This window comes from Cibotium barometz, chromosome 33, assembly GCF_041138505.1.
Source record: "Cibotium barometz isolate CiBa-2024 chromosome 33, ASM4113850v1, whole genome shotgun sequence".
Lineage (NCBI taxonomy): Eukaryota > Viridiplantae > Streptophyta > Polypodiopsida > Cyatheales > Cibotiaceae > Cibotium > Cibotium barometz.
In genome coordinates this window covers 49,565,966-49,638,054 of record NC_141078.1, presented here as the reverse complement: position 1 = coordinate 49,638,054, position 72,089 = coordinate 49,565,966, and the positions used below count along the sequence as shown (strand labels likewise).

The 72,089-nt window shown below is 44.4% G+C and overlaps 1 protein-coding gene across 1 annotated transcript; it reads left to right on the top strand.

Moving 5' to 3' along the window:
• Nucleotides 1-24,006: 24,006 nt before the first annotated feature.
• Nucleotides 24,007-69,866, top strand: LOC147619680 (uncharacterized). Its single transcript, XM_086773372.1, has 5 exons — nucleotides 24,007-24,174; nucleotides 24,269-24,394; nucleotides 24,653-24,725; nucleotides 27,813-27,848; nucleotides 69,460-69,866. Exons 1-5 carry the CDS (start codon nucleotides 24,159-24,161, stop codon nucleotides 69,491-69,493), a joined length of 285 nt encoding a protein of 94 aa, XP_086629498.1. The 5' UTR covers nucleotides 24,007-24,158; the 3' UTR covers nucleotides 69,494-69,866.
• The last annotated feature ends 2,223 nt before the right edge of the window (nucleotides 69,867-72,089 follow it).

Here is a 72,089-nt window from a genome sequence, read left to right as displayed (position 1 = left end):
CCACACTCACAACTAGAGGAAGTTTCATTTCGTAGCTTTACAATAACAAGCCTCCCAAAACGACATATGTTTTGTCAGAGGTAAGGTAATCACTTGACTTAAACATATGCTACTGCCCCCAAGGACTAGCCTAAGGGCCCAATCTCCATCCATTTTTAGCTATTGGGTTTACTCGATACTGCCCATTTGTGCTTTTTTTGTGTTAGGATAAGACATTTTGATTTATAGGATTTTAGAAAGGGGAACCCTAATTTTTCTTGGCTATTTGCATGAGGTTTAAGCCCAAGAGACTTGGATTTTACTACATAATTGCAAAAATCCAAGAGGCTCCCTATAGCAGTTATAGTTTAAGAGTTATATTCACTTCAAAAGCATTGGCTACAAGGTCCAATTGTGTGGATTAGAGTATGAAAGTTGATTTCCTTTCCTTGTTCATGCATTGTTTGCAAAATTGGTAGCACTAGAGTACATAAAATCAACAAAAAACTGACCATATCTAATTACACGCATAAACCCTCTAATTAAGATTAGATACACCAATTACCCTCATATACGTCCAAGAAACCATTAAAAAAGACCCAAATAGTTCTCAAGCTAGGGACGTGAGCCCGTAGTCCCACTAGAATTAAAGGTGAGCCCACAACCCCAAGTACATCTCAGACATGATGTGGGACGTGACATAAGCCCATCAAGACATGACATGACGTGAGATATTCAAGATATGACATGACGTGGGATGTGACGTGGGCCCATCAAGACATGAGGTAAGCCTACAAGGACATGACCTAAGTCTAACTAGATGTGAAATGAGCTTAGATCATTAGACCCACATGAGCCCATAGTAGACATGACGTAAGCATAGACATGACATGAGCCTAGTGTAGTAGACTCGCGTGAGCCCAACAGAGGTCAGAACCAAAAATGAATTAGGTTTTCCAATGTCATAAAGGACTGTGCATAATTTAGATTTCAAAAATAGCATACTTTTACGTGACCAATAGACATGATGTGAGTCTAGCTCACCAGACCCATGTAAGCCAAGGGTAGTTGCACCTAATATTATATTGGGGAAATTAAAACCACCTTGAATAGTACTATACAGGTGATTAAAACCGCCCATGAACAATTATAAGGTCATACCTACCCATGTCTTCTCAGGAAGATTTTCTTGTCATAAAATTTATACTAGCCTTAAATTCTAAGGAAAATTTATACTAGCCTTAAATTCTAAGGAAAATTCTTATCTTTTTTCATTATTGAGTATTAAGGCCCAATTATTGCTCACTCACCAACATCTCCGACAAACCCACGTGAGCTTATTGCATCCAAACTTTCTGAGCCTAACTAGATGTGGTGTAAGCCTATTTCATCTAAAATCACATGAGTATAACTAGATTTGGTGTGAGCCTACTAAATTGCGTGCAAGCCTACTAGCTCTCACAAGACATGCATGAGCCTATTTCATCTTAAGAAGGTGTGAGCCAAGCTCACTAGACCTATATGTGAGCCTATTTCATCCAAAAAACATGTGAGCTAAGGTCACTAATAGAACTCAAAGTTGGAGCAGAACTAAGACTATCAAGATTTGCCCTATATGGAAGTACCCAAACTATGTCAGATGCCACAATTTTCCAAACTCTAAGCGGGCATACAGCATCCTATTGACAGCATCATATGGACATGCCGCAACATAAGACCCCACACATGAGAAGCATAGCATTTAATGTTACATTTTCCTCAATCTAAACTAGTCGACAACATCATCAGTGGTGGCTAATCGGCATTCTAGAAGACTATATAATAGAAGTAGCATCATTCATCTTTCTCACTTTTAGATATTGGTCATGAGTAGTTATTAGGCCTTTTGTGGGTAGGCCTATGGCCAAGCATAAATGTAACCTTTTTATATGTACAGAATACATATATGGCCAAGCATAAATGTAACCCTTTTTATATGCACATAATACATATACTCGAAAACTTGTCTATCTCTCTTTCTTCTTTCACGCATTTTGCATTAATGTTCCTACAGGGTGCTTAAGGATTGTGATTAAAGCATTGAAGGCTTCTACTATGTCACAAGAAATGTGACCAGCTATCTATCCAAAACTGCACATACACATGACCAGTTGTCTATCCAAATTTACACATACACATAAGCGTGTTCCACCAAAATAATTCTAAGTTGAATTATATAAGAGAGAGTGAGATATTTTGTGTAATCTAATTCTGAGTTATATTAAATGTTCTATGTCCACGTTGCTTCAAGTATACCCTAACACCAAGATCGAGTGCACCTGCTATGGGTTCCACTCCCATACTAGTCACACTCATACCACCACCACCCCCCACATAGCTCTACCACCACCTTCTGTCACACCCATTACTACCACACCAGCACCTGTTACACCCACACCAACCCCCATGGTGTAGTAGACCCTAATCCCCATCCCCACCACACTTTGTTAGTATATGTTCAATGCCTACCTCTCAGCATGTATCTCACATTGATGTATGGTGCACATTTATATGGCCCCCATTATGTGAGGAGAAGCCATTGGTGTACATATCTTTAGTGGGAACCCAGCTTAGATGCTTGAAAGGGTCATAGTTGTGACCGTTGATGGTTAGGAGATGATGAGGGGTATAAGCGTTAGTTGGGGTCCCACAGAATATTCCCTTGGATACTAATTTCATCATTAGTGTTGGGTAGTGGTTGGTTGGGACATATTACAAATATGTGGGTGGTGAGCCATGTCAATGTAACGTAGCCGCCAACATCTTGGATGCGTCCATTGTACTACTTGCAACACTATAAATGGACATAGTTGGCATAAGCTAAGGCATCCAATGCTTGTGAGCATATATTCCCTATACTCTCAGTATGCCCCTCCATCCAGAGTCTGTCTAGATGGCCACATCTAAGCTCCACACTAGAGCGCACGTGTGGACAACACCATCATATTGTACCTATCTCTTGTTTGGTATAATCATAATTTTAAAATTCTCTCCATTCTCTCTATTGCAATGTCTAGTGTACTTTCTCTTGCTGTATCTTTTTTCACTGTGCCATATTCTTACACACTTCCCATGTCCACATACACAACACCTACAACGTAGGTTGCCTACGACATTGTAGGTCGAGCATTTCAAGCATAACTACGAGAGTTGGTGTTGGTCTATCTACTGCATGTGCATATCTTATGAATGTAAGTATATTGTAAAAATTTGATGTAAGATTCTTTAATTCATAGTCTTGTGTTCTCGCTATATTCTAACAAGATGATTACTTTCAAATGCAAGAAACAAGATGCAAGGGAAAAAAAGAAAGTAGTCACGCAATTGGAGGGGCTGAGTCTAGAGGCAACTGGTTTTAAAGAGATGATCAATATGTTGAAAATACAAGTGAATAGGGTGTGTGTGGGAACAAGCCCTTGGTTAGAGGCTGTAAAAGAGGAGATGTAATTGTGAAAGAACCTGTGAAAAGATGAGAAGAATCTACTGGGAGAGAATAAAGGGTAGCATGAGAGAATTCAGGAGTGTGGAGTTATTCTAGGAGATATTTAGGGAAAAGAGAAGAGGTGGAGAGAATCAGGCAAGAGGTGGAGATATTCTGGGAGTGAATCATGGAGAAATCAGTGGGATTTGATGCTTGATGTAAACTCTATAAATTGAGGCATAGCCCTAATGAGAATTTGCTGGTTTTTGAGTATCCATGCCTACATTAATCTATTTGCTAATTACCCACTAATTACGTCTTAATTATTTGCTAATCACTTTGTTAATGATGTTGATTCTAGTGTTTGATCCACCATAGCTTATCATTATGCTCAAATTTTAACATGGTATCAGAGCCATGCCTAGAATCTATCAGGTTTATGAGCCCATTAGTTAATTAATTAGGATTAGTAGATAATTAGCAAATAATCAAATTTTTAGTTAGTTTTTCACTTCCCCCTTCACCCCCAGCTAGTGGAGGACTTCATTCTCCTTGCACAATCAAAATTAGGTCTTGTGCTTCTAGCCCAACATAGTCAACATCCTTGGCTTCAAGCCCATCAAGACGGCGTAGCAAACCGCCACGTATATGCGCAGATTTTTGCAGATTGAAGGGCACCGTTTTTCTGAAGCAGATTGGAGATTTCTTCTTGCTCAAGTCAAATCTCTCTAATTCCTCTTAGCCTAAGGTGTTTTCAAGCATGCTCTACAAGCTGGTGAAGACAGAATTCAGTTTCATCAAGTCTACAGTGAGATCCAAGCTCTTCATCAAATCTGCAGGTGACTTTGGTAAAACAGAGATTAAGCTTTCAATATTTAGTCAAATCTTGTGTTTCTTGGCTTAATCCTCTACTAGACTCATTGCTATTGATGCCTTTGAAAGCATTTGAGCTCATTTGAAGTGTAAGGCACCAGATCTGGGCTCCCCGCATACTCTGTTTTTTGCACACAAAACAGAGCATTAATTTGCTAATCAGTGATTAATCAATGTTAATCACTATATTTTGGTGCAATTGAGGGTTCAAATTAACCATTAGGTATCTGATACAGATCCCTATAACTTCAGATTGCAATTCGGAGTTGGTTTGATACTCCAACCATTCCGTACAAATTGGTTACCCTTGATTTAATATGTAATTTCTGGCAAAATTGTACTACTGATAAAATTGTGAAAATCATCATTTTGCATTTAACCCTTGGTTAATGCCTATAAATCTCACTCAAATTCAAGATTATTCACAGCCAAAGTTGCATTTGGGAATGTGCATAAGAATGAATGCTATACGCATTATGTATTGGGCACATTGCATCAGTGTAAAAATGGGAACAGACACTGCCCTTGTCCAAAATAAGGCAAGAGGTAAGACCTCCCGCATAAATTTGGGTTTGCATTGCATAATGATACAGAAAAACATAAAAAACCCAAAGGAACTGTCAGCAAAACATTTAAATATGTTGCTCACATGGAGCAAAAAGACCTGACAGACAAGCTCATGGCCCCAGCCATGAAAGAAGAAGAATATCTCTTTCCAAGAAGAGGATCCACACCAAGAAGATCTAAAGGAAGATATGGACACGAGAAGAGAAGCGGCCACAAGAAGAGAAGCTGCCCCAAGAAGACTGAAAGAAGAGACGGACGCGTGGAGAGATGCTGCCACGACAAGAAGACTGAAGAAAAGAGAAGATGTGAGGCTCCAAAGAGTGAGGAGCCTTGTGAAAATCTCTGAGAGAGAGAGAGAGAGAGACCCCACAACCCAATGTAACCTGCCCCAACAAAGTAAAACCACCTCTGAGCCACCGATGATGTAGGCCACGTGGTAGATGTATGTGTGAGCACTTTAGTCATGGTCGCGGGCACTTATAGTAGCCTTGGACACATAGAGAGAGAGAGTGTCAAGGACTATGGAGTTTAGGGACTTGAGGCACTAGTCGCGGACTGTCAAGTAAGAAAGAAACTTGATACAGGGTCCAGGTGTGCTGAGATAACTTGAGGGGAGGAGTAGACACTGGTCGCGGACTACCAAGTAAGGGGAGGCAAACTTGGTATAGGGTCTAGGTGTACTAGGAGTATTCACTTGAGGCACTGGTCGCGGACTGTCAAGTAAGAAAGAAACTTGATACAGGGTCCAGGTGTGCTGAGATAACTTGAGGGGAGGAGTAGACACTGGTCGCGGACTACCAAGTAAGGGGAGGCAAACTTGGTATAGGGTCTAGGTGTACTAGGAGTATTCACTTGAGGGGAGGTGTTGAAAATACAAGTGAATAGGGTGTGTGTGGGAACAAGCCCTTGGTTAGAGGCTGTAAAAGAGGAGATGTAATTGTGAAAGAACCTGTGAAAAGATGAGAAGAATCTACTGGGAGAGAATAAAGGGTAGCATGAGAGAATTTAGGAGTGTGGAGTTATTCTGGGAGATATTCAGGGAAAAGAGAAGAGGTGGCCAGAATCAGGCAAGAGGTGGAGATATTCTGCGAGTGAATCATGGAGAAATCAGTGGGATTTGATGCTTGATGTAAACTCTATAAATTGAGGCATAGCCCTAATGAGAATTTGTTGGTTTTTGAGTATCCATGCCTACATTAATCTATTTGCTAATTACCCACTAATTACATCTTAATTATTTACTAATCACTTTGTTAATGATGTTGATTCTAGTGTTTGATCCACCATAGCTCATTATTATGCTCAAATTTCAACACAATAAAGGCTGAGTCTAGAGGCAACTGGTTTTAAAGAGATGATCAATAAAGGCTGAGTCTAGAGGCAACTGGTTTTAAAGAGATGATCAATAAAGAGATGCACAAGTTAGTCAGGCATATGTGTGATAACACTAGGTACACAAATCTTTTTTGATGAATTAGTAGAAACATATATGTGTGTATAGCTTTGCATCAATCTTGAAAGTTTAATAATAGAACATGTTGTAATCAAAGTAGTGCTACAAATTACTAGGAGATTAAGTTTACATGAAAGCCTTAAGAGATGGGAAAGATCAAGAGAGAGTTGTAGAGAGATTGGGGGTAGAGGGAGAGAGAATCATAATACCAGATTGGGTCCCAATAACACTTTGAAGGCCCCCCACTGTTTTTGGTGTATGTGCTTGTTTATCACAAGATGTAAATTAATGTGCAATGGTTAACGTACTGGGCTATACTAGCCCTAACACACTCAACACATTTGACTCAACACATTTTCCCAAGACTTGGGCAAGGCCCTTACTTAAAATTGAGCTTCTCCAAACACTCAACCAAATAGTCTAATAAGTGTCTAGATGACTTGTATAACAAAATACAACTTGCAGTCTTGACACACTCGACACATTTTGCATGACTTGGGCAAGGACCTTACTCGAAATTGGGCTTCTCTAGACACCCAACTAAATAATCTAATAAGTGTCTGGATGACCTGCACAAAACAAATTACAAACTTGCAAAGAGGGTTACATGGAAGCTAGACTTAGATTACATGCCTGGTAACTCCTCCCTAGACTAGGTCTTACAACATTTTCAAGACCCATCACAAAGTTGATCTATCTATCCGACATGTAGAAGTATATCCACGTGGCAACCTAGTACAATGGTGCAATGGTGTAATCACTCTAGCTTAAAGTCTTTGTTGTCATCAAGTGAAGCCTCATACGCTTCAATGGAAAGAAGAATATGTAAGCCTAAACATTCATCTTCATTAGGTACTTTAGTATGTTCATTAGCTTCAGCCTTCTAGTAAGTCATCCTCAACATCACAATGATATGTGCCATGATTAGTAAAATAAACAAGCACCTCTCCACGCTTATGTAATCTCTGTGCATAGCCACCTGTATCCATGCTGAGTTGCATCTCAAATCTCATCATGGGTTGGAGGATGGGTATACTCTTTAGTCTGCATTTTTTCAAACAACACTTGTTAATTTTATAAATATGACTTTATATTAGTACTAAGTATATATATATATATACTAAGGACGACCGTTATACTTATAAAGCAAGCAATAAATCCATGTTTATAACCTTGTTAAGGTGGGTGTGGCAACTCCTCTCCTCATCCTCTCGTCCACTGCTATTGCTCATCGTTGGTGGTGCTGATGCATCCATCTCTTCTTTCTCTTGACCTCATCTCTCACATGTGTCCATGTATCACCCTGAGGTCAAAAGGATGTGTACTCGTCCTATTTTGAGACTTCCTCCTACATTTTTCAATAATGATAAGTTTAAGTTATGAGAGTTAAATAAACTTTAAATCAAAACAAGTAATGTGATTCAATAAATAAACTTCAAATAATGCGACTAAAAAAACACACTCGAGATTAAGAAAAATTAATGAAAAACTTTGTATTTCAGTCCAAAGCCTCTAGACTTTGTATTTTGTGTTTATGTGTGAGAGAGAGATGTATACATATAAATTATAATGATTATACTGTTTTTAAATATGCAGGCTAATAGTGACTCTGATGCCTCTGTACGCACACTCCCATTCGATCCAGCACCGATTGGATGAGAACCATTATACCCCACACCAACTCTTGGTGGTGAGCCTTCGTCTTCTTCCGACTCCGATGATTAGCGAGAGATTTGAGTAAAGGAGGATATGCTATTGTGTGGACTGTAGGGGTCTTATTTGCATAGGCCATGTATATATTGAGCATGAGTTTAAGAGAGGCTTATGTGCGGATGCTACCTTCGACCTCGATCAGATGACTTTGTATACGGATGAGTTTATATTGAGCATGAGTTTAAGAGAGGCTTATGTGCGGATGCGCCAGCACACCTTCGACCTCGATCAAATGACTTTGTATACGTATTTTCTCTTTATCTCATGTTGATAAAACAGTTAAGGTCATGGCCAAATAGCACAAAATTATTCATATTCTTTGATCTTAGTAATGTGGTATTTAATTAAATAATAACAGGTGTTTGATTTATATATAATTCACAACAGGAGGCTGGACCATCTCGCCATCCCACGAGCATGCTAAATAGAAAGGCAAGGGAGGTGATAATGAAAGGAAGGATCACAGGCATCGACATAGCTTGGGTGAGGAGGACTAGTAGATGTTTTATTGCTAGCTTATTTTTGGTTGTACTCCTCCATCTAGAGAATTTTATATAGAGTCAGATACTTTCTCATGATGATGTATCCATCATATTTTTTATACATGGATCCATGCAGTTATAGGACTTGTATATATACATTTTTTTCACATGGATCCATGCACTTTCAGGACTTGTATATATACGTTTTTTGTTTTGGTCACCCATCCAATGATGTCGAGTATCGATATTATATACTTTATCATCATTTTTATATACAGTCAGTATGATCTTTGGTTTATATCTTTCTATTAATTCATTTGGTTTATATCTTTCTATTAATTCATTTGGTTTATATCTTTCTATTGATTCATTTGTTAAATTTATATATTATATCATTTCTATTGACAAACTCTAAACAAAGAAACAAGTATATTCACATGTGAATATTGCTCTTATATTAAGTAGATTCATGGCAATATTCACATGTGAATATTGCTCTTATATTAAGTAGATTCATGGCAATATTATTAAGAAAGATAAGCTAACCTCCATGGAGAGGAATCATCGATAAGGGCCAAGTACTAGACATCCATCCTATCGTCTCAATAATGAGAGCCGAGTATAGGGATATTAATCATCAATGTGAGAGAGAGAGAGAGAGAGAGAGAGAGAGAGAGAGAGAGAGAGAGAAGAGGTACGTGTGTATGTGAGTGAGGGAGGGAAGGAAATGTACGTGTTTGCGTGTGTGTGTGTGTGTGTGTGTGTGAGAGAGAGAGAGAGAGAGAGAGAGCCGAATCGATACTTAGGTGATCCTCACGTGTCATAGGCCTGCACCCTTAGATGCCGCATTGGAAATCACATAGCATGGGACATGAAACTCCAAATCCAGAGACATGAGGTTATGTGCAACCATTTCCTTATGTTTCACCACATGAATATATAAAAGATGTGCTAAAGATGGCATTTGGAAGGGGGGGTTGCCATGATTCAAGGGATATTTCTTATATGATTATATAATTACATGTCCTAGCCCATCTCTTATACGATTATACAATTACATGTCCTAGCCCATCTCCAAGTCTGTAAATATCATTAGCGATGGGACTCATCTGGCCTTATAACCTTCTTGTCCTTTGGAAGTGTAAGTCCCACTTCTCTCATGTAAGTAAATTCTGAACTTTGGAGAGACTTATCTGACTAGATGAATGGGAACCTAAGAGCCCATATACGTGAACTCAAAGGGGTTGACTGGGCACTCTCCCTTCATACCCAAGACCAAGGAAGACCAAAGAAAGGTCTACCAAAATTGCCCTTGAACAAGCTAGGACACAATTTAGTGATGAAATAAATATCATGTTGCCTACCATCGTGTATAAGGGAAAGGAAATCTTCCCAATCTTGGATGGTGGTGCTAGTGTTAGCATAATCACCAAGGATTGTTAGGAGGCCTAGAGTAGGAAACCCACCACTTATAGACACTAGTCTCATGGTAAAGCTTATCAATGGGAACAAAGCAAAACCATTGGGCACATCCTTTAGGATGCAAAAATCAAGACCTTTGAGTTGAGCTTCCACCACTCATTCATGGTGATGGATTTCTAGAGAGAAGGGGCTATAAAGATGGAGGGAGAAAGAGGAAGAAATGCACTCATAATGGAGTACCACATGCACTCAAGGGAGTACCACCATAGCCATGGAAGCTTGAAGCTCCAAGAAAGTATGATTTTGATTAGTAAAATGATTAGTTACCCTAACTACAATTTGTTCACTTATATACTTGCCCACCTTTTCACACTTATTAATGTTGGGCCCCCATACTTGCCCGGCCATATCCATGCCCATGGGCTTATGTCCAAGACCAAGCCCCCTTCATTATTACAAACCATCCTCACCCAAAGGTTTCGTCCTTAAAACCATGTATGGAGCAATGTATGGGCTGTTAGAAATCTTCTTGAGTTCCCTTATTTATGAATGTGGAAGTACAATCATTGCAATCCCAAAAGTATCTCACACAAGAGAACTTCATATAGAGCTGTCCACTTATTTTATGTACATATGGACTGCTCTTTACGATGTCCATAAGCACACAGAGTCTTGTTGAGCTTTGATTGATGAGTGGTGAAGTACACTAATGGCCATGGATGTCCATACAATAAATTTACAGCAATGACACCCTTCATACCATCATTCCAATCCATGCATGTAGCTGTCCAAAAACACCATATAGTTGTACCCACTTTATCCACTATGATCCATTGTTTGTAGGAGCTCCAGATGGTCTTTCATGAAGCCTTCGGACTGCCAAGAAGCTTCTTCATTAGGCAATCCTCTCCACTTCACAAGGTACTTAACAATAGACCTATTATGAAGGTGTCTTTCCCTCATTCCAATCACCTTCTCCACCACATATTGAATCATTCCCTCTTCATCTGTTATATGTACATTATGTGTGCTATGTTATATACACATTATGTGTGCATATACTAGGAGGCTAACCCACATTAGGCTTGTGAGCATGGGAGCATGGGAACAAGCTCTAGTGGAGCATGGGTTAGGACTAACCTTAAGGTTTAAGGTTAGGGTCAGGCATCCAAGGGTCACACATGAGGAATGGAAAGTCAAGAGTCACTTGAGGGCCCTCCTATATAATAGGGGCATGGGGCACACTCAAGGGGGCTTGGAGCTGGAGGGCTTGGAGGCTTATGCTATGGTCTCTTGTGTAGAGGTCCATATCTACTCACCTACCATTTCACACTATAGCTACATGCTATTGGATTGTGTTATACCTCTTGATGGTATGGGACATCAAGGTAGAGGTATGATGTATTTCATTCATTATTCATGTGTGCATCCCTTGGGCTCGGGGGTGGTTGGGTGGTTGAGTTTATGCCTGATTTATGCATGTTTTATGCATAACAATTATCTAGAGAGATCTTAGGGTTTTAACAGTGGTATCAGAGCAATCTCTATTTAATTGTTGTTGATTTTTTTTAGTAAATTTTAATATTTACTAATAAAATGTTATCTTTTGTTGATTTGTGTTGATGAAATGCACATGGATCATCGTTATGGTGATTGGAACGTGTGGTACTTCAATTCAATGGACGAATCGACGTTGCGGGGGAATACCGTGAGTTAATGCTATTTTTCCCTATTTTTTATGGTTAAAATTGAGCATTAATGGATTTATTTACAAAAATGCCATATGGTTTATGGTGGATATTTTTGTAGGATGGATTCCCTGAATTTCTAGAATTTTTAGAAATTTTTTCCTAATTTTTTAGGAATTTTTTGAGCATTTTTTTGATTAAAAATGTATTTTTATACATTTTTTGCGGGTTTTTTCCGCGGGAATGCGATCAAATTCTGTCAATTTCTACTGAAATTCAGTAGGGGACAGCGTGTTGATGCATGAGATGCTCTCCCGTGTGCGTGGGGTCCTCTCCGTTTCTCAAATCTGATTTTTTCTCATTTTTTCCGTGAGAAAATCTCTTTAAAATGATTTTTTTTAAACATTAATCATAATTAATGATAATTATGATTAAGATATGATTAATTAAAAAATTAATCAATGGATTAAATTAATCTCTGTTTAGCAGAGAGAGGAGATTGGAGAAAGAGAATGAAAATGAAAGTTGAGAGGAAAGGGAGGAGAGAAGGGAGAAGAGAGAATCTTATCTCTCTCTCTCTGGTCCATGCGCAGGCGACGGGAGGGGGGGGGGCTGCGCAGCAGCCGCCGGCGAAAAATCGCCCCCCCCCCTAAAAAAATCAAAAGGCTAAAAGCCTTAATAAAACATATATTCATTTTTTTTTAAAAAAAATGAGTTTTTTTTATTTTAAAAAAAAAGGGCTTTTGAATTTATTTCAAGGAAAAAGCTTGGGAAAAAGCCTGGAAGTTTCTGAAAATTACTGGATTTGAGTAAAAAATCTCAGAAAAAATCCTGAAAATTTCTTATTGAAAAATATTGGCTTTTCAACTTCCGGAAAACCTTTGGCTTTCCGTTTTCCCAAAACCTTTTGGCTTTCCGAATTCCGGAAAAACTTTTGACCTTCCGTATTCCGGAAACCTTTGACCTTTCACATTCCGAATTTTTTTTGTCTTTTCATTTTCCCAAAACTTTTGGCTTTCCGTATTCCGGGAAAACCGTTGGAATTCCGAAATTTTTTGACCGTTCGTATTCTAAATGCGTTCGGGGTTGATTAAAAATTTCAAAAAATTCATGAAAATTAGTGGAAAATTAGACAAAGGTTATTTTAAATTTTGGAAAATGTGGGGTTTGTGTTTGGCATGTGGTGTGTCCATTCGGGCGCCCGTGACCATTCAAATTCCTTTAAAAATATATTTTTTGACAGAAAATTAGAAAAATCCATTAAAATTGAAAATTTTCATTGGATTTGAGAATTGTCGGGCGAAATTGGAAATTTCGTGAACGATGGGATTCTCAGGGAAAATTAGGAAATTTCTAGAAATTATTTTTAGAAATCCTAAAAATTGGTATTTTTAAAATATCAATGGTATTTTGGCAAATTAAATTGCTAAAAATTTTCTGGAAAAATATAGGTTTGGAATGCCATGAGATAGGTTTGGTGGAATTCAAAATTATTATATTTTGAGGCCCTATAAATTTGGAAAAATTAGAAAAAAATCATGATAATTTTTTTTCTCGAGAATTTAATATTTTCGAGGGTTATTTAATGTTGAAGTACGTTTTCTCGTGCTGACATTAGATAGATGCGTGTTATTCGCATATTATTAATACGATTATACCTCGTATTAATGGATATTTATGTTTGGATTAATTCTAAACGATGTATTCATGATTTTTGACCATTGTTTAGCCATTCTTTTTGGACATGTTCCTTAATTTGGCTATAATTTTCGTTCAAAGTGTGTTTCACCTTTGACACTTTTCCATGATAATTTATTTTGCACTTATTAAAGTGTGGATTGTGCTTAATTTCTTAAGCCTAAGACAAAGTCTATCATGGATTAGTTGATCGGTTTGTTTTGGTGGATTTCTATTGGATGTTTTCCAAGTTTTACAAGGACTCATCAGGTTTTGCCTAGATCACTTGTGTCTAGGGGTTTTTCTTATTGAGTGCTACACACACGTGTTTCACTTTCTTACTTTGGAGTTTTATTTGAACAATATAACGTTCATATACTCCGGATTGATGAGTTGGCCACCAATTTAAATGCTTCTTTTGGCATGATTTATGTCCATTAGATGGTATGCATTGATTTTTATGATCAACTATGGTTTTTATGGATTTAAGGAGCTTCTATGCTTTTATCCATGCTTTTATAAGGATCTTTTGATCTTTTGAATAATTACATGTGCTTTGAAGGTAGCATTTGCCTTCGTTTTTTGCACGTAATTTTGGAGTATATTTCTTGTACTCTTGTATATATTCCAACTCGGATACCTAGTTACTTATATATCTAGGTGAGTTATTTTTCTACCCTAACTTTATTGTGTTTTGGGTAGTTATCATTAGAAAGGCGCCAATAATTCAATTTCTTTTCTAATGATGTACTCAGAAGGATTTATTCCTTGATGTAGTCTCAAGTATATAGAGACAGGTTTAGTATGTGAAAGTCTGGATAAGGCCATCTTATTCCTTTTATACAGGATTTTATTCATATTTCCTAGACGGCATACTAAGGAGTTTCAAATTGTTAAGATATGTATGAGTGGTATCATGGTGGTATGGGACGCTAGGGATCCCTCACATATATTATCTTATGGGATAATTTGGGCTCAAGATTGTTGCTTTGCTTACATCACTTAGCATGTTGAACTCAACATTCAAAGACAATCTTATTTTCTAAATTCACTAGAAGTTATAGTGTGGGCATTCTTTAGATAAACTTCTTTTATCTATAACCTGCATGTTTTGATGAGGGTAATCTCGTCGGCATTTTCACTTGTTGAAATCTCTTTCTTTAGAGTTCAAACAAGTTTATCTTGTTGTATTCGGATAAGGAAATTTGGATTCTTCCTTTGTTGGCATTTCTTTCTTTAGTTCCGTACTTTAGGTGATTTACACAATCAACCTGATAGGTTTACGGATAGACATATGTGACTCATCGAGACGTTGATGACTTTCTATGTTGATATGGGTAACTCGAGACGTTGAGTATTCCATATGCAGATATGGGTATGTCGGGGCACCAATGAATCCCTGGTTTCTGCTGTTATAATGCCATGTTTTCCTACTTTATTCCGAATGGTTTACAACGAGGAAGTTACTTTGAATGTGAATTGTTCTGATCATCCGCAGTAGTCTGATGGGCAAACAGAGTGTATGAATCAGATTGTAGAGTATATGCTTCGTGCATGTCTCTAGAAAATCATCATATTGGGAAATATCTTCCAATGATGGAATTTGCCTATAACAGTTCTAAATTTACGGCTATTATTTTAGTCCGTGCATACTTATGTATGGGTATCAACTCAGGGCACCTATTGATGTCAGTCTTAAGGACATCGAGCTTGATGCATCGAGGGATTTCTTGCGAGATATGTAGGAAATTCTGACCGAAGCTCGGGATTCTATCAGGAGTGCTCATGATAGGGCACGGTTTTATGCTGATAGGGGACGCTCATCTCGGTCTTTTGAACCAGGAGCGTTGGTTTATTTTAATGTTCTTAAAGATTCTCAGACTTTGTCAATGGGAAAATGCTCGAATTTATCTCCTAGATATTGTGGTCCATTTCGAGTTATACATCGGATTGGCACGGTTGCGTATGAACTAAAACTATCTCCAATTGTTAGAGTTCATCCAGTCTTTCATATCGATAGATTGAAAGGGAAACTGGGAGGTGAGGATGACACAGTTACTCCTCAAGAACTCGTTGAAGTCGATGAATTATCCTATGTTCCACATGAACCTGATATGGTACTTGAATTCAGGGAAAGGAAACTTTGTAGTTGACTAATCCTTGAGGTTAAAATTAGGTGGAAAGATAGGGAAATTGAGAATTCGACTTGGGAGTCGGTTGAGATTGTTCAGCGCAGTTCTTCTTCTTTTCATTGCAAGAGTGCAATGTTTTGAGAGAGGGGAAGTATGTTATATGTACATTATGTGTGCTATGTTATATACACATTATGTGTGCATATACTAGGAGGCTAACCCACATTAGGCTTGTGAGCATGGGAGCATGGGAACAAGCTCTAGTGGAGCATGGGTTAGGACTAACCTTAAGGTTTAAGGTTAGGGTCAGGCATCCAAGGGTCACACATGAGGAATGGAAAGTCAAGAGTCACTTGAGGGCCCTCCTATATAATAGGGGCATGGGGCACACTCAAGGGGGCTTGGAGCTGGAGGGCTTGGAGGCTTATGCTATGGTCTCTTGTGTAGAGGTCCATATCTACTCACCTACCATTTCACACTATAGCTACATGCTATTGGATTGTGTTATACCTCTTGATGGTATGGGACATCAAGGTAGAGGTATGATGTATTTCATTCATTATTCATGTGTGCATCCCTTGGGCTCGGGGGTGGTTGGGTGGTTGAGTTTATGCCTGATTTATGCATGTTTTATGCATAACAATTATCTAGAGAGATCTTAGGGTTTTAACATCATCCATAGGTGGCAGCTCATCAACCACTTCCAATTGAGGTCCCACATACTTCTTCAAATGTGACACATGAAGCACATTGTGGATCCTCATGGTAGAGGGTAACAACAATTGGTAGGCAACCTCACCAATTCTTCTTGACACCTTGTAAGGTCCATAAAAGTGATGAGCAAGCTTTGTATTGGTGTCTCCCTTCAATGAAGCATACTGTGACTTAGGGATTCTTAAGAATACATAATCTCCTTCTTTGAACACCACATGCTTTCTTGACTCATTTGTCATATTGCTTCATTTGGTTTTTCCTTAGCCATGTTATCATTACACCTTTGCAATATTACACACATCTTCTCAATCTCCTCTTTAGCTTGAGGATTCACCTTTTCCTCATTGAATGCAATATAAGATATATGCACCTTATACCCATACATGGCTTCAAATGGAGACATGCCAATACTCATGTGATAGGTGTTGTTATAACAAAATTTAACTAGGTGCAGCCATCTATCCCATGAAGCTTGGGTGTCATAGCAATAGTGTCTCAAATATATTTCGAGCTAGTTGTTCACCCTCTCAGTTTGGCCATCTGTTTGTGGATGATAGGTCGTACTTGGGGTGAGTGTAGTCCCCATGGAATAAAATACACTCTTCCAAAAATGGCTCATGAACTTGACATCCCTATCGCTTACCACTTGCTTAGGCATTCCATGCAACCTAAACACATGCTCTATAAATTGTTGAGCCACCATAGAAGCTGTATATTGCACCTTTATGGGTATGAAATGAGCCGCTTTTGTCAATCTATCCACTATCACATAGATGCTATTCCACCCTTGCTTAGTAGTCGGTAGCCTGGTAATGAAATCCATGGCTATGTGTCTCCACTTTCCTTCCAGAATAGGCAATGGTTGCAACAATCCTCCCGACAATTGTTTGGGATCCTTGTTTTTTTGGCAAGGCAAACACTTTTGGACATAGTCATGCACATCCTTCCAAAGCCCTTTCCAAAAGAAACTCTTCTGTATCTTATCATGGGTCTTGAACACTCCCAAATGACCCGCCATGGGTGAAGAGTGCATCTCTTGTAGGATTTTCAGCTTGAAGGATGAGTGACGGACCAAATAGACCTTTCCCTTGTACCAAAGCAACCTATTTGCGCATCTCAAAATGTGGATATTCATCACATAACCCTTGCTGTAATTTTTGAAACATTGGACCAGCCATGTCATCCACCAAATACTCCTCTTGTATCTCATGAATCCAATCATGATGCACCTTCGAAATGGCATGTATAGTGCAATCCCACATCCTAGAAAGTGCATTTGCCCACCACGTTGTCCTTTCTCACCGTGTAAGAGATCTCGAAATCATAGTTTTGCAAGGTAGCAAGCCATCTCTTTTGCTTTGGAGAAAGGTTTTGTTGGGTGAGGAAGTATTGGAGTACTCTATGATCGGTCCTTACTTTGAAATGCCCACCATACAAATAGCGATGCCACTTCTTCACGGCATGCAAAATGGCCAACATTTCTTGATCATAAACATGAAGCTCCCTCTCCTTCTCAGTGAGCTTTCTACTCTTATAAGCAATCACCCCCCCATACTCTTGATATAGCACGGCACCAATTCCTCTCCCACTTGCACATCAGCCTATATAGTGAAAGGCTTATAAAAATTAGGGCAAAACCAATATTGGAGATGAAATTAGTGCTTTCTTGAGCTCTTAGAAGCTCTTATCAGCCACCACGACATCCCAAAAAATGCTTCCTTCTTAAGCCTATCGGTAAGCGGGGCTACCATGTGAGCATAATGGCGTAAGAACCTCCTAAAGGATGATAATCCCAAAAATCCCCTTAGTTTAGTGTTGGTGGGTGTAGGCCACTCTTTTACACATTGTACCTTCTTAGGATCCATCTTAATGCCATCATTGCTCACAATGTGACCCAAGTATTTCACCTCTTGCGACATAAATGTGCACTTGTTTTGTTTAGCGAACAACTTATGCTCTCTCAACACCTTCAACACTTGCTCCACATGCATCAAGTGCACTTTCCTTGACTTGCTATACACAAGTGTGTCATCAAAGAAGACCAAAACTGATTTGTAGAGGAATGGCTTCAAAACTTTGTTCATAAGAGCTTGAAATGTGGCCAGGGCATTTGATAATCCAAAAGGCATAACCATGAATTGAAATAGCCACCCATGGACCCAAAAGCTTAGGAAAAGATGAATCAAAAATTAATTCCACTCAACTTAAAATCAATTCCTTTCAACAAAATCACTCATGTCCCATTCTTGATCAAGAAAATCAAGAAATTTAAATTTTCTTGAAACTAAGATGGAAATGGATCAAATACATGGCTCTCATACCACTGTAAAGATGGAGAGAGAAAGAGAGAGAAATGCACTCAAGGGAGTATGACCATAGCCATGGAAGCTTGAAGCTCCAAGAAAGTATTATTTGATTAGTAAAATGATTAGTTGCCCCTAATTACAATTTGTTCACTTATATACTTGCCCACCTTTTCACACTTATTAATGTTGGGCCCCCATACTTGCCCGGTCATATCCATGCCCATGGGCTTCCCTTATGTCCAAGCCCATGCCCAGTCATATCCATGCCCATGGGCTTCCCTTATGTCCAAGACCAAGCCCCCTTCATTATTACAAGGGGGAGAGAAGAGGGTCGTACACTATGATACTTGGTGGAAGGCCTTACAGGAGAGATGCAAGGTTGGTTCACGATAACACTTATCACATTTACATGCATAAGGGTGATCTAAAACTTAAAAATAGATATAAAAACTATATTTAAAAATAGGGAAGGAAGACTGGACATGTGTGAATCAAGGAAAAAACTACGATGCAAATGGGTCCATATAAGTAGTGGGGAGTTCCATGGATGGTTGGGGTAGAGGATGCCTTATGAGTTAGTGCCAGGGGGGATGAAACTAAATATGGAAGTATATGTGGCTATTGAGGCATCTTCTAATGGGGTGAGGCATCCTTGCAAACAAGTTTGATATAAAAACCTGGATCGCCTTGGTCAATACCTATAAATGTTATAAGAAGTTTTTTTTATTAGAAAGTGAAGATGAGTACCCACTCCCAAAGCCTAATGACTCTAAGGATTTGATTCATGTATCGGCAACAACAACTATGGACACTCTCCCATAGAAGCTTAGAAACAAGGTGTATAAGACATGCTTAGTGCAGCATCTGTTTTATGATCTAATCGTGAATTTATATCGAGGATAGCTAGTGACTCGTCTTACAAGGATTGCTCCGTCGTAATGTAGAGGAAAATTCTAACATTACCCATAGACACCCACCAACCAAGAAAGAGGAAACCATGCACAGGAGTCTAAGAAGTATGTTCTCCCCATGGAGATGGACCTTATTGGCTTCGCTACATTGAGGCTGTTAATTTACATGGGACCTATGCCACATAATAGGAAGTTGACCTAAACAAGACCACCCTTCTATTTAAGAAAGTGTCCTAAAAATGGGCTCCAAAAGGTAACGAGGAGAGCTCACTAGCTCTGAGCAAGCCAATATTTTATTGACTTGCCTGGATGAAAACTTAACAAGATCAAGGTAGAGGTAGAGAAGGAAGCCAAACTCAAAGAGCACATTGAGCCTCAAGAGGAAGAAGACTAGAGGCTTTAAGTCTCCTACAACATTGAGGACCTAATATAATAAATGGCAAGAAGGCCAAAGGATCCCAAGCGGCTCATACCTCTTATGATGTCTTTGTCAAGGTCAAGGAAATAAACCTCGCTGGCCTAGGGGTGAAGGTGACCTAAGCTAGTATTCATCATTGCCAAGGACCTCACCCCCCTAAGTAAGAGTTGATAGTATTGCTCAAAGAGTTCCAAGATGTTTTTACTTGGAAGTATGCCGTCCCTCTTAATGAAGGCATAAAACCATCAAATTGAGCCTATCACATGAATCCTAAAGATAGTCTTGCTCAAAGAGTTTAAAGATGTTTTTAGTTGGAAGTACGCCATCTCTCTTACTAAAGGCATAAAACCATCAAATTGAGCCTATCACATGAATCCCAACTAAGAAATAATGGTTAAAGATTTAGACAAGCTCATAGATTGGGGCTCATTAATGTGAGATTTGTGTATGAGATTGAGCACACCAAATCTCACCAATAGTGATCATTCCTAAGAAGAACGAACAAAAAAATTAGGGTGTCTAAAAAAGGTTAATGCCACCACGATCAATCAATTTGAAGGTTATTCAGATCAAAAAAGGAGATCCTAAGACACACAAAAAGGAGATCCTAAGACACACAAATACTCTTTCCACTTCAAGTGCACACATAAAAGTCATCTATGAATAGGATTTTCCAAAGGAGATTCTAAGGCACGCAAATACTCTTTCCACTTCAAGTGCACACACAAAGGTCACCTGTGAATAGGATCTTCCAAAGTAGACCCTAGAGATTTGTACATCAAAACATTATGTATATTAAAAAGTAGTGGGACATTGGTTGTGCACATCAAGTGTTGGAAAGTGGCAAGGACATCTTCCAAAGTAGATCCTAGAGATATGTACATTAAAAAGTGGTGGGGCATTGGTTTGTTCACAAGTGGTAGGGACATGGGTCAAGCTGAATGTCATAAAACAATTTGCATAGGTCTCCTAGCCTGCTATAGAAAATGCTATCTTAAATTGATCAGTTGGATCCATCATCACCACCTAGGTGTAGTGTGAGAAGCCATCCAAGAAGTTATAAGCCGACACGTTGTTAATGTAAGGCAAGATCCTACAAATATTCATAGATAAACTTTGCACTTGAGAAGTGGAAAGAGTATTCATAGGATCTCCTTCCAAAGATCCTAGAAATATCATTAGGAAAAAATTAGGCTCAAAAAGAGCACTCTAAGAAGTTTCTAAAAAAAAGGAGGCCATGCTGAGTCTAGAAAAAGGGGGAGCCATGTAACATGAATGTCACAAGAATTGAAAAAAAGAGGCCGTACTGAGCCAAGTTATACCTTCCCCATTTTTCTAGAAAAAGGGGGACCCATGTAACATGAATGTCACAATCATTGAAATCTACCTTTTTCCTAGAAAAGTGATGGCATGGCTCTTTGCAGGGCCCTTTTTTTTTCCTAATATCATACATGACCTTTACATGTGCACTCAAAGTGGAAAGAGTATCTAGCATGTAGGCAAACTTTTGAGATATACCACGATGTTATAGGCTACGCTATCCCTCCCCTATTACAATGGAAAATGCTTATGTTAACCTATACTGGGGAACTTGCCAGCATTCCAAGCTCGTATCTCTGAAGACTCCAAGCTATGCTAGTGGTAGCTAGCTCCACTCCTCCTCAAGCTATGCTAGTGGTAGCTAGCTCCACTCCTTTGCCTCAAGGACCTAGTTTTGTTATGCTTATTTTTGTGTATTTTGATTCTCTTATTGGCATCACATCAATGCTACCAAGCACATGCATCCAATTTTCCCTAAAGTCTGGAGGAGGGAGAGATATGTATATCTATTTTTCTGGATCCAATTTTGGTTGAGACATTGGTTCACACACTTGTAGTAGTGAAGCGGTTTGATTTGTCCTATTATACTCATTTCTAAACAAATCACCATCCATTGGATGTGTTTTGTATATTTGAGGCTCTACCTTTAGAAATTGGGTATCTTTTTGCAAATAAATGTGAGCTAATGCCCAGGCATGCACCAACTTGGCTTCCCTCATGGAAAGTCTATCCAAAATGGCATCATAGCATAAGAAGTTCACCACAACTACATGATTGTAAATGAATCGTAAAGATTTCCATTTTAAAATCTTGTAAAACTCCCATGGATCTTGATGTCTTGTCTGCCTTCTTTATGATTAGATTCATCCGTTCCATCCCCATTTTTCTTAGCAACTTTTAGTGATAATGCTCATTCCTAACTCTCCTTCTAGAATCATAGCTACTTACTGGTATCCACTGTGGTGGATTGGAATTGTAGCATTAGTCTTGTCTCTTTCATAGTAACAACATATTTAATTCATCAGAATCTAACAGCTCAGCTCTTTTGTAGCATTAGTGGTGGATTGGATTGGAATTGTAGTAGTAGTCTCATCTCTTTCGCAGTAACAACCCATTTAATTCACTTGAATCTAACAACTCAGCTCTTTCGTAGTAATAACTCGTCTCTTTTGTAGTTGCCTACTCATATCACCAAATCTCACTCACAACACGTGTCGATGTTTTGTTAGTATTTTAATTTCCTTATAGTTGAGTTTTTCATTAGGCTACAACGTGAAAGTCTAGAGTTTTTCATGGTGATAAATCCACCTTGCATTTGATGTTTTTTTTTTCAATATATGAATGTGTACACAATACTCCAATACCTTAATAATTGACATGATCTTTTTTTTTTTGGCGTCAACGTTAGAGTGGAGATCATGGTAGTAACATACATGTAGATGCAACAAGCAACGAGAGAGAGATAGATGCATAACACTCAAATTAGATTGATAAAAGAGAGTGAAGTACAAGTGAAGTAACATGATAAAGTCACTTACACACACTCATAAGAGTGCATACATATGCTCAGGAGACAAAACCTCCTAAAGAGTGAAAAAACACCTTGGCCCATCCACATATCACTACCATATAAATGGCTACAAATCCTCCATGTAGTAGTGATGTGAACATTGTTAAGATATTGAGCTCAACTAATGCTACCATGGACATTAATGACATGCTTCGGTGATTAGCTTCTACTCTTATGCCATTGGCACATTGGTGAGATTATGATTGATATGCCGCCAGTGGTGGTGGATGACAGGCTATGCGACATCCACATTTAGAGTAGGGCATAGTTATAGCACCCAGCTCATATAGTCACGTTCAAACTAAGGACCGACCATTGTATGTTATAGTGGGAGAGTGTTCAGAGAATCTAAGTGTTACAAGTGTTGGTATGCTTATGTGATTGGTTCACATATAGTTGTTGGAGATTACATGTTTGCTACAATCTCCAACAAGTTTATAGCACCATTGTGTTGAAGATTGTAGGTAGGCAATCTCCAACATGTTTACGGTACCACTGTGTTGGAGATTGCAGGTTTTTAATATTGTTGCCTTCGAGATTGTAGGTTTGCTGCAATCTGCAGAAGTTTTTTAAAAGCACTATTTGGTATTACTGCAAGTAAAGATGTCTAACAATCTATCCTAGATTGCAAGTGAGAAGCTAGACAAGAACGTTTTATAAAATTTCATTCTTAAGGTCACTCATAATTTTTTCTTAGAGGGAATCAACACAAACTTAGGAGACACAATCAATTCTATTGCAAAAACTAGGCAATCCAAGGGTATGTAGCATGGAGTAGTGAGTGGACTACATGGCACAATATCAAATATTACTAACCAAAGCACATTTTTACCAAATCCAAAGTTTTTAATAAACCAAAATCGGAAAACAATTCCACCCTTGAGTTCTTGACCAAAATCCTTTTAAGTGAGGCTTTTTCCCAAAAGCTTACAATGTCTTGAGTAAGGCAGGACCAAAAATAAAATTCCTCCATCGTGTGATCAATCAACGTAAGCTGCTGATGAAACAAGATTTCGACAAAAATTCTTTGACTACTCAAGTTGAGAACCTATAGTCTTAAGTCTTTACTTAGGCCCTTTACACACTACATACAGAAAGCCTGGAGTTAGGGGTGGGGGAGCTATCCTAGCGGTAGGGCGATCGGCTTCGGATGTTGGGATTGAGGTTAATACTCAATTCCCTTTCCCTCTTACTCCATGAGAGGGGAAAGTATCTCCTCGAAATACCCCCCAAAAAAAAACTCTTTGGGTCTCCCAAAAAGGTGCCTTTTCCCCTAAAAATTAAAATTCAAGCGTGTAAAGTCCCTTTTAGTCATGCTAATGAGAGATTGAAAGCTTTTATCACACATTTTCAGCGTTTTGACCCAGCCAAAAAGACGTCGACGAAACAGTCACGAGTATTGGTTGAAAGATTTCCCCAAGGTTTGCTGAAGAACGGAACCCTTCATCTGTCTTACTGGTAGCCTACGCTTGGATGGTCAGTAACGCAGGTACGATACTCTACACAGCTTCTCGTATGTATGTATGTATATATGTGCATACATATGCATTATGTCATTTCCCCCCTTTTTCTTTGGGTTTTAGAAGCAAAAGCGATGCAACGCCAAGGCAGGATCAAGAAGCTTTGTGGGTGGGTGGATCGCAAAATCTTCTTGTACAATGTCACATTTGGGCTCTACATGCTGGACTGGTGGGAGCGGCTCCTCTTCAGTATCCTTTTTGATTTGTTTGCTTTTTTATTCTGGGTTTTGATTCACCCAGTCTAACTCTTTGATTTTTGCTTTTTTTTTTTTTGGGGGCACTGTCTGATCAAGTGATGCATAGTTTTTTGCGCTACATTTGATAATGCTATACGCTGTCTGATTTGCTCTCTTTATTTCATTGGCAAGGGAATGCTAGATCTTAGCCTTTTGGGCCAATCTTGTTGCCCAGAAGTTTGGTCAGGCTTTGTGTCCTTGACAGGTACAGATATACTCGTTTTTCTCTTGATTTGGTTCCTCTGTTATAATGGCTCGCGCTATACAGCAAGTATCTTGAGTGGGTTAGTGTTCATTCCTTTCCCCTTACACAATGCTTTATCGGGATACCTGCAATTAGACATGATATATATCTAAGCTTTGTAGTGCTATCCTCTCCTTGTCTTTCTCAGACATGATAATCTAAGGTTTTCTATGCCATTTCACTGAAATAAAGTATTTGATCTGGGCTTGCATTGGTTGCAAGCACTTAGCTCTGCTTGTCCCCCTAGAGACATGAAAAAATTGTGATCCGATGGCCACTTTATCTACCAGTGTAGTGAACTTAAAAACTGACCGTAATTGGTAGTGTTGCAATTAATTCAGGGCTTTTCCCTTCCTTCTGAAATCACTGAGGGAACCCCTGCTGAAAAAAGAACTCTGGCGTCATGCAAACTTGTCTGGCCAAGGCGCTACCATTCTCTTGTCTAGAGAGAACATCCTATTTTACTCGTGTACTCAGGGCTATGAATATAATGAGCTGCAGGTTGAGCTTCAAACAAAAAAAGAAAGAAAATGAAACTTATGCATGCACCGGTGTCACATGCATCCGACACTTGGATGCCACGTAGACATTATTGTAGAGGACAAGTGCAAGTGTGAGGTTGGTCACCAAGCATTTTTTCAGCCCTTGTCCAAAGACGAGTTGTTGGTGACCCCCCAAGGGCGAGACAGTTGCGTCGTGCATGTCCAGCGCCGTCTTGTTGTGCTTGTCCGCGGGACATGCACAATAAGACTATTAGACTATTGGAGTCCTGCATGCTTATTAGACTATTGTCAGATGCCTTGGGCACTCCCAGTTTTTTGTAGGTCATTACGATATCCCGTTGTCTTTTTTTTTTTGGGCTATGTGCAAATCCACTGTCCTGGTACTAGCGGTAGCCTGGTCAGTATACATGGGGCTGTAGGGCTAGGTGAAAATCCACTGTCCTGTTACTAGCAGTAGCCCGGTCAGCATACACACGGCCATAGGGGTTGTGGACAACGCCAACAAAGGACAGCCAATCTAGGTGCCCATGTGAGGAGTAGAGGTGACAGGCCAAAGGGCCAAAAGCCAAGGGCCAATGTGTCCAGGGCGGCGAGCCCACACAGCCCACAAAGAGTCAGCCCCCTTCTTAGCATTAAATGTCCCGCGACTGAGTATTTCAGCATTTAATGCTGAAAAAATCACATAAATTTCAGCGCTTCTTTCCCTTGTTGGCTGGGCATTATGCGCATGCTTCTACATGTTTGGACAATGCTTTTGCAAACAATCTGAGGGCTGGGCAGCCTGTATGGGCTGCTCCATACCTGCCCTACAGCCATACAAAGGCTGCATCTCCTGAGTGTCTGCCTTTAGTCTGCCTTTAGTCTGCCCCTAGGGCTGTCCTACAGCCCCTCCATGGCTGGTGGGTTCAGCCAGGGCCTTCTTGGCCCTCATGGGGGTGGTTTCACACCATCCCCATGCCCACACTAAGACTTGGGGTAGCCCTATGGGCTGGCCCCTTGTTCTAAAAGCAAACTCTAACTAACTACACAGTGATCTGGCATCCGGTACCATACCAGATACAGAGAATCACTGACATCATTCCAGAGGGAGACTCACAGCGCGGACTGGCATTGTTTCATGTGCAGGACAGTGCACACCTGACCTTGGACTCTTGTGCAGGACAATGCACACCTGACCTCGGACGACTGAGATGGATCCTTGGCTGACTCGTCCCGAACTGGGCTCACATGGGACGAGTTCACCATCCCAGGTCCTGCACCTTCTGTAGAGATATGTCTACGTGGCATCCAAGTGCGGGATGCACGAGACATCTTGCAGATTCAAGACGTAGATATGGTGACCGAGAGATACTTGACTTAGGCAACCTTGATAAAAACACGACACGCGAACCTTGCTTTTTCCTGCCTCCACGATTAGGCTTGCTTTGTGGTGCCCATCACATGGCCTAGTAAGTTGACACACACACGGACGTACGTCCATCAATTCTAAGTGGGTTACAAAACTGCATTGGTTTCTCAATGATGGCAGCTGGCCTGACATATCGGTAGACTTGGGCTCACATCGGGGCACAATGCACATCTCTAACTCTAAACCGCACCTAATGATGCATGTGACATATGTTCACTGGTCTTTTTCAACTTTAGCTACCTCTTTTGCATGACTAATTTGTTGCCATGGGTTAATGGCTGCATGAGCATCTTGAGCTTGTTCCTCAAGAAGGACTCGTGCTTTGGCGAGGGCTTTGCTGTATATGTATGTCTTCATCCCTGTGGAGCCTCTCCTTCTTGGATATGTCATTCTTCCTCCATTGGGGCTCGATGACCTGCATCTGTAAAAAAAATTAGTCTGAATCGGCCGTCAGCCTTGCTCTCATAGCAATGTCAGATTCTCTCATTGAAGGATTATTTTAATATAAAGATTTAAGTTCTGAATCAATCTAGGCCACATGTAAAACTAGAATCAGTCAACCTCACTATGCTAGCACTGCGCAACCCCCCCCCCCCCCAAAAAAAAAAAAAACACTTGGCGGGGCTGCTTTTTGCTGCCCAAACACCGTGAATTCTGGCCCTTTCAGTAGTGTCCAACTTCCATTATCTGTAACTCTTTTGCTCTCTTTCCTCCTCATTCTCAAAGGTCAATGCCTTTGGGCATTATCCCATCACAGGCATGCAGCATCCTACTCCATTTGTGTGCAAACTCCATCACTCAGTGACCTTGCCCTTTTTATCTCACGATGGTATTTCTCTCACCTACACTACCCTGTACATGGCCTTTGTTGCACTTGAGGTGCATGTGACGTCTTAGCATGGAATGATTTGGATTACACCAAGTATAGTTATTGTTGGTATCTTGTTTTCAATGTGGCACATGCGCCTCAGAGACCTTTTGAAGATCTATTAGACTATAAATTATACAGTCCAAGAAGCAAAGTAAATGTTTTTGGCTTAAAGTTTTTTTTTTTTTTTGAGAGAGAGGATTTGATTTGTTCTAGGCTTGTGGTATTCTTTTCTTACTTAACAGTATTGACTTGAAGCCAACAAACCATTTTTTATATTAAAAGCTAACAAAAATGGGTTTTCTACCATGTAAAATCTCTTTATATTTGATTCTTTATGATGTACAGGGCGGCTTCAATGTATCATGATTGGTCCACATCATGGTAAGTTAGCTGTCTATTGTCTTCACATTCTTGTTGAGAACAAATGAGGTTGAGAGGTTGCATTAGTGAATTATGTGTTAATAAATAACTTGATTTTTTTGCATCAAGTGGTGACAGTGACTGACTTTGCAAGCAAGCAATTAAATACATGTGTTCATGTGCATGATCATGTATAAGCTATCAAGGCTTACATTTGTTGAAAGGCTAAGTATTGTTATGATATGAGTTATAGTATTCATCACTTTATGATTGCATCAAATTAGATAGAACAAGAATGTTTATGGAGATTTTTGCAATCAAGACTGACACCTTGCGTCAAAGTCATGAAAACATGGAGAATTTTGCACTGTTTAAATTCTTGAACATTAAATGGAAAAGTGTTGTCTTTGAGTCTCAGGATATTTGGATAAAGTTTTTAGCTCTAAGCTCTGAAAAACAACTAAAAAGGAAGACATGAAAACCAGCATAAAGTCTGGTCTTAAGATGTGAGAATTCTATTCTACTATTTAGTTCTCAAGATTACTTGAGCATGAAATTCTCTGTTATCAACATGCCCTTCTACTTACCGGCCGGCCTTGCCTCCATTTACTGGACCATCCCTTGCCTCCTATGTTACTCTTGTAGAGGGATGAGATCCTATTAATGTAAATCGCGGTGCCTCGTAGAGCCATCCTTTTCTTTGAGAAAGCCACCTTGGATTCTTGAACTTGAAACTTGAGGAGAAGGGGTTGTTCCCTTGTTCTTTTTGTTCCCTTGTTCTTTTCTCCGCTATCCATGCATGGATGAACATGGTGCATGCAATACCCATTTGCTTACATAAACCTTCTTCGCCTCTTTAAGGGATGCCCCTTCACGGAGGCCTGTCACATCAGTAATACCCCCGTGTGCCTTTGCTTTTCCTCTTCTAGGCATAATGGTGTTATGGGCTGGTTTCTGCTTTTTAGTTACTTCCACCCACTTTGAAGCCTCGTGAAGATCCTTCTTTGCAACTTTGACCAGAAACTCAGCGATGAAGGCTTGGAATGCCAGAAACTCACCCTAGAGTTTTCCTACTTCTGAGGTCCACCAAGATGCTTTGGATGATGCTGCTGTCTCTTCTACCTGTTTTTAAAGTTCTTGTTTGAGGTCATTGATTTATTCTTCTCGTTTCCAGAAGATTTCTCTGCCCATCGGTAGGTCCTTGTGATTCTCTAATATGTGGATCCTCTCTAGTGATTCCACAGGTAGGGTCTTTCACTGTGTGTGTGTGTGTGAGAGAGAGAGAGAGAGAGAGAGAGAGAGAGAGAGAGAGAGAGTCTACTAAAGACCCAATGGGCCTATGAGACGAAAGTATGGCATATCCTATCATGAAATGGAAAATGAAATAGAAATAAAACAAAGCTATCTCATTGGGGTGATGCAAAATTGTCCATGGATAGCTAGCTAGCTAGAGAGAGAGAGAGAGAGAGAGAGAGAGAGAGAGAGAGAGAGAGAGAGAAAGATTTTATTAACGTCTTCCAAAAGACCGAACTCGGCCTATGAGACAAATCGGAGTACATGTATGGGGTATCCTCTGTCATCCCAACAAAATGAAAAAGTACTGAATAAAAAAGCTGAATTTGGGTGTGTAGGGGATGGAGCTCTATTACTAGGAGAATGCAAAGCTATATGCATGGAGTATACAATCATGATATGCAACCTAGCTAGCTCCATCCTGTACCATACTGGGGGTATAAAATGGTATACATCAGTGAAGGGGGTGTCCACAGCTCCCTGAAGAACATGCCTGGGTGTGCTCTGAAGCGAGCCAGTCGCTCCTCACCCTCTCTGTGAAACTGAGCTCTGATCTCTGTCATCTCTCTCTGGTATAGGCGTGGTGTCCGAAAGCCAGGTGTCCTCTGTCTCCTGCGGGCTCTAAGTGTCTCTGCTCTCTGGAGAGTAATTCCTTGCCGTGTAGGGGCTGGGAGGGGTATGGATCTCTGAAAAAATGTAGTAATCTGTGTCTGTCGCCCCCCCTCTGGAGCTGTCTGAGCCTGTAATAATGTCTCTCTGTGGCGCTGTATGTCTAGAATGTATCTCCCCAGTATGCGCTGGTCTGCTGCCTCAAAGATCTGGCGTAGGGAATGTGGCTCTCTGAATAAAATGGGATATCTCTCTCTGATGGCTGTATATGCTCTGCATCTGCATACATAATGCTCCTCACTCTCCACCTCCTCTCTGCACAATCTGCATACCCTCTCCTCTCGGGGGATCCGTGCTGCTCTGCCAGTCTCAATCTCCAATCGGTGTGATGAAACTCTGAGCTGACCAATAGCCACTCGGGAGCCGTGTGGTAAAAAGCCCTCCATGTATCTAGGCCTCTCTATAAATCCATCATCAGTGATACTCATGAAGTGATCTCTGTAGTATAGCATCTTCGGTGGAAGAGGCTGTGTAGGCGATATCCATGTCTCTCGTGTATAGAGCTGCCATAGATCCTGTCTCAATACTCTGTTCCTCTCACTATGAGAGAGACGGATATGTGGTGCATCCCTGTCATACTGGAATGGTGGTAGATGATCCATGTCTAGGCCATGCTGTGAGAACCAATGTGTGACCTGTGCATACCATGATCCTCTGTCTCCTGCCTCAGCCAACTGTCTAGATGCCTGAAAAGCTCTGTATGATAATCTGTCCTGTGGCATCTCTCTGAATCTGTCTAGCAGGCATATAGTCTGAAATATGGCCTCTACCATCATAGGAGGCGCAGCAAACTCTGCTCGGATAATGTCATGAGGTACTGACGGTTTGCTGCGTATCATGCGTGCCATCATGAGGGCCTGTGGTCTCTCTATCTGTGTCCACCAATGGGTAGCAAGGCCTGGCGCCCATACTGCTGCTCCATACATCAATGCCGGTGTGACTAATGTGTCAAATAGCCACCCCTTCGTCCGGGGCTCCTGAAAATGCGCCTGGTGGCACTGTCTCTCTAGCATAGCCAATGCTGCATATCCCCGTGTCAATCTAGCTCTGGCTGCTGAACCCATGGTAAAGCGTGTGGCTGCTGCAGAGAAGGTAACCCCTAGGTACACGTATGATGTCACCACCTCCACCTGGCATCCTGCGAGAGTGAATGTCAGCTGACTCCTGCCCTGTCTCGATGTATGAAAGACCATAACCTTGGTTTTCCCAAGGTTCACAGTAAGACCCCTCTGTGTGCAGAAATCATGGAGTGCATGTAGATGCTGCTGTAGACCACCGGGGGACTCAGACACTAATACAATATCATCAGCATAGAGCATAATATGTACTGAGGTACCTGCTAAATCAACTCCATCTCCGCCTCCCCGTGTAATGAAGTCAGCCACCTCATCAATGTATAACCCAAATAGCGTGGGGGAAAGTGGGCATCCTTGCTTCACACCAATGGTGCTAGCAATAGTCTCGGACATACCTCCTGGACATCTGACTCGCCCAAAAACCTGCTCATATAATGCATAGATGCCCCATGTCATATCTGCTGGTATGCCAAGAGACTGCAGGCGTTGAAAGAGCCTCTCTCGTGGTACTGTGTCAAATGCCTTGCGGAAATCCACAAAGCAGCAATAGAGCTTTCTCTTCCTCACTCTGGCCTGATCAATCATACATCTCAAAGTGAATACATGGTCAGTGGTAGAGAAAGCTCTCCTGAAGCCTGCCTGCCCTGATGAGCGTAAACCTGCTCGCTCAGCATATAAGCTAAGCTCCTGCTCCAGCACTGCACCATAGAGTTTGGCCAGCACGTGGCCAACCATAACCGTCCTGTAGTTGCTCGGATCGAGCATATCCCCTGTTTTGTGAATCGGCACAATGGTGTGCATCGTCCACTCCGCAGGCAAACCCTCTGCTAGTGCCCTGTTAAACAGGTGTGCAAGAAAAGACCTAGATGCTATGAGACCAAAAGTTAGTACAATGTATTATCCATTATGAATACTGAACCTTGGAAAATAAAAAGAACTGTACGAAACTAGCTACAAAACCTAAAGCATCCATGTGATGCGACATGAATCATGATGAGAGAGAGAGGATATCCTAGATCTGCAGCTACCAGGTGGTGGGATGAGACCTCTTGAGATCTGGGCATCTGGCCCTCAGAAGGGATTGCACATGCTCACTACTGACACCCAGTGTACATAGGTCCAGGGGATGATGTGTCCGTGTAGGTTGCCACGGACTTGGTTTGTCTTGCTGCTGCTCCTGTTGGGCCACTATAGTGAGTGGCTGTGACCCAAAAAAAATCTGTGATGGAGGTCTTGAGGTGCCTTGCTGGCTGTCTCCCATAGTGATGTTCAACATGACCTTTGTGTGACGGTGAAGCTCTAGTAAATACATGCCTAAACATCTCTGATCCTCATATTGCATGACCCATGAGAGGGGGCCAAATCCATCCCAGAAGAGAGAATGAAATGTCCCTTGAATCTCAGAGTAGTGTGGTTATTTGAACAAATAGTGCTCCTCGTCCTCCACTAGCTAGTGGTGCCTACTCTGCATATAATGCCTTGTGGGATGCCCTCGGCTCTGCTAGACTCCTCCTTAGGCAATGAGAGGATATGCTCAGTTGGCCATCGTTAGAAAGTCTCAGAAAATGCTCTCGGATTGAAGAGGCAAAAACTAGAGAGTAAACTTTCAGCTCCATTTGAGAGTAGAACAAAGTCTAGTAGAAGGCTCTGTGTCAAGGGCACATTGTGTGCCGCGCATCGAAAGGCAATTGGGTTAATATTCCCCAAGCAGGACGTGGTGGTGGTGGATGGCAACGTGACCGAATCCGGAGATAGTGGTGGGGCCCTTGGAAGAGTTCGCTTTTCTTTTTAACAGCCCTCCCACCCTGGAATTGGATCACCCAGAGACAGGTTTCAATTGCTTGTAAAGCACCGCATGTCTCGTGGTGTTTGGTGCTCCCTTGACGGCCTGTGTGAAAATCTTGAGGAGTGAATGCCGACACGCGTGGTCGTACTCATGACAAGATGCAGATTTTACTTGCATGAGTAACATCTGTGATTCATAGGAACTTGCTTCTTATGAGCAGGATCAAGGCATTGAGCATTGGGAAAAGCCTTGCAAGATGAATATAGTCCCATTTTGAAGAACAATACACGGGAACTTGTGGTGAGAATGTAATTGGTACAAAGTGGGTGTAATTCAAGCGTAAGTCTGATGGATCTGTTGATAGATACAAGGCAAGACTTGTTGCAAAAGGCTGTTCTTAGAAGGGAATAAATTATGATGAGACCTTTGTCCCTACTTCAAAGATGACTACTATCAAGGCAATCATTGCATTGGCAGCTCATATGGGTTGGGGTATGTATCGGTTGGACATCAAGACTGCATTCTTGAATGGAGACCTTCAAGAAGAGGTCCCTATGTGCATCAGCCAGTTGGTTTTGTTGTTACAGGTGAAGAGCACAAAGTATGTCCTTGAAGAAGGCTCTTTATGGGCTCTAGCAAGCTGCTAGAGCTTGGTATGATAAGATTCATGCATACTTCGCCAGCCAAGGGTTTTGGAATAGTCCGACTGAGAGTATTCAGAACATTCAGAAGGAACAATTGGTTTTGTTGTTACAGGTCAAGAGCACAAAGTATGCCTCTTGAAGAAGGCTCTTTATGGGAAGGAGAGGAAATACAGCACTGTATGGGTGAATACACAGAAAATCAGCGACCCCATGCTAAAACATGCATGACAGCCATGAAAGGGAGATGCAAACTGCAAGATACAGATATAGAAAGCTTGCAAAAGAAGCTTGGAGAAGGTCAGGACGAACTCTTACAAGGGCTGCACACCTCTATGCAAGAGGAGATGGACAGGTGGAAGGAAGAGATGTAGGCCCACATGGTGGGCCAACTCAACAAGGTGCGAAAGGAAATGGTTGAGATGCTGGAAGATAAAACCAGCCATCATCTAGGACACCCTGACCAGCAGTCGGCCAGTGTCTGGATCAGCCAGGAGCCACAGAACTGCCTCCCACACCTGGTAAAAATAGGAAAAAAATGGGGAAAAATATGGAGAGTGGGGAAAAATGAGAAAACACCTAATACGGGTGGGTACACCCACAACAAAGGCCCTGGTGTATATGTATAGACAGGAGATGACTTCTAACACCCCCTCTCAGCTCCTGGCTGTGAAACCAACCACAGGGAGCTAGGGTGCTGCGTGAGCAAATCCTGAGATAGCGACTTCGTGAAGAGGTCCACCGTACTGTCCTTCGTCGAATAGAACTCTGGCAAGATGACATCAGCAACCATCTGTTCACGAACAAAGTGCCTCTGGATGACCATGGGTTCCTCCAATGGAAGCCCAATCCTGCCAAGCAACCTTTGCAACCTCACCACCTCACAAGCAGTCCGGTACTCTGCCTCTGTCGATGACAAGGCAAAAGATGACTGCCTCTTACTGCTCCGGTAAACTGCTCCTGGGCCTGAAGTAGATCTCCTCCCCAATCTGAGTCACTCCAACCGTGGAGTCGGACTCCATCCATCAATCCCCCTCCTGTGTAAAAGAGTCCATGATCCTTTGCACGCTGCAGAAAACACAAGATACGCAATCCTGCCTCCCAAAGAGTCAACTTAAACATGAGCTCAACTGCCTCATTAGGCTCCCATCCAATCTGGTATCCATCAACCAAATCAATGCTTCTGAGTCAGAGAGGCACCATACTTCTCACAAGGATCAACACCTGTTACAGTGGAAAGCCAAATCCTGGAAACCTGCTGAAGACCATGCAAGGCCTTGTGAAACTTGTCAACCGCCCCCTCTGAATCTGGAACCACAAAGCTTGGAGAATCCACCTCCTTCTGCAAGTAATCAACTGCCACCTGCCTGGCTTTCCGAGAGGTCCCCGTGAAAAGAACGTCCTCATCTACATGAGTTTCTTTGTCCCGAATACTACGAGACATCAGAGCATAAGCTACTTGTTCAGTTTCCTCTGATTGACGAACACAAGAACTGTGTGGGAGAGTTAATTAGGGTTAGAGATTCATGTGGGAGACATACACAGAGAGAAGCAAGGGAGAGAGAGAGAGAGAGAGTTGTGGGGATAAGTCAACTCACCAAGATGAGTGTGTGACTCCCCTATCACACATGTATATTGCACTAGTACACATAGTGCACTTAGTACATTAAAAGTACTAAATGTACTATGTACTATAACTTATGGGCTTGTACACACTATAAGGGTGGGCATAATGCCTTTACCCCAACAACCTCCCACTTAAAGGCAAAGTGCCCTTAAGTAAAGGAAAAGAAAAATCAGCATGTACATGATAATATACAAGGCCATATCAAGGCTGAAACTGGCCTCATCCAATGCCCATCAAGTGTCTGCAATGAGCAAATCGCTCTGGAGGTAAACTCTTTGTCAACAGATCAGCCGGGTTGTCATCCGTATGAATCTTAACAAGCTGAATTTGCTTGTTCTCTATCACCTCTCTGATGAAGTGATACTTCACATCCACATGCTTCGTCTTTGCATGAAAGACAAGGTTCTTTGCTAACTGGATGGCACTCTGACTGTCACAATGCAACAATGGAATATCCCCTGTATAACCCAAATCAACCACTAACCGAGATAGCCATAATGCCTCCTTGCAAGCCTCTGTGGCTGCAATATACTCGGCCTCTGTAGTAGATAAGGCAGTGCACTTCTGCATCCTGGATATCCATGACACAGCACCTCCTGTGAATGTAAACACAGAACCGGTAGTAGACTTCCGGTTATCTGGATGACCGGCATAATCTGAATCCGTGTAACCATGCGCTAATGCATCCTGTTTGCCAAAGCAAAGCATATACACATATCCTGTGTGCCCTTCAGGTATCTCATGACACCTTTCACTGCTTCCCAATGCTTCTTGCCAGGGTTGGCCATGTATCTAGAAACCACTCCCACTGCAAATGCAATGTCCGGCCTAGTAGCAACCATGGCATACATGAGACTGCCACAAGCTGAAGCATACGGAATCTTGGCCATATCAGCCCTGCCACTATCTGATTGTGGGCTGTCCATAGCACTGAGTTTTGTTGAAGTTAGTATCTCATGTGGGAACGAGGCTGAGTAAAGGTTATGGATTATTAATTAATCTATCCTACTTGGGTCGGCCTATTTTCACTATGGGTATAAATACCCCATGCTATCCTTTGTATCCTCAACCTATTCATTGCTAATTAATATCAAGCTTGTTCGGCTATCTCTCTCTCTCTACGTGTGTGTGTAACGCTTCCGCAGCCAGTTTCTTGACATGGTATCAGAGCCCTAGGCTCGTGATTCTCGGCAGCACCACGCAAGGTAGCAGAACGTGGAGAAGGCGTTGTGAGCAAGGTCTGGCGGTTGCAGGCAGGCTGTACACCAGTTGCATGGGCAGCAGTAGCAGAGGCGGTGGTTGACATTGTTCGTTGTGGTCCCGCATCTGGCGCAAGGCAGGCCAAGCAAGGCAAGCAGCATTTGGCGCAAGGCACAAGGCAAGCAGTGTTTTCAGGAGTGTATGCAAAGAGAGAGCAGCGTCTTGTCTGGTGGCCAGCTTGGAGACACCAAGAGCAGCAAGGCTGAGCGGGCTAAGCTGAGCACAGAGGAGCGAGAGGAGCGCGTACAGTGGAGGCGGCAGCGACAGCACATACAAGTGCTGCGTTTCATTTTCCAACGTATCAGCGCTTCAATTTTTTTTGTGAAATCAAAAGATCTTGTTCCCGCGCCGAAGTGAAAAGCTTGTCCAAGACAGTTGAAACTTCGTTCCCATGCACGTTTGGAAGGTTGACCTTGAAGAGTGGACCTCGATGGAGCGTTCACATGTTGAGCGTCGACAAGATTCTGGCAGGGGTACCTGGTGGCGATTCTCAAAGAGACTAGCCTTGATGAATTTTGGCGGGTGTTTCCTAGCTACAACTGTGATGGACTCTCCATGCATGAGCAAAGTATTTGATTTGGCTATGAGAAGGCATGATTATCCGCACCAGTGGACAAAAGGACAAAGTTACTTTGGTATCGGTAATTTGGGTCCCAGATATGACTCGGAGTACCTTAACCACTGTACTTGGGCACTTTCCAGTTCATGGAGGATTGAATACAAGTTATTCAGCTGGTCGTCATCAAGGACATGGATGAAGTCTATGTTTTGGACATATGTCAGACCATATGGATCTAGATCTTCTTCTTTGTGGAGCAGTAACACTCCATATCTCCTTCGGGCCATTGAAGCAGAGGGGGATTGGGAGGTGTCGATTCTAGCATACTGATAAAGGAAAATCCCCTCACATGTTTCAGCCAGAGAGAGGCACGTGCGGGGGAGAGGGGGCTAATCAAAGCTTTCATCAGGTGCATTGGAACCGTGAGTCGGCATTCAAAGCACAGGCATCTGGCAAGGAACAAGCTTGATCATCTATGGACATGATGAGTTCATCGTTCATTGGTAGCGGATTATGGACGGGATGAGTTCCTAGTTCATTATGTAGCAGAATTTTGGGCGTCGTGTGTCGAGAGTTCAAGCATTCAGAGGATTTCTTGAACGTGATGTGTTCGCAGTTCAACGAATGGGGGATCATGGATGTGGAGTCGTCTGCAATTCATTATTCTATGTGGCAGTTGAAGCTCAAGATGGCATTTTCTTGTGGAGACAGGTTGTTTGGTGCATTATCCGAGGTGTATTCGGTATCGGCCGGTACTGAGGTGTCCATGGTTGCATCATCGACTTGGTTTCTTCATCTATGCCCACTATGAGCTACAGAGAGGGTGTTGAAGTTAGTATCTCATGTGGGAACGAGGCTGAGTAAAGGTTATGGATTATTAATTAATCTATCCTACTTGGGTCGGCCTATTTTCACTATGGGTATAAATACCCCATGCTATCCTTTGTATCCTCAACCTATTCATTGCTAATTAATATCAAGCTTGTTCGGCTATCTCTCTCTCTCTACGTGTGTGTGTAACGCTTCCGCAGCCAGTTTCTTGACAAGTTTCACATATGGAGGCAAAGGAGTACTAGCCTTCTTCCCCCCGTCCATATTGAACCTCTGCAAAACTTTGCCAATGTATTCCTTCTGAGACAAATACAACACATGCTGATTTCTGTCCCGAAGTATCCGCATACCCAAAATGTGATTTGCATCACCCAAATCCTTCATATCAAAGGTCTGATGCAGCCTCTTCTTCAAGGCATCCATCTCTTTACGAGATTTCCCAGCAATCAACATATCATCAACATACAAGATGAGGATCAATAGACTGCCATCCAAAGCTTTCTTGGTGTATAAGCAGTGATCTATGTCACTCCTCCTGAAATCCTGTGACTTCATGAATGTATCAAATTTATGATACCATTCCCTTGGTGCCTGTTTGAGCCCATAAAGACTCTTTTTCAGCTTGCATACAAGCTTCTCCTTTCCACTCACTGCATAACCCTCTGGCTGTTGCATATATATCTCCTAATGGAGATCACCGTGAAGAAAAGCAGTCTTCACATCCATCTGAATCAAGTCCAGATCATCATGTGCAACCAAAGCTAACACAGCTCTAAGTGTGGTCATTTTGACCATTGGAGAGAAGATCTCATCAAAGTCCACACCATATTCCTGCTTGAAGCCCTTAGCCACTAACCTGGCTTTGTATCTTGGCTTTGCATCTGGTGCAACTTTGAGCTTGTAAACCCACTTGCATGGCAAAACCTTCTTGCCTGTAGGCAAATGCACCAACTTCCATGTTCCATTTTTGTGCAGAGAATCCATCTCTGACTTCATGGCACGCTCCCAAAGAGACTTGTCTGCCCTCTGTAAAGCCTCCTTATAACATGAGGGCTCCCCACAGTCAGTGAGCATCAAGTAGTCAACCCCTGGAACAAACCTGTCAGGGGCTCTGGAGGGTCTAGTGGACCTCCGTACCCAATGACCATCATTTGCAGGTTGCTGTCCAGCCTGCATATCACCCATTGGTGGCTCCTGTTCCATGCCATAAGGCTGAAATATCATGCCCGGTATCTCCTCTAACTGTGGTATATCCATAGGGATATCTTCTGCCATCTCTGGCTGTCCATTTGGACCATTTTTAGCACCATTCAAGGGCTGGTTTTGTTGCTGTAATGGCTGATTTACAGCCCTTGGTTGTTGTCCATGATGTCCATCATCAAAGATGACTCTGCCAGGCTCCTGTTGCCTTGCAGGCTCCTTATACATGCATGTTTCATCAAAAATGACATCATTGCTGCGTATGATCTTTCTATTCATGGGATCCCAAAGTCTATACCCCATTTCACCTCTGTCACCATATCCTAGGAATATGCATTTGTGAGACTTAGGATCAAGTTTGGTGCGCATTTCCCTGCGTATGTGCACGTACGCAACGCAACCAAACACTCTCAAGTGCTTGTATGACGGAGGCTTCCCTGTCCATACTTCCTCTGGCACTTTCCCACCAAGCCTCATGTTAGGTGACCTGTTTATAAGATGAACGGCCGTCATAACAGCTTCAGCCCAAAAACCATGAGGTAACGCAGCATGTGACAACATAGAACGGACCTTCTCCTGAATGGTCCTGTTCATCCTCTCTGCTGTCCCGTTTTGTGGAGGATCATAAGGAGTAGAGAGCTCCCTCTTGATGCCTTTAGCATCACAAAGGTCCTGAAACTGTTTGGACATATACTCTCCACCATTGTCGGAACGCAAAGCCTTCAGTGTTTTGCAAGTTTGGTTCTCAACAAGAGCAACAAACTTCTCAAACACTGAGAATGTATCACTCTTCAAACGAAAAGGATAAACCCACACCTTGCGTGTGGCATCATCAATAAATGACACAAAATATTTTGCCCCTCCCAAAGAAAGCTGAGGCATCTCACATACATCTGTATGCACAAGCTCTAACTGAGCATCTTTCTGTCCAAGAGCTTTCTTATGGGGGCACTGGAGTTGCCTGCCATATATACAATGCTCACAAAACTGAAAACTTGAAAACTTTAGAGAAGGCAAGTAACCCAAACAAGACAATTGCTCCATTCCTTTGACACTCATGTGTCCCAACCGGCTATGCCACATAGAGATTTCCGACAGCTCGGTTGCATTTACATTGGCATGGTGACAAACACCTGCATGCATGAAGTAAAGAGTGTCCACCTTAGAGCCTCTGGCAACAACCAGTGAGCCCTTACTAATCTTCCACTTTCCACGACCAAATGTGGTAACATAATCAGCATCATCAAGCTGTCCAGTAGAAAGCAGGTTCTTCTTGATCTCAGGCACATGCCTGACATCATGGAGCATAAGCTGTGAGCCATCTGAAAACACAAGTCTCACATCACCTCTGCCAAAAATCTTGCATGCATGGTTATCACCCAAATAAACTACTCCTTCATTGCCAGTAGTATACCTGACAAACAAGTCTCTGCAACCTGTGACATGAAAGGAGGCACCTGAATCAATGATCCATGAGTGCATACCATGACCATCTCCTGTAAGAAGTGAATGGGCATCAAGTGAAGACGTGAATAGGACCTCATCCTCACTGTCACTTGCATGTGACACATTGATTTCTTCAATCTTGACTCCACTTTTGCCCTTTGGCTTTACATCTTTGGCTTCATCTTTGTCTTTGTCTTTGCCTTTTCCCTTTTCCTTTTGATCATTTTTCCATTTGTAGCATTGCTTTTTGATGTGTCCCTTCTTGCCACAATAATGGGATTCCAAGTCCTTTTTAGAGCGGGACTTGCTCCTTCCCCGTTCTTGGCTTTTACCCCTTTGCTGGGATCTCCCACGTGCATTCATTGCATTGGACTTTCCAACAGAATTGTTCTTCCTATTCATCTCTTCTTGAAGAAGAGCACCCTCAACATCTGCATATGACAGCATAGCATTCGAATTGCTAGTGGCTGTCCTGAATGTGTCCCAACTCTCTGGCAAAGTGCATAAGAGAAAAGTGGCTTTGAACTCATCGTCCATTGCCAACTTTTGATTTATAACTTGGCTGACAATACCATTAAACTCATTTAGATAGGCTGCCATAGACGCCCCTTCCTTCATCTGAAGACCTATGAGTTTCTTCAACCATTACACTTTGCTTGAGGCACTTTGCTGGGCATACAAGTCCTGCAATCTCTGCCACATTCCCCAAGCTGTCTTCTCTTCACGAATGCTGAAAAGTAAAGAGTCTGACACAGACAACATGATAGTAGATTTTGCCAGCTCATCCATATCTTCTCACTCTTCAGCAGTAAGAGAAGCGGGCTTTACACCCCTTTCTTTGATAGGCTTGTGCTGCTTCTTCTGGAGCAACACATTATAGCACTGGGTTTGCCAAATATCATAGTTATGTGAGCCTTCAAGCTTCTTGATGTGAAGCAATGAAGAGCTCTCACCTGTGGTTGCCATAGCAATATGCAACCTGTCAATGCCTGACTCCCTGCAAAATGTGCAAACACTGCACCAAAAGCACACAAAGTGCTCACAGTTATTCTCCCAAAGTTTATCTCCCATTGCGGAAGCACAAATGCAACTCTACTTCCACTGTATGTGATGAAATCACCAAAATCTGGTTGCTGCAGATTTAGGACAGCACCTTAAATGTGCTCTGTTGCCCTTCCAAAGTACTGTACAGCAGTACTAAGTGCTCACCTGTGATGTACCAAACCTGTACCGGCAAGTACAGCAGCTGAAAATGAACCTTTTGCTCACTCAAATCAATGTGCAGCCATGCCAAAACTTGTACAAAGCTGTACCAAATCTGTACCAGCAGGTACAGTAGCAATAAATGCTCTCCTGGCTGTCCAAATGAGTGAAAATCAAACTTTTACAGTCCCGAACACAGCATACAACAGTCCCGAACAGAAATTGGGCAAAAGCCCCTTGACTGCAAGCTGATTTCTGAGGATTCAAGGCATAAATGTCTTGCCTGCTGCTTTGCCAAGCTCAATAAGCATACGATCTTGAAAAGCCCCTTGATTTAAGATCAATTTCTGATCATACATGGTACATTGACGCACATGAAGGCATTTAGAGTCTTCGCGATGCTTCCCCCTGGCCACATATACATCCAATACATGAAAGCCCCTTGATTTACAGGCACATTGAGTGCTTGTCAGGCATCAACACGTTGCCCAAAGCATCAAATGCGAGTGCCTGCATGCAAATTAATCCAATCGGCACAAAAGCCCCTCGATTTGCACTGCAATTTGTTGCAATTTTGCCCGAATATGCGATTTCTCACATCATACAGCATGTATGAATGCTTAATTGCACAATTACATCAAAAGCCCCAAATTTCGACAACCAATTTCCTGCAAATTGATCCTGATTGTGACCAATGTCACCCAATTTTGCCAATTTTGCTCAAAAATTGAGCAATTCGGCACCTGACCTGCCCAATTGATGATTTTACCTGCTCAATTGCAAATTGGACATGCAAATTCCAAAAATTGAAGCAAATACCTTAGGTAATTTTTTGATTTTTTCTCTGATTTGCAGGCTGAATTTTAGTTGATGCTGTTGCAGAAATCTGATGCTGCTGTATTGATGAATCGGATGCTGCTGCTGCTGAGAAGAGTGCTGCACGTGTGTTAATGCTGATGCAGAAAGGGGGGGGGGCGGGGGGGGGCGCTTCTTGCTGATGTGCCTGCTTCTCTGCAGGTACGGACGGTTGGGCAGCCCTCGTTGTGTGCAACACAGTAGACGGCGCCTTGGAGAAGGTGACATGGAGCGAAGCGATGGACGCCCGCCTTGGAGAAGGTGACGTGGAGCTGAGCGCCGCCCGACGGCGCTACACGGCGCACCGAACCTAGCGGCTATAGGGGCTCGCTCGTAGGGACGGCCGCCTGCCTTCGCCTAATGGTTCGCTACGGGTACTCGCTCACGCCCAGCAGCCAGCCTACGCCCAACGCTCGTGTATTTGCGCTTCGCCTCGTAGGACTCAACTCTGCTGGTCGCCCAATGTATGGACGTGTGCTGCCTAGTGCTGGCACCCCTGCCTTCGCCTTCTTCTCCACCTGCGCCTGGGAGATCTGAGGGCAGCACTGCATCGGCCTCACTCACTCACTACACGCACATTCACTGCACGTCTCACAGAAATCTGCTGACCTCTTGCAGAAAACGCAGAAGAAGCTCAAGGCATCATCCCCATCACCATTGTTGGAAGTTCAGGCTCTGATACCAGTTGTGTGGGAGAGTTAATTAGGGTTAGAGATTCATGTGGGAGACATACACAGAGAGAAGCAAGGGAGAGAGAGAGAGAGAGAGAGAGAGTTGTGGGGATAAGTCAACTCACCAAGATGAGTGTGTGACTCCCCTATCACACATGTATAATGCACTAGTACACATAGTGCACTTAGTACATTAAAAGTACTAAGTGTACTATGTACTATAACTTATGGGCTTGTACACACTATAAGGGTGGGCATAATGCCTTTACCCCAACAAGAACCACCAACATCAGTACTGGAAAGTTCCTGCTAATTGCTGTCATCAACTAGCAAGCTATCCTTCATTTGGTCTCGTAAAGCCTGCACCTGCAGTGTATCCACACTTAGGTGGCCACTACCTGATTGCCACTCATCACAAAACTGAGGACCTGGGAGAGAGAGTGCTGAAAGCTTGTAAACACCATTCTCCACTCCGCCTTCCCAAACTACTTGGCGTGTTGCTTTGTCCTGGAGAGCAACAAAATGCTCATCAAACTCCACCCGTACGCCAGTCTTGCAAACCTGATTATGCACTGACAACAGATGAAAACCAAGTGACGGAACATACAACACCTGGGAGGAACGCTTCCCCCCTCTGCCATCGGGAACTATCTCCAACCTGCCCTCATTGTGAACTGGGATAGTGGATGTATCCCCAATAAGAATGTGACTAGAATACCTGCAGAGATCCTGTAAATCTGAACGGGAAGGAGTCATGTGCCTGGAAGCACCACTGTCTAGAATCCACTCCTGAGTATCCGTTGTGGAGAGTCCTCCAACCTCCTCCGTGCCTGAAGAAAATGAAACATCGGTGTCCATCACCTCCAAGTGCACAAAAGCTGGAGTCTTCATGATTGTTGTTGAGGAATCTTCACCCTTCTCGGTCTTCCGCTTGGGACACTGCCTCCAATAGTGGCCTTTCTCGCCACAATCATTACAGGTCCTCTCTGCCTTTAGTTTCTCGTGGTCAGCGTCGGACTTATGCTCAGAAGACTTCTTCGATGAAGCCTTCCCTTTGCTCGTGTTACGGCCTTTCGACCGTTGGCCAGTTAAGGCCTCTGAACCTCCACCTTGAGGAGGGTTCGAGAATCTTTCCTCTTGGTCCAAGACCATGGGCACAAGCTCCTCCCACGTAATGGTGCTGAGCTTGCCACTGGTAATCAAATACGAGTAAAATGCTGAGTACTGAGAGGTCAAATGTGACAGCAACGTTATGGCCATGTCCTCTGACGATATCTCCTTCCCAGCTTGGAGAACTTCCTGCTGAAGAGCCTGCAGCTTGGTAATATGCTCCCACAGCGTCGATGACTTTGCAGGGCTCATAACCTGCATTTGTACTTCCAAGGAAATCCTCTTCATGGGTGATACCCTGTTGTAAAGAGAAGCCAAATGCTGCCATATACCTCTGGCCAACATCATATGCTTTACATGATTGATTACCTGCGGTGTGCAGTTGAGGAAGATAAACGAATGGACCCTGGCGTTGACACGATCCCACAACTGTGCCTGTGCCTGTGCCTCCCGGTCCTTACGGGTCGACGGTAACTCGCCTTCCTCTACTTCCGACCGTGGAACCCCAACAACGATGAAATCAGCAAGGTCGTAAGACTCCAGAACAATTCCATCATAACCTTCCATATGCCGTAGTTGTTCCCATCCAACTGACGGTCCACCGGGAACGTGGGGAGTGTAGGGATCTTCACATGCCTCTCAGCCATCTCTAACAAATTTGCCATTGCGGGGATGTACTCTGAAAAAGGGTGGGTGGGTGGGAACAAAGAAGAACTTAACATGCAAGTGGCTGTCCAGCAAATCAGCCTGCCATCCTCTTGCTTCTCCTCTTCCCAAACAGTCCCTAATAGTCCACCAATCAGCAACACAACAGTCCCCTTCTTGCTCACACAAATCCCAAGAACTATCAAGAGCCTAGGGCTCTGATACCATGTCAGAATACGCAGCGGAGATAATGACCAAATCTGGGAACACGAGCAAATGCAATGCAGAAAAACAGCACAAGAGAGGGGGAGAGAGGTAGAGGCGTGTAACTCTGCTCTATATACACAAAGAGATCCCGAATACAAGACACAATGGTGTGGGGGCCATGGGGCCATTTTATATGGCCCCAAACATGCAGTCGGCCTGTAGAAAAGGCAGCTCACTGGACCTAAATGTCCACGACCAGCTATATCCATCAGTCGGCCAGTTGTACACAGTCGGCCAGCATACATGAGAGGTCGGGGACCAGAAGGAGCAGTCGGCCAGCATCCAGGACACCTTGACCAGCAGTCGGCTAGTGTCTGGATCAGCGAGGAGCCACAGAACTGCCTCCCACACCTGGTAAAAATAGGGAAAAGTTGGGGAAAAATATGGAGGGTGGGGAAAAATGAGAAAACACCTAATACGGGCGGGCACACCCACAACAGAGGCCCTGGTGTATATGTGTAGACAGGAGATGACTTCTAACAATGGCACGTTGCATGCTCAAGAGTAAGGATCTGCCCAATAAGTTTTGGCTTGAGGCGGTTATGTGTGCCAATTATGTGCTTAACCGTTGCCCCATTAAAGCCTTGAAATCTATGATTGCCTATGAGGCATGGAATGGCAAGATTCCAGTGGTGACACCGTGACTCATATGAGAGTCTTTGGGTGTTTGGCATATGTGCATGTGCCCACACAACAAAGACATAAGCTTGATGCAAAGGCAATCAAATGCATTTTCATTGGTTATAGTACTGAGAGTAAGGGATATAGACTCTATGTGCCTAATACAAGCAAGATCATTGTGTCAAGAGATGTTATCTTTGATGAATATGCATCTCAACCACTTGTCTCTTGTACAAGATAGCCATCTATTGGGTTGGAAGATGCGTTTGATACTTTGTTGCCTTTTATCAATTCAAATGTGGATAATGTAGAGCCAGTTTCAGCTCATTTACAACCACCTATACCTACTGAAAATCAGCAAAATCAGCAGCTGAACTTGCCCCAAATTGATCTTGAAATGCCTCAAATTGATTAGGATTCCTTGGGTGATGCATTGGCAAAGGAAGATGCAGATACTAGGAAGTCAAAAGCTGTTCCTAGATGGCTAGTTGAGACTTTGCATGATAGCAAACGGTCTACATTTATGCCAGGTTGTACACGTGCTGCTTCTCGCCATGCATCTTCACATTATGTTAATATGTGGATACAGCTCTTGTTTCCACCGCTTGTAATGAGGAACCTATTTCTCATGTTGATGCATTGGACGATGACATTTGGGTGGTAGCCATGCGTTCGGAGTTGGACTCCATTGACAAAAATGGTACTTGGGAGGTATGTGACTTGCCTCTTGGCAAGCGTGCTATTGGCACAAAATGGGTTTTCAAGCTAAAGCGTAAGCTTGATGGTTCAGTTGCTCGCCACCATAAGGCTCGTTTGGTCGCCAAAGGGTATGCCCAACGTGAGGGCATTGACTATGAGGAGACCTTTGCTCCCACTTCACGTATGACTACCATACGTAGTGTTATTGCATTGGCTACACACAAACAATGGCATGTACATCAGCTGGATGTCAAAGTTGTCTTCTTGAATGGCGATTTGCGGGAGGAAGTTTATGTATCTCAGCCTCTTGGCTTTGTTCAAAAAGGTGCAGAAAGAAAAGTATTTCATTTACATAAAGCACTATATGGTCTTAAACAGGCTCCTCGTGCTTGGTACCACAAGATTCATGCATACTTGACTGCCAAAGGGTTTCAGAACAGTTCAGCTGAGAGTACACTTTATGTTCGCCACATTGGGAACAATGTTCTCATCCTTCTTCTTCTTTATGTGGTTGACATGCTCGTCACTGGCCTTGAACAGGGTGATATTTCAACTTTTAAAGCTGCTTTGCAGCATGCATTTGATGTCATAGACATGGGGCATTTACATTACTATTTGGACATACAATTTATACCTTTTGAGGGGGGTATCATGTTATCTCAGTGCAGATACGTTGAGCAGCTCCTTGAGCGTTTTCACATGACAGATTGTAAACCTGTTTCTACTCCTATGGAACCAGGTCTAAAACTGTCACTTGAGCATGTTGGTGAGCCTTTTGATGTCTATCAACAGGTTGTGGGATGCCTTGTCTATTTATGCTCTACTCATTTGGACATACAGTATGCTGTTTCTCAGTTGAGCAGATTCATGCATTGTCCGAGCACTATGCATTGGCAAGCATGTAATTAACTGTTTTCTTCTTGGTGACTCATGCAGCTCATGGCTCAGTAAGAAGCAGCCTATAGTGGCCAATTCTAGCTGTGAAGCTGAATACAGAGCAGCCTTTACAGCTACTGTGGAATGTGTTTGGCTAGGACGCTTATTAGCCGATCTTGGTGTTGGACAGCAGTCTCCTACCACCATTTACACCGACAGTCAGAGTGCTTTGGCAGTTGCACGAAACCCAGTATTTCATGCTCGCACAAAGCATATTGAGGTCCACTATCATTATGTCATGGAAAGGCTCCATGCAGGACTTATGTGCCTACACATGCCAATATAGCAGATGGGTTTACAAAGCCTCTTTCGAGGGAAAAGTTTGAAGCTTTACGCAAAGCTTTGAGCTTACAGCCTCTACCAGGGTAGTCTGCCACACCCTATCTCCGTTCACACCATTCACTTGAGGGGGTTTGTTGGTCATGACCACTCTCGGCTAGTTCAAGTGTGAACCCAACTTACTCACGGGCACTTTTTCCCTATGGCTGGACACAGGTTTTTTTTTTTCGAGAAAAGATCCTTTCATTAGTTATAAAAAAGGCCCCCTGGGCTACAAAACCCCTCTCTTGCTCATAAGAAGGCAGAGCAGAGATCCAATCAAGGCAGCTAGGGAGACTCTCCCTAGGTGCAGAAAAGTACAAATAGCTGAGAGGCTATATCATACAATAGGAGGGGGGAAAATCCAAACTGGTGGCCTGTAGTGCCAGCGGGGGGTACCTGCGTGCAGAGTATAGAAAGGGCCGCTGCGCCAAGTGGTGTGGAAGGCCTGGCGCCGCAAGATCACTCGATCCGAGTCGCCCGGATGCGGTCATACTGTCCTCGCAGGGTGTGAATCAACTCCTGCCAGATAGCCCGAACAGTCTTTGCTGGTGGCTCTAGTCTCCCCTCAAAGGCCCTGAAACAACGGGCTCTCCAGGTGAACCATATGGTGAGGCTGCTGAGGAGCTCCCATCGTAGATCCCTCTCCTGTGTCTAGCTGGCTGTCGAGAAATCCGGTGAAGGAAAAAGGCGAGGCTGACCCCCAATGAATTTGATGGCCTGGCTATCCTGCTCCGTCTCGTATCCCAGATCTGGCCCTGACAAAGCCGACCAAGCAGCGGCTCCCCACGTATACATGCCTTTTGGAGAAAGGGGGGCCAAAATGCGCAGCATCCTCAGCCAAATCTGCTGCGCTTGTGGACAGTCCCATAGGCAATGTCTCTGTGTCTCCAATGGGTGGCCGCATCGGACGGAGGCCGGCGGAAGGCCACTGTAGACAAGCCAGGTGCCAACAGCAGATGCAGCTGGAGAGACCGTCCTCCTCGCAATCAAAATATGCCTCCCCAACCGAACAGTGACCTGGAAAAAGGTGATCTCTGTGGCCTCGAGGGACGCATAAGGATCATGCCACTCGTACTCGCCAGGGTCCCACTGGAGCCGGGCCAAGGGGCGCGCAACATATGCCCATATGCGCCAATCAGAGTCCACATCTGCAGGGTCTGGATCAATATGCCACTTCCGAGAAGCGGCGGCCACTACCCGTATCCGCTGAAAGATGCACTCTGCAACCAAAGGCGACTCCGCCTCCACTCTCTGAAGTCTGCCCTCATCCTGTATCTCATAGTAGAGGCATCTACCTGTCAGAATACGCAGCGGAGATGATGACTAGATTTGGGAACACACGAGCAAAAACGCAGGCAGAAAAACAGCACAAGAGAGAGAGAGAGAGATGTAGGCGTGTAACTCTGCTCTGATATACACAAGAAGATCCCGAATATGATACAAATAAGGTATGGGGGCTGGGGGCCTATTTATATGCCCCCAGATAGGCAGTCGGCCTGCTGAAGAGGCCTCCACGACTGCATCAACAGTCGGCCAGCAGCAGATCAAGCCCACGACTGCATACATCCAGTCGGCCATCATCACAGGCAGCCATCATCACAGAGGTCCACGACTGATGTCCAGGCAGTCGGTCAGCTACTGATCCTCCAGCCGCCTCAGGGCTGCCTCCCAAGCCTCAGAAAAATAGGAAAAAATAGGAAAAAATAGGGGAAAAATACGGAGTGTGGGGAAAAATGATAAAACACCTCATAAGGGCGGGCACACCCACAACAAAGGCCCTGGTGTATAAAACTGGACAGGAGATGACTTCTAACACCCCCTCTCAGCTCTTGGCTGTGAAACCAACCACTGGGAGCTGGGGTGCCGCCTGAGCAAATCCTGAGAGAGCGACTTCGTGAAGAGGTCCACCTTACTGTCCTTCGTCGAACAGAACTCTAGCAGGATGTCATCAGCAACGATCTGTTCACGAACAAAGTGCCTCTGGATGACCATGGGTTCCTCCAGTGGAAGCCCAAACCTGCAATGCAACCTCCTGCTGCTCCGTAAAACTGCTCCTGGGCCATAAGTAGATCTCCTCGTGTCCGGATCTCCTCCCCAAACCGAGTCACTCCAACCGTGGAGTCGGACTCCATCCAACAATCCCCCTCCTGTGTACAAGAGTCCCTGATCCTTCGCATGCCGCAGAAACCACAGGAAACGCAATCCTGCCTCCCAAAGAGACATCTGCAACCATGAGCTCAACTGCCTCATCAGGAAGCTCCCGTCCAATCCGGTGTCCATCAACCAGATCAATGAACCATACAGCTTCTGAGTCACAGAGACATCACACTGCTCACAAGGATCAACACCTGTTACGGTGCACAAACAAGTCCTGGAAACCTGACGAAACCTGTCAACCACCCCCTCTGAATCCGGAACCACAAAGCCTGGAGAAACCACCTCCTTCTGCAAGTAAGCACCTGTCACCTGCCTGGCTTTCCGAAAGGTCCCAGTGGAAAGAACATCCTCAACAACTGGAAGTTCTATGTCCCGAACACTACGAGACATCAGAGCATAAGTGACCTGTTCAGCTTCCTCTGACTGACGAACACAAGAACTACCAACATCAGTACTGGAAAGTTCTTGCCAACTGCTGCCATCTACTGGCAAGCTATCCACCACCTGGTCTCGGAAAGCTCACACCTGCAGCGTATCCACACTTAAGTGGCCATTACCAGACTGCCACTCATTACAAACCTGAGGACCTGGGAGAGAGAGTGCTGAAAGCCTGTAAACTCCATTCTCCACTCCACCTTCCCAAACCACTTGGTCTGTTGCTTTGTCCCGGAGAGCAACAAAATGCTCATCAAACTCCACCCGTACGCCAGTCTTGCAAACCTGATGCACTGACAACAAATGAAAACCAAGTGCCGGAACATACAACACCTGGGAGGAATGCTTCCCCCCTCTTGCCATTGGGAACTATCTCCATCCTGCCCTCACTGTGAATTGGGATAGTAGACGTATCCCCAGTAAGAATATGACTAGAACACCTGCAGAGATCCTATAAACCGGAACGGGAAGGAGTCACGTGCCTGGAAGCACCACTATCGAGAATCCACTCCCGAGTATCCGTTTTGCGGAGAGTCCTCCAATCTCCTCCCTGCCTGAAGAAAATGAAGCATCGGTGTCCATCACCTCTAGGTGCACAAAAGCCGGAGTCTTCATGATTGCTGCTGAGGAGTCTTCACCCTTCTCGGTCTTCCGCTTGGGACATTGCCTCCAGTAGTGGCCTTTCTTGCCACAATCATTACAGGTCCTCTCTGCCTTCAGTTTCTCGCGGTCAGCGTCGGACGTCTTCTCAGAAGACTTCTCCGATGAAGCCTTCCCTTTGCCTGAGTTACGGCCTTTCGACCGTTGGCCAGTAAAGGCCTCCGAACCTCCACCCTGAGGAGGGTTCGTGAATCGTTCCTCCTGGTCTAGGACCATGGGCACAAGCTCCTCCCACGTGATGGTGCTGAGCCTACCACTGGTAATCAAAGACGAGTAAAATGCTGAGTACGAAGAGGGCAAATGTGACAGCAACGTGATGGCCATGTCCTCTGATGATATCTCCTTCCCAGCCTGAAGAACTTCCTGCTGAAGAGCCTGCAGCTTGTTAATATGCTCCCGCATCGTTGCCGACTTTGCAGGGCTCATAACCCGCATCTGTACTTCCAAGGAAATCCTCTTCATGGGCGATACCCTGTTGTAAAGTGGGGCCAAATGCTGCCATATCTCTGGCCAGCGTCATATGCTTTACATGGTTGATTACCTGTGGTGTGCAATTGAGAAAGATAAACGAACGGACCCTGGCGTTGACACGATCCCACATCTGTGTCTGAGCCTCCCGGTCCTTCCGGATTGACGGTAACTCCCCTTCCTCTACTTCCGGCCGTGGAACACCAACAACGACGAAATCGGCGAGGTCGTAAGACTCCAGAACAGATTCCATCATAACCTTCCATATGCCGTAGTTGCTCCCGTCCAACTGACGGTCCACCGGGAACGTGGGGAGTGTCGGGATCTTCACATGCCTCTCGGCCATCTCATACAGATCTGCCATTGCAGGGATGTACTCTGAAAAGGGTGGGTGGGTGGGAACAAAGAAGAACTAAAACTTGCAAGTGGCTGTCCAGCAAATCAGCCCGCCTTCCTCTTGCTTCTCCTCTTCCCGATCAGCCCAAAACAGTCCACCAATCAGCCACAAAACAGTCCCCCTCTTGCTCACACAAATCCCAAGACCTATCTAGAGCCTAGGGCTCTGATACCATGTCAGAATACGCATCGGAGATGATGACCAGATCTGGGAACACGAGCAAAAACGCAGGCAGAAAAACAGCACAAGAGAGAGAGAGAGAGATGTAGGCGTGTAACTCTGCTCTGATATACACAAGAAGATCCCGAATATGATACAAATAAGGCATGGGGGTTGGGGGCCTATTTATATGCCCCCAGATAGGCAGTCGGCCTGTTGAAGAGGCCTCCACGATTGCATCAACAGTCGGCCAGCAGCAGATCAAGCCCACGACTGCATACATCCAGTCGGCCATCATCACAGAGGTCCACGACTGATGTCTAGGCAGTCGGCCAGCTACTGATCCTCAGGCCGCCTCAGGGCTGCCTCCCAAGCCTCAGAAAAATAGGAAAAAATAGGGGAAAAATACGGAGTGTGGGGAAAAATGATAAAACACCTCATAAGGGCGGGCACACCCACAACAAAGGCCCTGGTGTATAAAACTGGACAGGAGATGACTTCTAACACTACCATCCTCGGTGCAAGCTCTGACAGCAATCAGGATCTCCAATTGTATAAAGGGTCTCATCCACCGTGGGGCCGTAGGCTCGAAAGGCGTGAACCACTCCTCAGTGAGTGCTTCCTGAATGTCATCCCTCATAATCATCCCCCCTCTGAAGTGACTCAGCCTCTCCGCCTAGATCTCCTTCGGGAGACTGCAAAAGGCCTGCTAATCTCCAAAATTGCGCGTTGGGCCTGCCGCCAATGGTCCCCTGGCTAGACGAGGCCGAGAACCCAGCATATGACCCTGCTCTGTGCGTACCGCGGGGTTCCAGATGAGCGGCTGTCTGGCCCGCTCCTCATCACAAGTGGGAGGTCTCTGAGAAAGCCCTGGTCTCAGCAACTCCCAAGCTCGTAGGATACTCGAGGCAAATCTGTCCTCCCATCCTCTACTGAGGCCTGTCCTCCTCATCTCTGTGAAGATCCACCGAATCTCTGGTGCCCAAGTGCCCCCTACTGGGGGAGCTCTAGCCTGCAGCCGCCGAAAAAGAAGCTCCTTCCAAGGCTCATCGCCTGGAAGCAGCCCCCAAACAATAAGCTTCCCCAACAAGGCTCTACTCTGATCAGCTGGATCTATAATGCCCAAGCCCCCCTGGGCCAGCGGAAGAGTAATAACTGCCCAAGCAACCTTAGCTCGGGCCGGCTGACCATCCCCTGACCAAAGAAAGTTCCTGATCAGCCTTTGTACCTGGTTGATGCAAGAGCTCGAGAAAATCCAGCAAGACGTGATATACCACATAGTCGCTAAAAGCACCTGATTTGTCACCAGCACCCTCCCAGCCAAGGATAGCCGAGCTGTACTCCAATATAAAAGCTTCTTCCGAATGCTCAGAAGAAGCGGGGCGATCTGCTGCTCAGGTGACAAATCAAGTCCAATCTGGCATCCCAAATACCGCACTGCTGTGCCAGGAGGAATCCATCTAAAACTCGGGTCTGGCCTCCATGCCGGAGCGGGAGCGCTACTGATCCAAAAAGCCACTGTCTTGCGCCAATTGATCAATGCTCCCGAAGCCACACCAAAAACCTGTAGCGATTGCTCTGCCCTATGTAGATTGGCCTCCTGGCCATGCAGAAACAATCCCGTGTCATCAGCAAACTCAGAATCGAGCAGGTAACCAACCTCCTCTGCTGTCAGATACATGCTCATAGCCTCTGCAAAGAAAAGAAAAAGGAACGGGGCGAGAGGGCATTCCTGACGGATTGATCTGGTCAACTCAAAACTCGGCCCCCGTCCTCCTGCCATCAACACTTGGCTACGAGCTGTGGAATATAGAGCCGCCACTCCTCGAATCCAACCTGGCTCAAAACCCAGGCGAAGCATAGTGCCCTCTAGAAAACCCCAATCGACTCTATCGTATGCCTTCTCAAAATCGAGAAGCATAACGACCAAGTCCTCAGCGAGAAATCTAGCTCGGGCCGTCGCCTCCCAGAAGGCGAAGATGTTGTCAAGGATACTGTGCTCCTTGACGAATCCTGTCTGAGTAGCATGAATCAAATCCCCAAGGAAGGGCTAGATCCTCAAACTCAAGGCCTTTGCTAGGACCTTGTAGACAGTATTGAGGATCGTAATAGGCCTCCAATGCCGAATATCATCTGACACTCCCTCCCCCTTGGGGATAAGAAAGATCAAGCCCTCTGAAAAACTTTGTGGCCTCATCCCAGTGTCCAAAACATACTGAAAACCCCTGCGGAGGCCTGGCATAGGCAGGTGTCAATCCGTCCTCCCCAGGGCAACTATGATGCGGAAGGACCCTCAAAGCCTCAACAAGCGCATCCTGTGAAAGGGGCTCTCCCAAAACTGTGTGCATACGATCTGTGACCCTCCTCTGCACATGGGCCCACATAGTCTGTCTGCAAGCATCACGTGCCTCCGTGGCTGGCTCCGCTGAAAGCAGGTCTCTATAGAACTCAGTGGCAATAGCTCTAATCTCCCCGGGCTCAGTGGCTAACGATCCGTCCTGCCTCCTGAGCTGGCGTACTCCTGCTCGAGCATGGCGGGGTCCGGTGATCTCAAAAAACTCCCCGGTCACTCTATCACCAAGTTGCGTCCACTGAGAGGCTTGGCGATGATAGTAGAACTCGTGTCTCTACTCCTCTGCCTCTCTAACCTCCTGGCGTGCCTGGCTCAGTTGGGACGCCACCCACTCACATGTAGGCTGCTGCTCCTGAAGACGCTGGAGCGAAGCAAGGCTACGTCTCAAGCGACGCTCCCGCTCTCGTGTCTCTCCTAGCCGTGTCAAGGCTGTAGCGTGCAAAAAAGAGTTGAGCTCGATGAGTCCCTGGGCACACTGGCCTGCTGCATCCAGGTCAGAGCTCTGGCTATCATGCCATATCCTCTCAATGTCCTCAAAAAGACTGGTGTCTGTAAGTATCCTCTCTGGTATTCTCAACTGCAAGCTGGTCTCCCGTGTCCTCTCCTCTAGTGTCAAAATAACTGGCGCATGGTCTGAAAAAGATGTGCCAGCGAGAATGCCAACGGATCCACCACGCTCCCCGAACTTGTCGCCCACATAGAAGCGATCAATCCGTGATAGATTAGTCGGCGATCCGACCGAGAAAAACTAAGACTGTCCTGAGAACGGGAGAAAGCCTCATGCTGCCATGCATCAGTTATCCGCAGTGTCATACAAAATCGCTCCCAAGCTGCAAGCTCCGTGCCGTGCATCGTAACATGACTGCCTCCCACCCTATTGGTCGGGTCCTCAAGCATGTGGAAGTCTCCCCTGACACACCAATGTGCTTCCTCGGGAAATGCATCTGTAACAAGGGTCTAGAACTCTGCTTTGGCACTAGCATGATTGGGCGCATAGACATTGAGCACACCAAAGTGCTCATCGTGCATCCTCAGAATAACATACTGCGCTCTACCAGGCACAATGACCCCGCGATCCACAATGGCCTGCCGCCATACATCCGCAATGACCATACATACTCCTCCCTAAGGGGCCAAAACCTTGAGACCAAAATGTGTCCCATCTACCAGGCATCACCGAACCATATCTCCGAATCTTGCTCTCACTCAAATGGTGCTCCTGCATCATCAGAATATCAATACTGCCCCCAACTAGGCATCTCTGAAGCTCCTGCCTCAAACAACCACGATAACGTACATAGTGTGTGCCGCCAAGGCCCTGTACATTCCATGAGATGATCCTCATGGATGACCTGCTGAGGTGGAGGCTGTCTCAGCCATACGGCGGGCCTTCGCAAGCGGCTTGGTTGGAGAGTAATCCCCATCCAAGCGGCTACGAATCTGCCCACCCGGTGTGTTGCAAGAGTCTCGGACCAGGCGCCAATGGCTGTGTCCCATAGCGACTGCCTCCCGCTTGGAGAGAGAAACCTCATGTATGCATACATAGCCAGGGTCTCGCGCTAGGTCTGCCACTATGCGAACCACCAAGTGTCGATTCCCAGAGGCATCCGCATTTGCCAACTCCCAGAGTCGGCCTATCACGTCTGTCATCTCCAAATCGCTCACATGGTGAGAAAACTCAACTGCTTGTGTCCTCAAAATACTAAGAGCAAGATCTAGAGTCCACTCCCGGTCGCTAGTGCCACAAAGAGGGAAGGAGAAGGCCACCGCTGAATCAAGTGCCTCCTCCCCTCTCGGGCCGAAGGTATCACTACATGAACTCTGATGGGTGTTGGCTCATGGGGGCCCTCTGCTCCAAAAAGGGGTGTAAAGGAGTAGTCGAAAGCCTCCGAGCGCTGTCTAGTGTCGAGACTACTCAGCTGACTGCGGATAGAGGATATCCGTGAAGCACGAATCGGCATGGTAGGTCTCCTCTGCGGTGCACGAGCAAGGTCGGTGCTCAGTGCCCGCCGGACTGCAGGTGAGTGCCAGGGTACTGCCAGTGCCTCCCGGGGAGCTGAGGCGAGCGGAGGGGGGGGGGGAGAAGGGGGTGGGGAAGGAGGCGCTGAAAATGCGGGAGCAGAAATGGGAGGAGGCGAGGGTGGAAGCGAGGTGGGAGGGGGGGGTGGAGGAGAAGGTGGGGGTGCTGGCATCTCCTGATCCTCAGTCTGCGTTGGGGTCTCCTCCTGGAGGGGAGCAAAGCTGTTCCTCACTGGAACCCAATGATGCTGAGGCTGTCTGCTGCTGCGTTGGTCTCTGGGCATGCTGCTGTGGCTGTCTCCCTCTACGGCGCCCCTGTCCAGGCTGCCAATTAGAGGTCTTTGTGGGCTGAGTAGGTGTCCCGGAGGCTGCCTGCCGAGCCGCATCTGTGGGCGGGCCATCGGAGGTCTGGTGCTGCGGTGAAGGTCGGGGTCTCCTGCGAGGGCAGGCCTTGGCCAGGTGGCCGACCTGCCTGCATATAAAACACTGGTTCGGGAGCCCCGAAAACTCCACTCTCTGATCGATCCATCCCCCCCCCCTATCCTAAGTAACTGAATGACCTTTGGAAGGGAGGAGATGTCAGGAACCAAAACCCTGACCGAAGGAAGGCCAGCTGCTCTAGCCACCACTGAAGCTGCTGTGGGGCCAGTCTCAAGCACCGAGCCCACCAATGATCCTATCCTAGATAGGAGCGGAAGGTACTTGCGACGAAGTCCAGGAAAGCAGACTGTGACATGGAATAGGTGCTCTCCCTGCTCGGCCTTCGCTGCTGGGTCGAAACCATGCTGCCAATGTCTGAAGAAGGCCCTGAGCGCCCCTGATGTCAAGGGGACTCATGGCTAGGACCTGGGCCACGCTCTGGGCTGTCTCGTACTCAATCTGGTAGTGTCCGCGGCCCAGTAACTGAACGTCCAGGATCTTGCCCACATCTGCAAGAAGGCGGGCTTGGAGAAGATCCCGGATCTCCCCTCTGCTGGGGCGAGTCCCAACTATACGGCAAATGGTGGAATGTGCCTGGAGGCGTTCCACCTCTGCGACGAGGCTCGCTTCCTCTTCTGGCGAAAGAGAAAGCCTGATGGGGGTATCCTCAGGGGCGGGCGAGGGGGCTGTGGAAGAGTCCCTCTGAGGTGGGGCGGGAGGAACCTCCATCAGAATCTGAAGCTGAGTGGAGGGCAAAGCGAAGACGGAGGGTCCTGCAAGAACCAAGCTGCACGAAAAAGCAGAGCGGGGAGGGGAAGAGGGGGAAGGGCGGAAGACAGAGGGGGAGGGGCGTAAGACAGAGGAGGACGGAAAACAGAGGGGGAGGGGCGGAAGACAGAGGCGGGAGAAGGGCAGCGAGGAGCGAAAGGGGGCGGGAAACGCGCGAAAGGGGGGCGGGAAACGCGGAGGAAGGGGGGAGCGGGGGGCGTGAAGGAGACGGTGAGATTCCCCCGGTCGGGGTTGAGCACAATCTTGGCAAACACTTAAGCTATTAACATAATTAAACAATTTTAAATGGCGCAACACAATAGAGTAAGAAGCTGAATTTTATTTTTGCACACTGCACTAGGGCCGGAAAGGGCCGACCCCCCTTGTAATAGATTTTATTATCAAGGAAAACTGTTACAAGCCTCACGGGCATTCACATGCCAAACTGTTCAAGTGCATCCATGATCATGAAAACAGCATTGCAAACAAATTTGTCGTAGACGATGGAATCCATAGCTTCACTTGAGAGTAGCTTCGTTCCTTGATTCCTTGAAGCTTGTCAGACGCAGCTATGCTCCACTGGCATCCATACACATACACATGTGTGTGCCAGGACCGAGACATAGGAGACCATATTGACAAAGCATTCGAATCTCAAATTGAAAATTGCTTGCAAAATGCTCTTACCAAGTATTGGACGATCAATGTCGAGCTCCACCTCCGTGCGGACGAACTACAGCTTGAATGTGACCGTTTTCCACTTCCGGCTGAAATTAGGGTTTCTGATTTTTAGGGTTTTAAGCAGGTTATATGAGTCCAAAATTGGGCATTTTGGGCTCTTTAGATGCCTATGAGTAAGGGGCACAGCTTGGTATGGTTTCCTCCAAAATTAGGGTTTCTGAAATTAGGGTTTCTGCAGAATTAGGGTTTCTGAAAATTAGGGTTTCAGCAGAATTTGGGGGCGGTAGAATGGTTAGGAGACTCCATATTCATTTAGAAGAGAGAGATAGAGTGAAAAGGTGAGCAACTGGAGGCTTAACTGTGAAAGGAAGAATCTTCAAGCTTTCCATTGGAGTTGGGAGCAAGAGGGAATGAAAATCAGCACTCTCACCAAGCAAAAAGTTAGAGAGAATAACAAAAATAGGCTCTCTTGAAGGGGGGCGCCTATTTCTAGAGAGAGAGTGTAGAGAGAGGTAATTTTCAAAATGAGTAATAGCATGGTGGCAGGTCCTCATACTGCCACCCAGTCCATAACCATCCCTTTTCCACACAAATTTAGTGGGAAGGGTGCCTGGACACTCGCCTAGCCGACCGGAAGGAAATTCTAGTCTATTCTTACTTATAGTTTGTCCGCCCGAGCTTTAATGAAGTGTGGACGCCCAATCTCACGTATAACTTGGGCGGACACACTTATTAAAGTGTGGACCTGCAAAACAAAGAATACATTGCTTTAACTCTTATAAAAAAAGTAAAGTGGTGTACTTACCACCTGTCTACAGCCCACAAACGAGGTCAGAATACAGTTTCACTCGCACGGTTCACAAGAGGGCGTCCCCTACATGTGAACTACACAAACAAATCTTGCATGCAATCAAATAGTTCATGCAAAGACAGGATTTTTAACTTGCAAACATGTTATGCAAGGATGCATTGAACAGTCTCCCTATTCATTTAGCTTGTAGTCCGTGGTACCACACTCTGGATTTGGGCGCAGATACACAATCCCAACCCATATATCCAGCCTACTGGCTCTCGGTGTAGACATAAGTCCCCAACCATAAGATGCCAGTCCATCCTACAGAACTCGTCCATAGGCCTGAAGCGCAGAGAATGCCCAAATAGTGACATCCTCCCCTGCTTCTAAACAGTTGACCGCAACTGAAATGCTTCCAAATATGCTTGAAGGAGCTGCGGATACTCCTGGAAGTATGTTTCATCCATCCATTTTGCATCCATAGGAGAATAGTTCTTGAATTTCACAAGGTAGCGCCTCTGGAGTTTGCCACCTGCAAACTTTCGCTCCTTATGAAACACAATTTGCTCTGGTTGCAATACCTCTTCCAGCTCTTCCACCTCTGGTGGATCTTCCATAACCGGTTCCAAAGGTTCCGGTCCCACATATTTGCGCAAGAGGCTCACATGGAATGCATTATGAATCTTCCAATGATCCGGTAAAGCAAGTCGAAAAGCCACATCATTGATCTTCTTGATCACCTTGAAGGGTCCATAATACCTGGTAGAGAGTTTTGGGCATGCTCTCTCCTTGCCAGACCTCTTCCTGAGTCTAGCTTTCTCAAATTTTAGCAATACCAAGTCATTCTCTTTAATGTCCAATTGCCTTCTATGCTTGTCGGCAGCTTTCTTATGCTTTGCTTGAGAGCGTGCAATGGCTGTCCGAACTTGTGAAAAGGCAATATCAAGGTCCCTGACAAAGTCATCAGCAGCAAATATCTCATCTTTTGTGCGTAAGATAGGTGGCAATACCACTTTGCCATAAATGATCTCAAATGGGGCCTTGCCTGTAGAAGCATGTACCGTATTATTGTATGCAAATTCTACAAGCGGTAGATACTTTTCCCAAGAAGATTTCTGATCTGTCACATAGCATTTAAGCAAATCCAACACAGCTGAATTTGCAGCTTCACTTTGTCCATCCGTTTGAGGATGATAAGCTGAAGAAAAATTCAGCTTTGTGCCCATGTTATCAAAAAGAGCTCTCCAAAAGAGGCTTGTTGTTCGGGGATCCCTGTCTCCCACAATTGATTTGGGCATACCATGGTGTTTAAATACCTGTGACACAAAAATTTTGACCATATGTTCTGGTTTTATGGTCTTTTTGACAGGTAGAAAATGTGCTTGTTTACTAAACCTGTCCACAATTGTCCATATTGCATCATTGCCATTTGGGGTGCGGGGCAAATCCATAATAAAATCCATTGCAATGCTTTCCCATGGCTGGTCCGGAATAGGCAAAGGCTGAAGCAAACCAGGAGTCTTTTGCCTATCAAATTTTACCTTTTGGCAGGTGACACATGCACGTACATAGGCTTCTATATCTTTCCTCATACCTGGCCAAAGAAGTATCTCTCAATCATTTGAGTAGTAGGGAGTATCCCTCTATGCCCTGCATAAGGTGGTGCATGACATTCATCCAAAACTTTTTGTCTCATGTTTGAAACCACACATAAGCAGTTATCCTTCATGATATAACCATCTTTGACCACATAAGAAGCATGTGTATGACCAGTCATTAAATCAGCCCATAAATCTGAAAAATCAGCATCCAAATGGTACATTTCTCGCATAGTAGACAAGTCTTGATGAGAAGCAACCGAAATTGCAGCCACATGGTTTTCTGGACAATGCATCTGCTACCACATTTTTCTTGCCAGGAGTATGCAAAATCTGAAAATGAAACATTGAGAGAAAATTGGCCATTCTCATTTGTTTCTCAGAGAGTTTAGTTTGCGTAAGAAAGTACCGCAAACTTTGGTGATCAGTTTTGACAACAAATTCAGCTCCCAATAAGTAATGTTTCCATACTGTGAGAGCATGAATGACGGCCAATAATTCCTTCTGATAAACATCAAGAGTAAGTTCAGCATTTTGCAATCTCCTGCTTTCAAATGCAATGGCATGTCCTTCTTGATTTAAGACGGCTCCAATGCAATTGCCACAAGCATCACATTCTACCACAAATGGCTTTTGCAAGTCTGGAATGATTAAGACTGGCCCTGTGAAGGTACAAAGTCTGGCAAGCCATGAAGTGTATATTCAGATATCTCCAGGGCACATAAGCTTGTATTGTTCTATGTTGGGTGGGGTGGGGGGGGGTGTCAACCTAATGTGGCGACATCGTCTTGTGTTCAAGTCAACAGCTTACCTTAGCCTTGTTGAAGCATGTCGTCGGATCTTGTCGTAGAGGCGGCAATTGCAACTTCCCGGATAAGTGCCTGTTCGAGTAGGTAAGATGGCAAAGCGCCTTACGGTAGGTTTGGCGGGTGAAACCATGTTAACCTACGGAGTGGTTAACATACCCCCCTTCCTAATGGTGACCGCATCCTCATGTTACCCAAGTTGGTGATGAAGTGGGTGGAAAGGTGTGGATGGTCCAGGATACGCCATGAAGTTGGCATGCGAGGTTAATTGGTATGGTTCGGGATTGATCTGCAGCTGGATTGAGGGCATATTGGTGAGAAGCTTTGGGTAGCCTTAGTGGTAGGCAGCTTGTTTGTCATGTGCATGCTAGGGGCAGGCAGATTGGCGAGCTAGAGTGTAATATGCTGTGGGCGGATATGTGTTTTTTGGTCCGCTATTGATAGCATGTGGTGCACGCTAGGGGCAGGCAGATTGGTGAGCTAGAGTGTAATATGTTGTGGGCGGACGTGTGTTTTTCGGTCCCCTATTGATAGCGTGTGCTTTTTGGGCGTTGCTTCACTATTTATTGGGGGGAGGGGTACCACTTGGGCACACTCCGACGGATGGAGCATAGGAGTGCAGTGCGCGTGGAGCAGGAGCACCATCGCATAGGAGGCTGTTGTCCTTGGGGGACAACCCCGGGTGGTAGAGGACATTGGTTGAGGACGATGGCAGGGCACTCACGAGAGCATGACACTCCAGCTCGTGGCTCGGTGAGGACAGCCAAGACTTGTGGGTTTTGGCCCACGGCTGTCATGGTTGGGTGGTGAGTATGCTTGCACCCCCTTCATGGTGCATGGTTTGTTTTTGTAGGTTTGCCTTACGGGGAGATCCTGGAGGCTTGACAGTGGTAACAGAGTCAACCCTAACGCAAGAAGATGAAAGGTATGCGTGGGTATGCATCACATCTGACAAGAGACCTGGGTATGCTTCTCATCATTCTCTTCCTTTGAATCGTTGCTTTTTCTATCAAGTCGTTGCTCTATGTTGCATGAGATTGTGATTGGCGTAGTAGGGAAAAAGCATGTCTAGTCGTGTGAGAGGGGGGAGAAGAGATCGTGGTGGTTTATGTGTGGAGTGAGCCCTCTTTTGAAGAGTCTCATGCTTGACCATGCTGGCTATCCTAAGGGGCAGGTGGCTGTACAGTGGTCGCACCAGGTACAGCAGCCGTACAAGGCTGTACGGGCCTGTGCATACAGGTACAGCAGCCGTACAAGACTGTATGGGCCTGTGCATACAGGTACAGCAACCACACACGTGGCGGGTTTGGCTAGAGGCCTGAACAGGCCGTACTTGTGGTACAGGGGTCGTATGAGCACAATATACACAGCTGTACGTTTGTACGGACTGGTGTGCAGCAAAAGCAGCATCAGACCTGCACAACCACATCTGAATAATCCGTAGTGTATGGATAGCAATGCGCAAGAGGGAAAAGCAGCCGGCAGTAGTCTAAAAACAGCGTATCTCAGTTTTTAAAAGAAAAAACAGAATGTTTTTTGTTTTAAAAAAACTGAGCGTTGGATTCTCACAAGAAAAAAGCATGATGTTAAATTTAAAAAAAGCATGGCATGAGTTTTTGAACAAAGCTGGACATTGTTTTTAGAAAAGCATGGGACCGTTTTTTTAAAAATATCAAGGGGACTCATATTTACACACATTAGAGCAAAAAAAAGAAATGAAAAAAAAAACACCTACCTTCCCGAAGCCGATGGCGCGTGTGGGGGTCCCTTACCTGGTCGCCTGGTCTATGGACGTGGGAAGGGCCGTCGACGGCACTTGTGAAGGGCTGTTGGAGTCGACCAGGGCTGTCGGCGGTTGCAGGGATTGTTGGGGCTCGATAGGGCTTGTGGTAGCCCACATGGGGACTGCACCTTGCTGACAGGCACCCCTTTGGGGTGAGGAAGCCCAAGTTTTTGGGGCTGTTTCCCATGTAGCCACGCATGATGTGTGCACGCACTCATGCAGATGCAGGACAGTCTAGCAGAGCCGCACATGCCACAGCCATCCGTGTTACCCGAGGTCTACCACACGCAGCCAAAAGTTGTTGATAGCCACATGTACGTTGTCCGGATAGAGGCGTACGATCGTCAGTGGGCTGTCCTACAGCAGCAAGTGATGGCGACATGTTTTTCTACGATCTCTCTTCAGATTCTTTTCTCTCCAAGATGTCTAGGTTGTGTATAGGACTTTGTGGTGAACTTGCGAGGTTTAGATGCACGTGCTTCGTTCTATCTCAGTTTTGGACCAGCGTGTTATGAGGTATGTGTTTGTTTTTCACATGCAAGGAACATGCAAGATAGAGTTTAACAATAAAAGCACAGTGTTGTATTGTGTTATGCAAGTACATATGTTTGTTTTGGGGTACACATGGGAGTTTTTACCCCAAGAACTTCACGGACACAGAGTTAGTCATGGCCTTGTACCATGCAAGACACAAACCTAATACCCTACAGATATTGGAATGACCATTGTTTTCGTTGTTGGGCTTTGATAGGCAAGACTTATTTGCATATGCAGGATTGAGGAATAGTTGACTACACATTGACACTGTGGCTACACGGATATTTGATAGAGGGCATCTAAATTAAGTTTACTTGTTGGGATTCATTGTCAGATTGCATGACAAGACAGTTATGCGACAATATCCAATATGTACCTTTTCAGCTTTACAGTCCTTAAGGTTTTGATGGTCCTCTAGTTTTATGTCCATAGCAGGAGTGTGTACAGATATTATACCAAGACTATTGAATCATGGTTATTTAAGAATTTGCGCTATGCGCATAAGTTTTTGGAAGCAAGTTTTGGTTTCCAAGATTTTCTGGGTTTAGACAGATGCTTTGATTGGGACGTTGGTCAAGGTTGTTCTTCTTTGTGTACACAAATGTTGTCTAATCCCTGGATTGAGTTATGATCACTAGTCTCGTTTGGAGTTCTTCCTTTCGAGAACTTGTTTCAGTTTGTGGCACATGGTCAGCCATCGGCATTTATTTTTTTTGATAGATCGCGACAGATCCACAAACTGGTGTTTTGTAGTAATCGTAGCACGTGTATGGGGTGTATCATGGTGGGGTATGGGACGCCATGATCCATCGCATGTTACGGGGCTACGCCAGATTGTCAAGACTTCATTCGGACTCTGCGCCTACAAACACAAGGCTATCTCAACATTTTTTAGGGATAGATACTTTACTTTTGATACAGACAGTTATGATAGATGGTAGCTTGCGTCATAACCAGGTCTATTGGAGCAGTTGTTCCTTTCATGTCCACTCATAGACTTTCCGAGGTCTGTTTGGGAAGTTAGACTTCCGAGGTGACGAAGTGCAGATTGATGATCTTTTCTAGAAGATCGGTTCTTCTCTTGTTTAGAAAGAGACTACTGTTGTGTTCCACTTGGTTCAGGCCTTCAGTAGTAGGTTCTGGGTTTTCCTAGTTTTGTGGTTTTTTTTTCAGACCAGATTTATAGAGGACATCAAGATGAAAGCATGGTAGTCAAATGGAAGATACTTCTGGTTTCGGGATAACTCTTTAGGACAGTGGTTGCTTACCTTTGGTATTGGTAACATTGTTAGCTTCGAGTTACGCAGATGATCCATTTGCTCCGGATTCGGCTTTTGTGACTAGGAATTGACGCTCTTGTCATGTTACTTGTGCAGGTCGACCTCTTAGTCGGATTGTCCTTGAAACTATTGGTTTCGATCAATAGAGGGTGTTTCTCTAGTGTTGTAAGTGTGACAACTTCTCCTTGAGTTCTTTTTCTTGAGCTCTAGAGTGAGCTCTTTTGAGGCACGCTAGGGGCAGGCAGTTTGGCGAGCTAGAGTGTAATATGTTGCGGGTGGACATGTGTTTTTTGGTCCGCTATTGATAGCGTGTGGTGCACGCTAGGGGTAGGCAGATTGGCGAGCTAGAGTGTAATATGTTGTGGGCGGACATGTGTTTTTTGGTCCGCTATTGATAGCGTGATTTTTGGGCGTTCCTTCCCTATTTATTGGGAGAAGGGGTACTAGTTGGGCACACTCCGACGGATGGAGCACAGGAGTGCAGTGCGCATGGAGCAGGAGCACCATCGCACATGAGGCTGTCGTCCTTGGGGGACAACCCCGGGTGGTAGAGGGCACCGGTTGAGGACGATGGCAAGGCACTCATGAGAGCATGACGCTCGAGCTCGTGGCTCGTGGCTCAGTGGAGACAGCCAAGACTTGTGGGTTTTGTCCACGGCTGTCATGGGCTGGGTGGCGAGTATGCCTGCACCCCCTTCATGGTTTATGGTTTGTTTTTGTAGGTTTGTCTTACGGAGAGATTTTGGAGGCTTGACATTGTTGAGGTGGCATGAAAGGTATAGGTGGTGTAGTTCTTCATGCGAGGCCTCCTTTTGTTGTGGAAAGGTTTGGGACTCTGCAAAATTAGGTAGTTGGTAGAAGCGATCTGCACCTTGTGTGATTGGCAGAATGAGTGCTAGGACCACCATGTAATGATTCGCATAGGTAGATGGCTGTTTGGATCTTCTTGGCACGACATGATATTATACCCCGAGCTCATAGCGTGATGCCTAGAGATTGGGCTTCTTTATGGCGAATACATCAACCATGGTGAGATTTTGTTGGTGTTGAATTGGAGTTGAAGGTAGAGGTTGCATGCATTGAAGCTCTTTGGAGGTACCTGCAAGGTCAAGGGTTCTCCGGGCGATGGGTCGTACCATGGGCTAGGCTTATGTCTACCATGGTCTCTCCATCTAGAGATGCACGAGGAGGCTTGGCATTGACGAGGTTAGTTGCACAGGTGCATGTGTTTGTGTGTCGTGAGATGCAAGAGATTATTAAAAAAATGTGATGCCTGTAGTGAAATATGCAAGTGATGTGCACGGGCAATGGGCAAAAGGTGTGTCCCTGTGTGTGTACTCCTCCAACTTGAAGTTCTCTCCAACTCAATAGCTTTCTTCGATTCTCTTCGCTGCTTTCTTTGACATTTCCCTTTTCTTGGGAGTCAAGATTATTAGATTGTTGAGGCATGGCAAACTTTGCCCATAGTTGCGATGAAGCTAGGTGGCGGCAGAGAGAGAGAGAGAGAGAGAGAGAGAGAGAGAGAGAGCATGAAAACCTCCCCCAAGAAGAGAACCTAATTAGAGAGAGCAAACAACGCAACTAGAGCCAACAAAAGCCCAAGAATCAACTAGGCTACGCATCTCTCTCCAAGCACAAAACATTCCTCCACCTATGCTGAAATCAAGCGAGGTAGAGATGCCCCAAAGGTCAATGCAAAGCTCCATGCCAAGATCAACATTGTCTAATAATCTGAAATTTCACCTCAAAGCCACACAAGCTCTATAATGATTCACATCTATTTGCCACCATCTCCATGCTTCAAACAAATAGGCCGAGTAGCCACCAACTTTTCAAAAAGAGGCACCCATTGATCCACATTGCCTCTATTTCCACTGCTCGTCCCTAATACCAAACCTCTCGAGCCACAATCTCTCTTTTTCCTTCTCTTGAATTAGAGTAATAAAAAAGGTTTTTTTGGATGATGTGGCACTTGATGCCATGTGGCAACATGGGCATGTGTTGTCATGTGGCACATGCTACCCAAAGTTTTTGGGTGATGTCACTTGGTGCCACGTAGCAATGTGGGCTTGCATTACCATGTGGCACATACAATCCATTTTTTTTGTTGGGATGATGATGTGGCACCGTAGGCCTATGTTGCTACGTGGCACACGCAACCCAATTATTTTTTTGGTTTTTTCAAGAGTTGTGTATGTGTGTGTGTTTAGGGTTTGGGGGGAGGTATATGTGCTTGTTTTTAAAAATTTTTTTTGTCATTTTTTGTTTTGTTTTGGGTTTCAAGTTTTTAATCATTCTTGAAAATGTACGTGTATGTACAATTAATAGGAAGTGCTACGTTACATATGTACAACGGAGTTTTGAGGTTTTGGCTTACGTGTGTTTCATTGAGCGAAGGAGAAGAGTCACTTATCCATCCACGACAAAAGCCTTGACGTCATTGTCGTCGGCTTTGCTGGCCTGCTTGATTGAGAGCTGTCTTTCCAGTTCCAGCCAGTAAGTTGGTGTTGCAGCGTGGCGCACAGGTGTTGTAAGACTCTGGTGATCTTTTTAAGCCTTGCCATTGCTCGGTGCAGCCTTGGAAATGTGTGCACGGCACTCGTTGGGGTTTGGCAACATGGGTGGCTCTTCTTTGTTGGGAATAGGAACGGGTAAGGTCACTGCACATGGGCAAGGTACTGCCTCTTGGTAGTTTGTGTCCACGGACTCCTCCGGCACATGAGTTGAGGTTCATTCTTGTGTAAGCTTTGGGTTTGGTGTTGGAGGCATGACGTGGTTGTAGACGTCCAGGGAAGGTTAGTGGTTCGTTCTCAACCACTTGCTCAAGTATTGGCTCTAGTTCAGCTTGCACCTTCCTAACAAGTGCTTGGGCTCGATTCATTTGCTCCTCCAACACGAGGTCGGGGTACTCTTTGAGTTTCTTTGGAAGGTTTGTGTAGTCAATGGGAAGAGCTGGTTTGAGCGGAAGATCTCTCGTTGTCTCCGTGAGGGAGGCAGCTTTGGAGCTATCTTTTGAACCAATTTCAATGGTCATGACATCATTGCCCTTGACAATTGATCATTAAGGTGGCCGACCAACATAAATAGATCATATATATATACGTGCATAGCAAAATCGTCAAAACCATCTAAGAAATACAAAGCGTTGGACTTCTCTAGAGAGTCTCTCTACGAGGCGAATCCAGCCAGAGGTGTATTAGTAGAGCAGTGACGTCTTCCTCTCAGATCCCTCCCATATGTACTTGATTTCAGTTGTAACACTATTTCTTGTAGATAATACAGACAATAGTTTAGGACTCTTGTGTGTGATTCCACTGCACTCTTTTCTATCTCTAAGAACCCTAGCACATAAGCACAAGTGTTCTACAATAGAGATGTTGTGCATAGGATTTCCATGGATTTCCACGTTAGAGGATCTTTGATAGGCATGGATGGTTTCTTTCAAGAATGTGTCAGCCGTCCAAGTTGTTTGCAGTCAAGAAGAGGCAATACACAACTGTCTCATGCTTAGCCAAAATGCATGCTTTCTCCCCCTGGCAAGGCGAAGAGATGATCGGTGTATTTTACATTCCAAGATCCGCCCGCATTGCTCATTCCTGCAGGAGGTGAAGCCATGTGTTTCTTGCGTTCATCAACATATCATCCGTTTGTGGTTGTGACCCTAGTAGTAAGAGCAAGCAGTGCTAGGGAAACTGGCTTGGGCGAATTCATGGACAATGGAAGATAGCTATGATGTGAGGGTGGAGATGGGCAAGGGGAGAAGGTCAGAAATGTGGCGAGATACATGATCCCTATAGGCAGAGTCTAGGTCATGGTGGAAATGAATGTGGAGGAAAATGAAATGGGGTTTCAGGGATGGGTGGTAGAGACGTGCAAGAATTAGTGAAAGCAAGGTATGCATATGATCAGTGGTGGTGGGATGGTGAAATGCTGGATGTGTTGCTTAAAAGCAAGTGCATCGCTCCAAAAAGGGGAACAAGTGCATACCTTGCATACTTGCTCCTCTTGTGGAATGTCACCTGCTCTCCTCGTCTCCATATGAAGCCAATGGGGGATAGTATTGTCTGAACAATGGCAATCCTCGTGGCATGAGACGTGAATATAGAGATATCTGGGTTTCTCAATAAAACTGTTCTTAGGCAATGCTCTCTGTAGAAGCGAAGCTTCATAGGAAGCTCTGATGGGCTCAGCCTGGCCTTACTGGTGTGAAGCTAGAAGATGCAGTTAATGTTGTGCCCAGAGAGGGGCCTCCAAGTGGTAATCAAAGGAGAGAGAGAGAGAGAGAGAGAGAGAGGTTGTGTCAACGTCTACAAAAGACCAAAGGGTCTATGAGACCAAAAGCGTTACAGTACATCCATTTAGTAATAGTACCACGGCTATAATTTTGTGTGTGTGTGTGGTGTGTGTGTGTGTGTGAGAGAGAGAGAGAGAGAGAGAGTTATATAAACATCTACAAAAGACCAAAGGGTCTATGGGACCAAGTCTTACAATAAATCGATGAAGTAACTGTATCATGGAATGAAGGTTATATCTGTGTGTGTGTGTGTGTGTGAGAGAGAGAGAGAGAGAGAGAGAGAGAGACTAATGCTTCAAGATTTTCAGGCGCAACATCAAGTCAATTAATGGCGAAGGATAGAAGCGATGCCTGAATTATTTTTTTAAAACTGCTAGGTGCAAAAAGTCCCATCTTTTGCTACTTCCATATGATAAAATGTGAACAAAGTAGATTCACATGTTCATCAGTTAAATTAATGAACATTTAGCAACTTTTCAGAATATACCTTAGGAAATTCTTGGCTATCTACCTTGTGAGCGAGTATGCTTTTCTCTGTTTAACTGGGCATATGTTCTTTTGTAAATTGTAGAATTTTATATGAGTAGTTTGAAGTGCCCTTATTTTTTAGATACACGCTATAAAAAATGGCAAATTGTATGCTTAGTGGGATGTTGATTTTGTAAATGTTCAATTAATCTTTAGGCTTGTAAGCTTCTTGTGGCTTGCACCTTCATCGTGCGTATTACATGGCTATAATTGCTTATGGTAGCAAGATGTAGCACCCTTTTGCTCCAAGTGTATCATTTCAGCCTGCAATACCTAGTATATTGTGCATAGGTGATGCTTACCCATGTGCACATGCTAGATAGATGAACACCTATTATATCAGAATGAGGATTTTGCTTTGAATGGTTATTACTGTGAGAGGGCTGCCAAGTGTACACTGGAGTTTTTCCTACTGTGTTTTACCCAAGAATTCACTTAACTTATGATCAAAAGAAATTGAAGATGACAAGTGGAACCAAGCCTTGAAAGGAATGAGGTTGAAATTAATGCAAATTTTGTGTTGAAGTACCTTGGTAAAGAGAAATAGTTTGTGGTTCCAGTCAAAGAATGCACTTCCATTGTTGATGTGAAATATGTCTACCTGATGTGAATGGGACAAGGTCAAGTTGATATGCAAAACATGTTTTCTTGATGAGGATAATGTGGCTCAAAAAGTAGAATTGAATTCCCTCTTTGTGAATTTCCAAGGCTATAATGGCTCTAGGTTCTGTTCCACCATATAGAGAAGGAAAACTAGTTCTAGGCTTCTCGGGATAGATACATAGATACACAGAATGCACAATTTTGAACACATGAAAAATGTTGGCATCCAGATTGTTGCAAAATGTGTGCTCCACAAAAGTACGACTCGTGCTTTGTTTCAAAGGTCCTAACCTACTCTGCATATCATTCTTATGAAGAACTTCCTATGGAATTTGAAGAGCTGTTGTAGTGATGAGTCGATTTCCATTGGGGCCCTTTCTCGAGGCAATGGATAAATCCCAAGCCTCCCAAGCTTGTCCCCTGATGTTTTCATTGTGCAGTGGTAACAAATGTGTGCTAGCTTTGTCTAGTGTGAATGTGTAACATGAGGTTGTGGGCTCAACTCCCATGTCTTGTGATGTAGGTTGTGTGACAGTACACTTGATTTTTGGCCCTCAATTTTCCAAGTGTAAGGGTGTGTTACATGTGTAAAGAGTGTGTACCCGAAATTTTTTTGGCCACCTTGAAAAATGGATCGGGGGTTTCGGTGTTGCGGGGTCCAATGGGTCCAATGGCGGGGGTTTGGGGAGTCCGGTCGGGGTGTCACATAGGGCAAAGAGAGGATCTTGGGCTTTATCAAAGGCCCCTTTTTGAAAAATGGCCATTGGTGTAGTCCCCACCAAGTCACATAGGACAAAGAGGAGCTTGGGATTTATCAAAGGCTCTTTCTTGGTCATCATGGCCCTTTCTCTTGTCTTAGAATCTTGATGTAGGAGGCAAGGGATTGAACAATAGAAGAATTTATGAAAGAATTCATCTTGTGCTAGTTGGTAAATCTTTTGAGTTTTTTTTTTTGCAAATTAAGATACCCTTGAATGTATAATTTTCCTCTTGAGCTCAACGGTAGGTGTGGGGTCCATGTGGTGGCATGTATTTTAGTACCCTCTATTGCGAAAAAAGACCTATATAGCTAATATTACCAAAATAGTTGAGATGTATTGAAAGTCCAAATGGGTGAGTAGAAAATATGAAGTCAACAATGAATTTCTTTTACCAAGAGCGGAGGGGTGTGGATTGAAATGTCTGTATGCCCCTGAGAGCACAAACCACATGCACTTCTCATCTTCCATGAGCTAGTGTAGATTGTCATCACACAAACTGCATGTTGAAGCTAGAGAGAGATTACATCCACATAAAAGACCTGAACGTTGCGAGTGCAAGATAGTTGATATGCATAAGGTTGAGAGTGGGGAGCACACCATCCCTCATTGCCCTTGCGAGTATGCAAGATAGTTGATATGCATGAGGTTGAGAGTGAGGAGCACACCATCCTTCATTGCCCACCATATTATGAAATCAAAGGCTTAAGCTAATTCCAAGAGGGGTGTGACCCTCTCCAACCATTCAAAGCATGAGGACCAAAGATCACTCACCAAAAGGCATCCATGCCAAGCTGCTTTCCGGCCAAGCAACAAATTACCATTGAACTCCAAAGCTCTTGCAAGAACTTGGTAGGCAAGGTACATTGCGTCCATATTCTCACAAAGATCCTTTGTCATGCCAAAAATTCCCTTCCTTGAGTCCCCAACCTCCTCCAAAACAAACACAAATGGGAGACATCCCACAACCTATTTGTTTCTCCTCCAAGGCCACAACCATGGAGGAACTATCATCCACCCACACACCATTGGCTCTAGCCCAACCATAA

Coding starts and splice junctions, on each gene's coding strand:
- LOC147619680 (XM_086773372.1), top strand. Junction 24,395..24,652: donor GTGGGAGCGGCTCCTCTTCA/GTATCCTTTTTG, acceptor TGACAGGTACAG/ATATACTCGTTTTTCTCTTG. Junction 27,849..69,459: donor CATGATTGGTCCACATCATG/GTAAGTTAGCTG, acceptor CAAGATTTTCAG/GCGCAACATCAAGTCAATTA.